General features: G+C 34.9%; 1 long non-coding RNA gene across 1 annotated transcript; it reads left to right on the top strand.

Annotated features, from left to right (window-relative positions):
• The first annotated feature begins 24,830 nt into the window (after nt 1-24,830).
• LOC120596994 (uncharacterized) lies at nt 24,831-59,316 on the top strand. The gene is made up of 4 exons (XR_005651299.1): nt 24,831-25,165; nt 26,373-26,512; nt 57,826-57,890; nt 58,840-59,316. It is a non-coding gene; the product is annotated as an uncharacterized LOC120596994 (long non-coding RNA).
• Nucleotides 59,317-68,522: the final 9,206 nt, after the last annotated feature.

Here is a 68,522-nt window from a genome sequence, read left to right on the forward strand (position 1 = left end):
TCTGGATGCATTATGGCCTATACTCAAAGTCTACTGACTTAAATATTAATCACATCTAAGAATTAATTTGCAGCAATATCTAGACTAATGTTTGATCAAAAACTGTACTATAATTTGTCAAGCTGACACATACAATTAACCATAATGCTATGTATGTTCCTCTGGGATTTATATTTTTCATTCAATATATATTTTTTGAAATTCTTTCCGACTATAGTTGTAGTTTATTCAATATTTTTGCCAAATAGTATTCCATTGCTTGAATGCATCACAATTTGTTTATCCATTTATTTCTGTTGATAAACATTTGAATTATTCCTTTTTTTGCATGTGTTACAATATTGCTATGAACATACAGATTATTACTTGTAGTATTCAAGTATGAGATTATATACCTAGAAGTAAACTTGCTGGTCCTAGGATATACACACATTCAATTTGAATGATAATGCCAAATTTTTGTTCAAAGGGATGTGCCAGTTCATACTCTCATCAATAGTTAGTGAGAGCTGTGCCCTGCTGTGCTGTATCTTGTTTTTGTTTTGTTTTTCAGGCTTTTTAATGTTTGCCAATGTTTTAGTCAAAAATAGGATTCCTGGATTAAGTGTCAAATACTAGCTGTATGATCATTATTAAATCACAAAACTATAAGACTCTTGCCAGCCCTAAATACTCCTGGTCTCAAACTTTTATCTCAAACTATTCAGATACATAATGTTAAAAAACAAATAAAATTCTCACCAACTTGTTGTGCTCCAATACTGAAGACATTTAATTGAACTTGGTTCAGGATGTTCGTTGGGTTAATGAGTCAGAGTATAAATCAGACAGTTGAGTGTCAGTTTCTGAGTAAGGAACCCAAGCAATGTGGCTGTTTTTATACAGGACAGTTGAGTGAAAATGGAATTATAGTTTACCTAAGGGCAATAGGATGATTGCAACTGAGTTTTTTGCATTAAACAGATGTTGCAAAGTCACTTGAAATATCATAGTCCATTCTGGGCTTCTTACTATTTAACATATTTGCTATTAGAGGGTTGTGAATTTGTAGGAACTAAGGGCAGTTGGATGGAGCTTGAAAACTTGAGAGTTTTGTTTTCTCAAGTGTTGGTTTAAAAAAGCCTTTTCTGAGTTTTTAAAAAACAATTTTCTCAGATCGTTATTATTTCAAAGAGGCTAATTTAACAATCTAAAGTTTTAAATTAAAGTTTGTGCTATTCAGGTACACAAAAATATCTACTCTGGGAGCAATGTTTAGCCTAATTTTGGACTGCAAGAAGAATCAACAATTCCATTTCCATCTGTGACTAGTGCCAAATGAAATTTATATTCATAGGTTTCCATATGAATAGTAGATGGACATCAAGAACTTGGCATAAAGTTGTTTGAAAGAAGCCTGCTACTCTCTTTAACAAATTCTACTTAGAGATATAGTAGGGTTGTTACATTTATCTCTAAAGGGCCAGATAGTAAATATTTTAGGCTTTGTGGGCCATAAAGTCTGTTGCACTGACTTAGCTCTGCTGTTGCTGCATGAAAGCACTCATAGACAACACATAAATAAATGGGGGTAGCTATGTTCCAATAAAGCTTTACTAAAAAAATAGGTGGTGTGCTGGGCTTAGCTTGCCAATCCAATTTAGACCAATAAGTAAATGATATTAATTATTGAGCATAACATACGCAAGGTTTGTTCTCATATTTTCTCCTCTTGCCCCTGTAGCATCCCTCTTATGAAATAATCCCTGCCATCTCTCCTTATTATCATTTATGCAAAAGGTAATTACGTTGAGCTTTGTGTTGAGCTATTGGTACTGTATATAGAAAGGTTACTGCATTATTTCTAAAGACATTGTGCATTTCATGGGACTGTTTATAGGAAAGTTGTGATTGATCAAATCTGTTTATCAATTGATTGAACAGTCTTTCCATCAGGTAGGAGAAAGGGCTGCTCAGCTAGGCTAGTTAAGGCTACAAACTTGACAGGTATTTAAGCTTTTAAACGAAGAGCCCATGGGGAGTGAGTGAGCCTTGCCCCTTGCACCTGTGGCCTGCTGGCAGTCAACATTCTCCCTAGTGCCTACCATGTGCCAGCTTGAGGAAGCAAAGTGCATATGTTGTGACATATCACAAGCTGTTCTCCTCCTGCCTCATACAAAATCAACTGAGCACAGCATGGAACATAAGATATAAACGTGAATCATCAAGTTCTACTTGTAGCTAATAATCATGAACTTCCATGGGTATCGTACAGCAGCCATTGACTATACTTAGACCATGGTATGTGTGCCTAGGATGTGGTCTGGAAGGAGGGTGATGTTCTCTTTTATTTCTCATGAGCCCATCATTTTCTTTTCATCTCCATATCACTACTCTAGTATAAGTTACTATCTTCTCTCTTAGACTTCCAAAATCTTTTCCTGATGGTTTCTCTGTGTCTTCTTACCTCATAATGATCTGTATGCATGCAGGGCGACTTTTTAAAAATGCAGTTCTCATCATGCTAATGCATGACTTAATTTTTTTTTTTTTTTTGGCTTAGGAGAAAGCCAAAATCATTATCATGACTGTCTCTCAAGACTATGAATGCACTGGCCCCAGTTCACCTCTTCACTCTCATCTGACTCTGCTCTCTCCCATGCTTTGTGTTTCAGTTACACTTGCATTGCTTAGTTCCTTGAACTAACTCTTCAATACTGACTCTCACCTAGGAACTTTTATGTCTTTACATATGCTATTATATTCTTGATCTTCTGTGTATAGCTTTGATTTCTTAAATTGAAAAGAGCTATAATTTGTTATAATCTATTCTATGACAAGTCATATTTTATAGGGTCTCAACTTGTTCTAACATTTCCTGCAAGTCTGCTAAGTTACTCATTAAATTTAGCAATTGTTGTTTTTGGCAGTTGTCTAGAAATGTGAAGAAGAAATTCAATTATTTTAATCAACAAGATACATATACCTAATCTTATGAAATACTAGTTAAAGAGTCCTTGAAACAAGTATTGCCAATGGCAATGACTTCCAAAATTTGGCAAATCTGGAAATTTCCATGATAAATTGGGTTGGGAAAAAAGAACTACTTTCATCTAAAATATATAAAAACTGAGTCAAATGTAGGTTCATGTTCATTATTCACCTTGTACTTGGCTTAATTTCCTTATCCAAGAAGCAAATACGTCACCCAAGCTCTCCAGTCCTCAAGTCCCTAAATGTGGTGTGCAGGTTGTCCTGTAGCTGCTTTTTAATTTATCCACAGGGTTTTATGAAAGCATAGAGATTTCAGCCAATATAATTTCCTGGACTTCTTTTTTGTAGTTGCAGTCATCTAATGCGATTTAGAAATAATGATACTCCCTCCGCACAGATGCACATACACATGGGTATTGTAAGATGCCTGGGATAACAGTGAAGAATGAATTGGGCCCTCAGTCACTTATACTGAAGGGAATGGCTAACTCTTATCAGGAGGGATTCCTGTGTATCACTTGATAATATTCATTTAGTGTCATGCTGGGTGGCAGTTTATTCAATTGGAAAAAAACAAGATAAAAATGAATAAATAAATAAAACATCTTAAACATAATAGAACTTCTTTGTTAGGTATTTTGACGCTAAAATGTATGTGGTAATAAAATAATGGATTTATAAAATTCAAAAATTAACATTCCTTTTTAAAAAATATAATGATACCAACTCCCAAAAATGTTTAGAGAGTGCCAGATATATTCCCAGAAGTGTATTAGACACTTAGGGTAGAGTAGAAAAAAAGAGACAAAAATCATAGTCTTTAGGGAGATTTTATTCTAGTGAAAAGAGATAGCAATCAAATAAATAAGATATCGAGTATATTAATAAGTGAAAAATACTATGAAAAAAATTAAACAAAGTAATACTATATGGAGTGCTTGTGTGCAAGGACAGTTTACATCATAAAGAGGTCAAGGTAAGTCTTTCTGAGAAAATATTAAGAGAAAATGAGAAAACGTTCCCAGCAGAGAAATGGCAAGTACAAATGACTGAGACAGGAGGATTTCTTGCTTGCCCAAGACACAGTAGAGAAGTCCATCAGCATGGGTAGTGAGCACAGGAGAGACTAGTAGGAGAAGTAGGAGAAGCAGTGAGAACCCAGACCAAATTAGACTTTGTGGGTCACTCTAACAACTTTGGCTTTTACCGTGAGTGTGATGGAGAGTATGGCAAGTTTTGAGCAGTGAGTGACATGACCTCATTTATGTTTTTACAAGATCACTCTGGTGCACCTTGGCTGAAAGGCAGTCACACATGGAAGCAAGAGACCAGTTGGAGGCTTTTGCAATAATCTCTGTGAGAAATGATGGTAACTCAATAGAAGTTATTAAAAGGGGGAATGTTTTAGAGTTATTTTCAAGGTAGAACCAGCAGGATTTTAAAAAATAAATTAAATGTGGGCTATAAGGAATGGAAGAGTCATGGATGACTCCAGGGTTTTGGGCCAGAACAACTCTAGTTTCCACTAAGTGAAGTAGGAGAGATGACTTTATAGATAGTTTGATTTTACATGCAGAAAGTCCAAAAGAATCTATAGATAAATTATGAGAATTAATACTTAAGTTTAACATATTGTCGGGTGCAAGTCAATACACAAAAATCAATTGAATTTTTACACACTAAAAACAAAATAAAAATTCAAGACTACCATAATAATTACATAAATAGTTGGGATTAAATTTAGAGTGAATTCAGTGAGATGGTTGAATAAGACATCTTCCTCAATAACAATAATTTGAAGATCTCCAGACAAAAGTACCCTCCAACACTGCACCATTTTAAGAATGCAAGCTTACATCCAGGCAGCTGACTCACCAAGAGTAGATCCAGCTACAGACTTGGAAACAGCTCTGCACCCTGAGGATTTGGCTATAGCCCCCTTTGACTTTGGTTCTGTCACTGACACTATACTTAGGGACCTAGGAGAAGTCATCCCCACCGTGCATCATGAAATAGGCATATAGACCTAAATCCCAGCTGTGGACTCTAAAGTGACCCATGAACTTGCTCCCGTCCTTGTCAACTGCAGTCCAGTTGTCCCTGGAAGTAAGCCCACCAAACTCGGTCAGGCCGTAGATTTGGAAAGGGCCTGTAACTTGGCTCCAGTCTCTCTTAGCCATAGTTTGCCAGCAATTCTATTGGCTCAGGAACCTGACAGATGACACTCCTGTTTGTGCACCCCAGCAACCCTGAAAGAGCCCTATCCTAGCTTCGATCTCCTCACAACCACAATCTGCCAGCAGTCTGAGGATCCAGGGTCCCAGTGGGAGACATGCCTATCTGCATTCCTGGAGATCTTGAAAGGGTCCTCTTCTCAGCTCCAGCCTCTCCAGTGGTAGTTAGTAGCAGTCTAGCCTGTTGAGGGATCTGAAGGGAGACATACTTATCTGTGCCTCCAGAGCCAAGTATGCAGACCTCAATCTTGGCTGTGGAAACTGAAACAGTTCTGAAGCTTAGTTTCAGCCACTCTCAGCCATCATCCAAAGACAGTCTTGCCCATCCAAGGTCCCATTCAGAGACCAGGTAAGAGCCTTACCATGGATCTGGCCAGAAACACACCTATCTGCATGCACGCTTGGTAATAGGCCCACTGTCTGAGGACCCAAAGCAGACCCTTGTCTCAGCACTACTCTACCGAATAAGGTACTAGAGGTAGTCCCAGCCACTCAGGGATCAGACAGGTTCCATTCCCACCCAAACCCCTGGTAACAAACCCACCATTGGAAGACTCCTCATGTAGACCCAGAGGCCGCCCTATAACTGGCTCTAACCCAGTATGGCTACAATTCTGGAGGTAATTCCATCACCCTGGGGCACTGACAGGAGAAATGCTTTACCTGCTGAAACCTGTCTAAAAAGATTGGAAGAAATGTTTGCTTCTTCAAATGCACAGACACCAATGCAAGGCTACATGGATCACAAAGAAAACTGATAAAGTTCTAGTAGCCGACCCCATAAGAAATGGAGATCTACAATTTGCCTGACAAAAACTTTGAAGTAATCATCTTAAAGAAATTTGAAGAAATGCAAGGGAATATGGATAGACAACAAAATGAAATCAGGAAAACAATGCATGAACAAAATCAGAAGTTTAAGAAATAGAAATCATAGAAAAAGAACCAAATAGAAATCCTAGAGCTGAATAATACAATAACAGAACTGAAAAAATTCAACAGAGAGCTTCAACAATAAACTTGATCATGCAGAAGAAAAAAGACAAACTCAAAAGACAGATCATTTGAAATTAGCCAATTAGAGGAACAAAAAGGAAAAAATTTATAAAAATAAGTAAAGAAAGTCTGTATGAACTTTGGGATGCCATCAAGTAAATGAACATTGACCTCATTAAGATCTAAGAAGAAGAGTAGAGAGAGAAAGGGGCAGAAAGTTTATTTAAAGAAATAATAGCTGAAAACTTTCTAAATCTGAGGAGAAATATAGACATCCAGGTACAGAAACCTCAAAGGACCCCAAGCAAGATCAACTTGAAGATTATACGGAGACACATTGTAATTAAAATGTTAAAAATCAAAAACAAAGACAATTTTCAAAGCAGCAAAGAAAAAACTACCTTATCACCAATAAAGGAAGCCCCATAAGCCTATCAGTAGATTTCTCTATAGAAAACTTGCAGGCCAGGAAGGAATAGCATGATATACTTAAAGTTAAAGAAGCTGGATGACTTAGAAGTGAGTAAATTGCTAAAAACATACAACCTACCAAGACTTCTGCATTATGAAGATACAGAAAATCTAAACAGACCATTTAATGATTAAGGAGGTTGAAGCAGTAATCCAAAAACTCCCAACAAAGAAAAGCCCAGGACCAAATAGTTTCACCGATGGATTCTACCAAACACTTAAAAATTAATGCTAACTTTCCTCAAACTCTTCCAAAAAAATTGAACAAGGGGAAGAAATTGCCACTAAATTTATTTTATGGGGTCAACATTACTCTAATACCAAAGCCATGTTAAGACACTATAAGAAAGCAAAAATACAGACTAATATTCCTAATGAACATAGATACAGAAATTCTTAACAAAATACTAGCGGTTGAATTCAACAGCACATTAAAAGAATCATACACCATGATCAAGTAGGATTTATTCCTGGAATGTAAGACAGTAGATCTTAAATGTTCTCGTTACACACACACACACAAATGGTAATTCTGTGAGGTGATAGAAATGTTAACTAACCTTATTGTGGTAATCATTTCACGATATATGTTAATCAATTATCACATTGTACACTTTAAACTTATATAATGTTATATGTCAATTATATCTCAATAAAGCTGGAAATAATAAAAATTTAAAAATCTAAATTAAATCATCTAAAAAATTAGGTTTAAATCTATATAAAATAAATTGGATATAATTGTGTCAAACCTAACTCTTCCTAGGTCTCAAAAGAGATGAATTTAAACATCACTGAAAGAAATTAAAGATGATCTAACAAAATAAAGGGCTATAATCATGTTTTATATATGAGTATTCTCTCCCAAGGTATCTACAAATTCAATGAAAGCCACATGAAAATCCAAGCAGGAACACAAATTAAAATCCAAGTGAATTATTTAATGAAAATTTATAAACTAACTCTAAAACTGATATAGAAAACAGAAAACTGAGAGCAGCAAAGACAACCTTGAAGAAGATAAAAATGGGGACTTACAAATATAATATCCAGACTTATTATACAGTTATAATGATTAAGCAAATGTACTATTAATGCAAGGATAAAGATCTAAAGAAACAGAGTAGAGAGAATTAAAACTCACCCATGCATGCATGAATACTTGGTTCATAACTAAAGCAGCTTTGCAGAGCAATGAAAAAAGGATTTTCAATAAATATAATTTGGATATTCATATGGAAAAAAGTAAAATTTTATCATTACTTCATACACAAGCAAAATTAGTTCTACTTGCATTATAGATCTCTCTGGCAAAGGTCAAAACAATAAAAATTTATAAAATATAACTTAGGATGATATCTTTACATTATTTCCTTAATAATTACCAAGGAAAAGATTGCTATTTTGTCAACTTATTAAAATTAAAAACCTTCATTTATCAAAAGACACTATTAAATGAGTGAAAAGGTAAGTCAAAGAAAGGGAGAGAGTATTTGCAACATGAATAATCTTTATAAAAGGCTTCTTTTTCATAATACATAAATAATTTTTTCAAATCAATAAGGCAAACAACCAATTTTATAATGGGCAAGAAATTCAACTGTCTTAAAGAGAATATTCAAATGGTCAATAAGTGTATGTAAAATACCCAACATTGTCAGTCAGCAGCAACGCACAAATTTAAGTCCCCATAGTTTTGTAACTACAACCCACCAGAATGTCTAAAAATTAAACAGACTGCTCTTACTGCATGTTGGTGAGGGAGTGGAGCAACGAGAACTCTCATTTATTGCTGGTGTTTGGAGTGTGAGTTGGTCACCTACTTGGGAAAATTATTTGTCATTATTTATTAATGTTAAATATGCTTATATCCCATGTCCAACACCTCTCCTTTGGAATGTCTTCTACACAGAAATGCAAGCATCTATGCTTCAATAATATGTACAAGAATATCTATAGCAAAATTATTTGTGTAATATCCCCAAACTGTAAACAATCTAAATGCTCATCGATAGTAAAGTGATTCCTATTTTGGATATTTTTTAAGTTGATTACTTTTCGGCAATGAAAACGAACCACAAATGTACATAAAATGAATGCTTTTCATAAGCTGTAATGTTGAACAGTAGAAGCCAAGCACAGTAGCATATATACTGTATGATTCAGTTTATATAAAGTTCACAAAGTGACAAGACTAATCTGTTAGAAACAAGTCAGTTACCTTTGAAGAAGGAGGAGGTATTACTGAATCAGAGGAGACATACAGGAGGCTTCTGGGGGCTGACAATGTTCTATTTCTCATGTATCCATTTTGTATGCTCGCTTTGTGATAATTCCTCAAGATGCACACTTATAACATGTCCTTTTTAATATTCAGATAAATTTAAGTAAAAAGAGAAATCAGTATCTGAAACCTGGTTTTTCATATTTTCTATATGGGTATCTAATTGTGTACTAAGTAGATAAAAGTAATTGACTGACTGGATGCTCAGCAAAATGATGGCACACTTCCTGACATTTATGTTTGAAGGTTAAATTTGAATCGAGATCTGCATCATAAGCTCAAAAGACTGAGTATGTGCAGGTTTGCAATGTTTTTCTATTATTTATGCCATTCCACTCCTTTTCTATTTCTTTTAATCAATAATTTTATGAAATGATTGACGCAAGAACCTAGAAAATCTTCATGTAAACAGAATTGATGATTCTTTTCTCGCAGTAATAGAGGACATCATTCTTCTTTTATAATGCTAAATGCCAGTCAAAGACAGGAATATTTATACGTTTGAGCACAGCAGTCATTGCTGTTACAGGTTCAGATTATTCCTCTCATCTCTTAAAGGTTATGGTCCAGACATGGGGCTCTTTTTCGAGGCATACATCATAGTTGACTGTCTGAAGCAATTGCTAAATCAAATAATCATTTTCAAATAATTATGATAGTAGCTGACATTTGAAACTTTAAAGAAAAGCATTTCCCTTACTGTTAAGATAGTTATAATTTTAATTACAAATCTGGACCTGAATTAAAAAAACACCCCTACACATCTGAATTTTTCAGGGAAAAATTATCCTTTATAGTAATTTAATTCTAGTGAAGTATGTAGTCTGGATTGGACTACGTTTCTTCTGTTAGAATGCATCTTTGTCAAATTATAATAGCTATTAAGTATCATGTACCCCATGAACAGCTAATAAAATGTTCACTGACCGACTGACTACTGACATATTAGAACTTATTTCCTGCATTATCTCAATATCTCTGGCAATTTTCAAATCTTTCAAAAATACGTATACTTGATAATTTCTTCATATATGGTAATTGGAAGTATTTGGGGCTTGTCAACATGGGTAAGGCGTAGAGACAAGAGGCCACAGCCATGTAGTGTGATTTTAAAAGTGTTAGGATAAGTTCTCTTACTCAAATAAACTCAAAGCATTAACAAGTTCTTATTACCTTAAGTTAAAACAGTGTCCACAAAAAAGGTAACCATTAAAATATTTGATCTCTTAGGAAGTAAAATATTGATTTGTTTTCTTTTACAGATTATAATAAGGTAGAAACCAGGCCAAAGTGAGGACACTTGTTCTGTTCTTGCATTGGACCCCGCTTTGTCACTCTGTCATGCTCTCCTGAACTATCACCTTCCACCTCAGGTACACGGGAGATGCTCCTGTTCATGGTGGCTGAGGGACCCATGGGCACCTCACTTACTCTCTGCTTCTTTGTACTTGTTGGAATCTCGACCAGTGACGGGAGTGATAACATTTAAGTAGGGAACATCACAATATGGAGAATGAGTCTGAATAATACAGTATCTTATGGCTTTAACCTAGATGACTTTGGTGTTGGACATTTTAACACATTTGATTGAAATGTCTTTGCCACTGTCTCAGTCAGTACTTATCTACCCCCATCCTGAATAATTATGATAGTAGCTGACATTTATTGCATATTTTTTGACATGTCAAGCACAATGCTAAGCTCTTTATTTGGTCCCATTTAATTCTTAAAAAAAAAAAATGTTGAGAGCATTGTCCCCATTTAACAGATTAGAGAATTGAGGATCCAAACAGTTAAGGAACTTCCAAAGGTTCTATAACAAGTAAATGGTGGAGCAGGAATTGAAACCCAAGTTGGCCTCATCCAGAACCCCAGTCCCTAAACATCATATACTGCTGTCTTTCCTATTCTTTTCCTAGTACATCTTTGTCTTAACCAGACTGAACTCCTTGAATGCAGGCTTCGTGCTTCCTTTTTATATATATATGTATACCTTGCACCTGGCTCAGTGGCTGAAGCAGCTCATGTTCAACAAGTAATTGATGAAATGGAATCCTGCAGAGAGCTCATAGCTCTCTGTGAGAAACTGCTTGGTTATGATTTATTAGTCATACTCTGTGTTGCTGAGGCTTCACTAATCTAGGAAACACTTGGCTTATGAAATCTCCCATTGGCCAAGGCTTGGCAATTGGCTTACAAACATCAACCCAATACTGTCCCATTTCTCACTGCAGTAGCAAGGGGTGGCATGGAGGTCTCCAGGTGGGCAGGTATCCAGAGGCCTTTCTTCTTCATGTACTTAGAGTGAGGGCAGAAGGGAGAGGTGAAGTAGTGGAGTGGATGGTCATATTAGGAATTCTGGTGACCTTGCTCTTCAGGCTGGGGATAAAGGGGCATTTCATCGGGACAGACAACACAGCTGTCTCTGGGAAAGAGTTGGATTGGCAGGGCTGAATAGCAGTTATTTAAACGGCCAATAGATACTTAAGTTCACAGCGATCTGGTTGCAACCCACTGATGGCTTTTCTACTTGCTTGCCTTCTCAAGCAGTGGTTCTCAGAAAAGAGAATTCGAGAGTAATTATATGTTAGAAATACCTGGCTTCGCAGTTGGTTGTGATCAGACCTGTGAACTGCACCTTAATCCATTTAACCTCCTTTTTCTCTTGGTTGCATGAAACCATGCTCACTGGAAGAGTCTTTTAAGTCATTCCCTTTGATCCCCTTACCTTACTATCCTCAAACTCTAGTAATCCCCCTTTCAGTCTCCTTCCTCTTTGAACTGTGACTCTCACTACCTCAAAAGTGAATATTTACTCCACACTCAACCTTTCAGAATGACTCTTGGACAAATACAAGTTTAGACTCTCCATAGGCACACTATTATGGGATATTAGTGAGAAAGGTTTAATGGAATCCAGTAGAGAAAACCACTGAAATACCCACTGGAGATATTCTAACCTGTGTGATTTAACTCTATCTTTGAATCTCTCCTTTACGTACAAAATACAGCTAACATCCAACTTTAGTAAACTGAGTGGTAATTTGTTACTGAGTTCAGCTAGTGGGCTTATTGTTTTAAGTGTAACTAAAAAAAGAAAAATCTTGTTGGCTGTTTCTTAGAAGAGGAAATAAGCAAGCACATTCATGCCTGTAGAAGCCTGAGTGTAAACTTTAACTCCTGGGGTAATTCTAGCCCCAGGACACAAAAAGCCTTACAGAAAAATGTGATGGTAGGGAAAAGGCATCATAATCTGGATGATAATGGCCATGATTGAAAGAAGGGTGGGAGGTTCCCTCCCTTTCCCTGTTAAACTCAATCTGTTCCATAGATATTTTCTCGGTTTCCCAGTTTGGTACTGTCATCCCCCAAAGTGAGTACATGCCTGCCTTTCTCAGGTTCCTGAGAAGACTTGAGTATGGAGGTAGGCTTGCAGAAACTGTACTGGAGAATACTCACTGCAGTAGCAGCTTGGGAGAGGGAGGGTGGTAGGAATAGGCAGGGGAGTAGTCACGTTATGCGGTTCTTAAAGGCTTCAGGCTCATCCCGCAGAGGGCACCAGGATGAGATGGTCCTTCAGAGCTATCCTGGAATGTTGGAAGACATCCCTAGGGAGGGGCACGAGCCTGGGCAAGGATGCTCTCTTTCATTTTTGGAGGAGATTCAGCTGTCAGCCCACATGTGGCAGCACCGCCAAAAGCCAGAGGACTGAGTTCCTTCAGCCTGGGTAGTGCACCTTGGCCTCCTCCACAGTCCATCCCTGTGCTGCTGAGGTCCACTTGCCTTTTATAATCATTTCTCCCCATCTGGTACCAGCTCTTCCATGATTCTATATTAGAAGTTTAGTGGGACAAAATACAGTGCCTGTCACAATAGTTTGTCTTGGGACCACCACTGATACTAAACATTCCCGACCATTTTAGATTTCTTAGTTGCTTCCTAGGCAGCACCTCTGCTGTCCAGGTGGCTTATCAGGTAAAATGTTCCAGATTGTCTTCTGTGAGGGACTTGAGCCCCTGATCAACATGCCCTTTTCAGGCTGCAGTTGCCACATTTGTTTATTTACTTTCAAAGTTGGGCAGAGAAGAAGCAAGACATGTTCATACATTTCTTAGGCCAGTTCTCTTTCCAAATGAATTAGATGGTCAGGTGCATCATCCAATGCTATGTCAATGAAATGACTTTCCCTCCCTGCTGTCATTCAGGACTACCCCTGAGCAGTCCTTTCTCAACTTTTATCCATACACTGAGGCAACACATTTATTAACCAAGCTTAGCTTTATTTTTTTCTTTTTCTTTCAGTCATAAAGGATCTTTCATGTAGTCACAGGTGTGAGCTGAGAAAGGGACCAGCAGTAAATGACATGGGAGTCTGAGTACCTATTCCTACAGCTCACTTGTATCCACTGGCCATGTTTATGTCAATCATTTGCATCTTATGATGACTTATTACTGGGCTTATCTGACTTTGTGATTTAGTGGGTTTGATGGAGCCAAGCTCATGATGGGCAGTTCTGGCCAAATGGTCACTTAACCATTAGGTCTGATATAGTGTATAATTCTTGCTGCAGATGGCATGGGCTTTACTCTAGAACCCTAGGGAAGTATCTATGACCCTCTGCCTGGGGCTCATCATAAATACTTCATTGTGTTTTTTTCCACCACAGATAATCCTAATATCTTTGGCTATGCTGGATTGTATGGTCGGGAATTGCCTGCACTCTAGCCTGGACTTTGCAGAGGCCTTTCCTGTTCTGTGTCCCATTAAAAGCTTGCAGTATTCCATGCCACTTAGTAAACGAGTAGAGGATTTCCAAGTGTGGAATATACTACCTTCAGAACTCAAAGTGGCCTAGCAGGTATTGTGCTTTCTTCTTAGCAATGGAAGAAATGAGATAAAATACTTTATTTTTGATATTAGATTGGATATACTACCATGACCCAGATCACTAGACTCTAAAACACTTCTCTAATGTGTTAAGTCCCTAAATCCTCATAGAGTTTATTTTCCTTTTGTAGTACATATGTCTAACCAAAGTATTCAATATACTTGCCACTTCTTGTTTATCCAGTACAATTAACATGATTGCATTGATATAGTGAACCAATGTGACAGTCCATGGAATGTCCAGATGATCTAAGTCACTTCAGATGATATTATGATGGAGATTGGGAGAACTTACATAGCCCTGGGATAAGATTGCAAATCTTGTGAATGCAAATTGCTTTGATCTTTGCTCTTGATAGATATGGGAAAGAGTGCATTCTCCAGATCAATGTCCATATACCATGCATCTGAGATTATGATGATCTGCTTTCAAAAAGATATCACATGTAACACAACAGCTGTAATTGAGAATTATACTTAAATGAATTTATGGTAGGCCTCTAATGCCACTCAATTTTTCTTTAGGGGCTGTACTGGTGAGTTAAATTCAGATATGCTAAGGACCACTCTCCTTGCTTGCTTTAGGTCCTTAAGGATGTCACTAAATTCTACCTACTATTATGTGATTTTTTTCTTTTTTTGATTGGGGTGGGAGGAAAGTAGTTTCCAAGGTTTCCACTTGACACTTTATAACAATAGATTTTAATCTTGCAGATCAAAAGGAACGATGTGAGTATAAAGCCACTTGCCGAGTAAATCTCAATTATGCATTCGAGGACCTGAGAAATGACCACTAAGGATGGGAGGTGGGGTCGATGTACTCAGTATACTGTTGTGAGTTGGACTTAATTCAGGACTTCACTTATTATTTACTTCCCGTATGCCCCCACTTTAATAGGGAGGCTACCACAGTACTTTTAGTCTCTAGGTTTCAAAATCAGCTAAGAATACAGTCCTTAAAGTGCCTGAATAGTCTCTTGCTCCCAGTGAATGTTTACTCAAACAAATAACCATAGGTACCTTGAAGAAAGGTTGAGGATGCCATGGTGATTCAAGACCCTCTACTTAAGAACATAGCTTCTCTTTCAGTCAGTGTGTTCTGGGCCTGAAAACCGGCTCAGATTCAGAAACTAAGTAAGGAATCATGACTTATTGGGCTGCCCTCTGTTTCTTGCTCATCAATACTTAATTTCTTTTTAGTGTTACCCTTGTTGACTGCCCATGCATCTTGCCCCTAGCAATGCCTTATTCTACTAACCATATCCATAGCCCTCTCTGGTTCAGGCCTCCTTAGATACTACTCTAAACTTGCTTCTCATTATAATTGCACTCACCTTGATTCTAATGATGGTCATGCACTGGCACTTGACCTTTGTTATTTAATATTTTATAATCCAATGGTTCCCAAACTCTGCTACATATTAGAATCACCTAGGAAGCTTTTGAAAATGCTTATGTCCAATGGCAACCCATCCTAAATCATACTACTTAGGGTAAAAGCCAGATATTGATAGTTTTGAAAGATCTCCAGGGACAGCAATGGAAAACTCTGTTATAATCCACATTGCTATTATAAAGCTCAGGGTTCTATAATAGTATCTCCTGCAACTAATCAGCAGCGAACTTCTCTATGATGCTTCTTACAAACACCTTTCTTATCCTTTTGGTAGGTGGGGTGCCTCCAAGACTTCGGATGGAATATAGACAGCTGATTGGTTTTCAGGCCTTACACAAAATATCCACTGACTATTCCCATTTCTCTGAGCTATTTGCTCCATTTGTTCTACCATCCACAACAGCAGCTTTGTGGTTACCACTTTACTTAGTGTGGACTATCACTTTCTCCAAGCTTCTAAGAACTATTCTAGTAGTATGTTATCCTGATTTTCTGTGATCCTTGCTAAGATGTTAAAACCCACAGTACAGGAAAGTGTTCCCTTAATGATAAAGTCTCCTTTACACAGCTACATTCTGCACTCCTCCCCTCACATTAACCCAAAATCTTCAGGATCCAGTCCCATACAGACTCTTTTAGTTCCTACTAGCACATATTTACTAGGTCCAGCAGTTCCTTCAACAAATTGTTCATTTTCTCCCTTAATGGGCCAAGCACATCCCCAGCTTGGCTATATTTTCACATGACCCAAGTTATCAGACAAGAAGAGGAGGAGTGGGTAAATCCTAATTTGGGGGAAAGGTAGGATGTGTTATCTTGCTGGGCAGAGGCCTTTGTATTGTCTTCAGCCCAGGGAGACAGTACTAGCTTTGAAAAGGGGGAAGTGAGCCACTTCTATAGACCCAGTGGGTTCAAGAGACTCCAGAATTTCAAGTTTCTTAACTGCGTGGATCAGATATTTTATTTGATAAAAATATTACCTGAGCTCCAAAGCACCAATTTATAGACATTTGTCAGAGGCATCAACAGAGGAATGACTTGCAGAATCTTATTCTTTCATTGAATTACTTGCCAGAGTCTTCATCTTCCTCCCAGATTGATATCCTAGTACAAGGTGACAGAGTCTCTTTTCTTTTAGCTTCATTTGCATAATGGTTTATAAACAACTGAGGACAGTAAAAATATTAATTTGTTAAATAAATTTTGATGAAAAAATTTATTCCTATAATTTAAATACTATCTTTTCAAAGCTGATTATTTTTAGAAATGGCTATATTTTAAGGCAGTTACTTCAGAAAGATGGAATTTTTAGGAAGGGAACTAACTTTTGATTGGGAAAACTTCTTGGTGGTTGTAAGATAAGCACTCTTCCCATTACTGTGCCTAACGTGTTCTGCTAGAGATAGCATGGAACAAGAAAAGAGTGCCAACTTTCTTCTGAGTATAGGGTAACGGGAACTTGGGCATTAAATGCTGGCCACTCAGGTGTGGGGTGCCAGGAAAAGGAGAAGAGATAGGAGAAGGGACTCTGTAGAGATGAGAAGACCTATACTTTGGCCCAAGAGAAATTCTAAGCTGCCGTAGCTGTGGAATATTAATTAGGACCATGATGTCTAAAATAAATTTTAAGCTTCCTTTCTTTCCCCTTACTTATACTTGGCCTTCAGTAAAGAGTGATTATGTATAGTAAGTCGGCTTGTCTACGGGTTCTTTGAGAAAGGTTAATGGAAGGACAAGGGACACAGTGGAACAAGGAGAGCAGTTGTAGCACTCGAGTCAGGAGAAGAAATTTGGAACAAGTGGTAATTAGAAGAATACAGAGCTTCAGAAATTGTTAAGAAATGTTGAGGCCCTGGCTTTCTCATAGCATGTGAGATAAGGGCCTGAACCATTTTCTTTGGGAGCATTAAAGAAAACCATACCCCCAGAAGGCTAGAAGACTCGGAAAGACAAGTTACACTTGTAAATTTATTTTCATATGTTGAATTTTCAGCATTAAAAAGTTGCATTTTGAATATAAATCTCACACTTCTCCATTAATTTTCTTTGTCACCTCCTCTCTTGAAGAAGCTTTCTAAATTCTATGGTTTCCAAATTCCAGGCTGATGAACTATTTCTCTGCAATCAGTATAGAGGCCTGTGTGGCATTCGTATGTCTCCCCCAACCATATAGTGAGGCCCTACATGTCTATATATTTAATTCTACACCCAGAACTGCATGCTGTGCAGGTACAGTGTGCTGGGAGGCAGCCAAGACTGGTGGTAAATAACATAGGCTCTGAAACCAGATAACCTGGTCTCCATTTAAAACTGTGCAATCTTGGTCAAGTTACTTAACCTCTCTGTGACTCAAAATATCCCCATCTTTAAAAGAAGGATCATAATAGCACCTACAGCTTAGAGTTGTTGTGAGGATTAGATGAGTAATAAACATAAAGCACTTAATAGAATGACATACAGGAAATATTAACAGTATCACCACAATATAGAAGCTTTATGGAAATAGTTGTTGAATGGATAAGAACGGGAGCAACTGCTGAGTTCCAAGAGGTATTTTTTGTCTCTATGAAAACTAAGGCAGATATACAAATGTGTGAATTGGATTGAGAAATCTCTGAAATTGAGAATTACATCTTACTACCATGCAGAAAGGAGATTGCACTGCACGATGATCAAAGTACCTTGGTTTCAGTCAGTTTGGTTTTGATCTCATGGAATATGCAGAGAAATTACATTATTTATTTTGATCTAGAACTCCAGAGAAGTATGGAGGACATAATTTCAAATATTGTTTCTGTATTCATGAGAAACATGTACTAAACAATCAAATTCAAGACAATCAAACCTTGGGGAAAATATAGTGTAAAGGCATGGACAATGAAAAAAAATATATCTGAATTCAAATTACTATTCTGCTATTTACCAATTTTTGTGCATATCTATTTATTTATCACTTCATACAGAAATAATTTAGAAACAGCTTACAAAATAGTATTTAAAAGAAGAAACCCAGGTCAAAGACAAAAAACAAACTGAAAAATAGTTGTGATGTATATGAAACATGAGAAGCTAATATCATTGACAAATAGCACCCTTACAAATTAATAGGAATAAACAAATCTAAAGGCAAAAAATAGGCAAAGGAAATGAACAATAAATAAAAGAAGAAACAACGTATGAAATGATAGTCAATCTCAACAATAACCGAAAAATGCAAATTAAAGCAAAATCAAAATTTGAATTTCCCTATTAAATTGACACTGATTAAAAGTAATAAGAAAAACTCATGATAGCTAATGAAAGGAGACAGAAAAATAAGCATTCTTCTAAACTGCTGGTGGGAATAAAAATTGTTGCAACTTTTCTGAAAAACAATTTGGCAACATTTATCGATAGTCTTAAAAATGCGCATACCATTTGACCCAGGAATTCCACTCCTAAAAATTTCTTCTAAAGAAATAACGGAAATGGTACGCAAAGCATGCTCATTGTGACATTGTTTAGTTAAAAATTAGAAATAATAAATGCATATCACTGGGAGATTGAGTTACATAAATTATGATGCATTGTATATAAATTAAATATATTTAATATAGAAATAAAGCCATATTATATTACTAATTTAATGAAAAATTATGTATAATCCTGTCCTATTTTTTCTAAACATATGTGCTGTTCTATTTCTAAACATGTGTGTGCATGCACAAAAAAATGAAAAAAAAATATAGTGCTTCTGTTTTCAATGCTTATTTTTTGGTAATGAGATTATAGGAAATTTTATTTATTTATTTGTTTACTTATTTTGGTTTCTTGTTTAAACTGAATTTTTTATAGGAAGTATGGATTACTTTAATAATCAGAAAAAAATAAAACTATTTCTATTTTGATTTAAAAGAAAAAGCTGCTTCCCCAAAACTCAAACAACTAATAACCCAACATTAGTTAATAAAACTACACACTACTAATTTATTAAAACCCACAGCAACATCACAACAGCCACAGTAGATTCACTCTTTTGAATATCTCACCCTGGTCAGGATGTTCCAACCTAAAAGGAAGTCAACCACCTTTCCTTTGAGGTCAGTTCTGAACTCCCTGATGAAGAAACTGCTACTCAATGAAGCCGAAATAGTTTCTCTGTTTCTCTGTCTTAACAGCCTTATTACCCTTCCCTTCTGTCATATTTTTTCTCTGCACTTCCTAAGGTAGAGAATAATCTGCCAAAAGACAATTTTATGCGTGTGATGGGCTCCTGTGTCAACGAGCTCATTCAAATGAAACAGAGTCTAGGAGGGAGAACCTTTAAAACTGAAATGAAACAACCTTCTCCCCGCTGGAATTTCAATCCTCTCAGCAGGACCATTAGTACACAGATTTGCTAGAGTTTAACGACATTTGACCTAATTTGTTAGGCATCCAAAGCTCAGCGACTCTGGATACTGAAAAATCCTGCACAGCCCTTAGTGTCTTATTTATAGAGTCTACAAATGGGAAGGCAGGGTGCTCAGATTCAGAACTGTATATTGAAAAATTTTAAAGACTTAGACAAAGTGATTATCATTTTATTTATTTGAAAAAGTAAGAAAGACTCATCATTTTACAACTCAAAAGTCCTCAACACACTGGTTTTATAGCTGAGTAGTTTACAGAGAAGAACAAGCGGACACTAAAGGAAAAAAAATGAGTAGCTTTCAGGAAAACTAATGCAGACAGTATTATTGATGATTTAGTTTTTTGAGGTGATGACTTAACTGTGCTATAAAATAATTTAATAAAATAGCTTGGCTTTCAAAAATGTAGTTTCAATTTTACTCATGTTTCCAGGGTATTGATTATTAGCTATGCACTAAAAGGAATTTCCTTCTGCTTCATGAAAAAATAAATTTTGAATGCAACACATCTTTACTGACCTTATGTAAAGATGTTCTGTAGCTTAGACTCGATATATCTATGAGAACTTATATTAATATTTAGGTACAAACAGTTAAAAACTTAGCTTAATTCCAATTATTTTTAATGCAGCCATACTTATCTAATGTACAGATTATTTTTTAAAAATTTAAGCATTTTTATGAAATCCTACAAGATAGGAAACATTTGCCAACTTAAAAGTAAATAAGAACATCTGTAGTAATTCGGAATGCATAGAAGATGCCGAGAAATCTTTCCAGGAAAATCCAGTCTAGAACTACTACTCAGACACAAAACTATTTTTTAAATAAACTCTATGCCAGTTGGTGCAGCAGATTTGGAACGCAAAATTCTCTTGCATTTAACTTAAAAATTGCTTTTGAGCCAAATTTGTGATTTCTATCTTAAAATCAATATTTATTCTTAACAAGTGTCTTTTTTTTTCATATTTGTTGAGTTATGATAGGTCATTAGATGAAAATTTCTCCAGTAAATTCTGTAAACTTTTAAAACTTTATCTTTTGTTATGCATCATGGATTGACTGTGTCTACCAGGAAAGCTCATTGGAGACTTGGTACTCAAGATTTTCACTAGGGAATGGTCAAGTAGGCACTGTCAGCCTAGCACATACCAAAATTTTAGACTTCCAGAGGGAAATCAGGTGTTCGGCATAATGATACTGTTCACATAGTTTAGGCATGGTGAATCACTCTTATGAATTAGAAATTGTGGGAACATTCTTGATCTAAATTCCCAGATGCCTGCCAAGTGCCAACCTTGCAAGCAGGTTTTTCTAAAGGCTAGCACTGTCAGACCTGCTGTATTATCCCCTTTCTGCACAGAAATGTGATAAAATAACAACAATAAAACAACAAAAAGCAAACAAACAAGAAACAAAACAGTCCAAGCATTAAATAAAAGATAAATGTGAGACAATATTAGCATAAAGAGACATATAGATCAATGTAACAGAATGAAAAGTCCAGAAATAGAGAAAAAAATATGTAGTCGGTTAACGTGGGACAGAAATTCCAGGGTAATTCAATTGGTAAAAGAATAATAGTCTTTCCAAAAAATGGTCTTGAAATAATAAAGTATTTATATACAAAATAATAAATCCCTCTTCTTCCTAATACCATACATAAAAATAAACTAAAAATGTATCATAGACCTTAATATAAGAACTAAAACTAGAAAACTTTCTGAAGAAAACACAGGAGAAAATCTTTGTGACCTTGGGTTAGGCAAACATCTCTTAGCAACAAAAGTATGAACTACTAAAGAAAAAATATAAATTGGACTTTATTAAAATTAAAATTTCTGATCTTTGAAAGTCATTGTAAAAAAGTTGAAAAGACAAGTCACCAGATCAGGAGAAAATATTTGCAAAGACATATTTAATAATATTAGTACAAGACAAATTTTTTAAAATTCACAACTCAATAATATGAAGATGATGTAATTAAAATGTGTGAAAGATTTGGCTTCATAGAAGAAGATATAAGAATATCAATAACCTCATGAAAAGTTCTAAAATTATTGTTCATTAAGGAAATACAAAATAAAACTAAAGTGAGTTGCTATTTCACATACTCTTGATTGGCTAAAATTAAGCAGATTGGAACTGCCAAGTGCTGTCAAGGATGCAGAGTAACTGAAACACTCTTACATGGCTGGTGAGATTATAAAATGTACAACCACTTGGAAAACAGTTTGGCAGTTTTTGATAAAGTTAAATATACTCATACTGTGTAGTCCAGGAATCCCACTTATAGATATTTACCTAAAGGAAAGGAAAACATATTATACAAAGACCAGTATGTAAATGTTCATAGTAGCTTTATTAGTAGTTTGAAAAACCTCAGAAGAACTCAGATAGTTATCAATTGGTGAATGGATTAAAAAATTATGGTTCATTTACACTATGAAAGATTATTCAGTAATGCGAAGGGATTATAGATAGATAAAATAACATGGATAAATCACAAAAGTATTAGGATGAATCAAAGAAGCCAGACACAAAAGACTTCATGATATATGATTCCATTTGTGTGAAAGAGACAGAGTTTTAAAGTTAGACATAAAACTAATTGTTGCTTGTGGCTAGGGGTGAAGAGAGATTGATTTCAAGGAGGCATGACAGAACTTTTTGAAAATATTCTATATTTATTGTGGTGGTGGTTACATGAATATATTAAACTTATCAAACTACTTTATATTATATAAATTTATGTTATACAAATATTGTGTATATATTTAAATTGTCATCTATGAGATAGGTAGTAAAAAAAAGGCATGGGTCATCACACCACAGCATATTGTTAATTTACAAATGAGTCACATGAGTCCTTGGTGTTTGAGGGGTTCAGAGCAGGGAGAGACCACTGTGGACCCTGTAGCAGAGGAGACTTCTGTTCAGAAAATGAACTTGAATTCTACTCTGAAGAATGTGAGAGACTCAGAAAGACAAAGCAAGAGAGAGAGGTCATTTAGCCTCATCTTCCTCCAACTTTTCTCTATACTCCTAGAGAGAACTTTCTGTCTCTGATAAACAGACTCAGGCCTATCACTGCCCTGGTGACAAATCTTCAGCAGTTCCCCATCATCTGGGAGTCCGAGCTATTCAGATTGACACGCACAGTACTGATGGGCCGGCTCCTGTCCATCTGGGTTCCCATTTTCTGCAGTGCTTCCTTTGCTTCCTGAATCATCGATAAGTGAATGCTCCCAGCCAGCAGCTCTGCCCGGACCCTGGTCAGGGCAGCATTGTACCAGTCTTCAGGCTGTAGAGTTCGGGAAGGCAGACAGGCAAAATATGCCAAGTCCGAATTCTTGCTGAGAAGTGAGACATATTTATTGGGCAAAAATTCAGAAGGGCAGTCAAAAGAAACAATGAATCTTACTTCTTGGGCCTCTAGAGGGGATTTTGGGTCAGAGGCTTTTGGCAGGAACCTCTCTAATAAAATGAGGATACTGGAGGAAGGCGGAGCTGTGAGCTCAGAGGCAAGTGCTGACGCTTCTAGTCCAGGTTAGCAGAGCAGAGATGATCAGATCCACAGGCAACACAGCACAGTGGCTAAAAGCACAGTCCCCAAGTCTCTGAACTCCTTAATGGCCAGGCTACTTTGGGCAAGTAACCAACTCTCAAAGCCTCAGTTTTCCTATCTATATGTAGATTAAATGTGGTAATGCATATACAAAGAATAACACGGTGGCTGGCATGTCGCAAGGCCTGAGTAAATGGACTCTGTAAGTGTTAAGAAAAGGAAGTGCAGCAACTCAAGTCCTTCACTGCAGCAGGAGCATTTCAAAGGTGGGGAGTCCTTAAATCTGCCTGTGAAGAGTAGGAGAATGTGGCATTCAGATGAATTAAAGGTTACGTCTAGACCTCGTAAAGCTAGAAACAACGGACAAAGAACAATGGCAACAAAAATTTGATGGATCGCTTTACCTCTTTGGACCTCAGTTTTCTTACCCTTCAATCTGGATTTGATGATATTTTACAAACATTCCAGCTCTAACATGTTATGACTCTATAAAATGGGATGGATTGTTGAATTATGACAAAAGTCCTCTTTGATTTTATGTGACCTTACGAAAGAATGATACTCTCAGATGATCTGACATTTTCTAGTTCTGACTTGCCTCATTAATTCAGGATTGAAGCAATAACAGATGGGATTGACAGTGAAATTGAAATTTAAATTAGCACATAAATTATATAGAAAACTGTTAATTTGATATAGCTAACCCATTGTTGTTCACAAAGTTTGAGATAATAGTTTTGTTGGGGAAAGTTTCTTCATTGGTTAAAAGTACTTGAATCAGTTTGGTTTAAACAATTTTCTCTTAATGAAATTCAAATTAATTGAGGCGATTTCTGTAATCATTAAAGACTTCTTTCAAGTTTAACACATAGAGAAGAAACTCAGTAAATGTGAGTCTCTGCGCTTTCCTTTTTTTTTTTTTTTCCTATCTTTTCTCATTCCATAGCTCCCAGCCTAGTGGCTTTGGAGTCTACAGAACACATTATTTTACACAATTTGCTACTTTGCTGAGTTCTTCTGTAAAATAAGGAGAAGTCTCAGAAATTTACTGAAGTGACCAAAAGTCTGTTCCCAAGATTCAGCTGATATCTGCAACCCATCATAACTCCCCAGTAGGGGTTGTGAACTAAAGTATGGTCAAATTCAGCTTCCCTAAATTTTGCAAGGGATGGCCTGTTGAGACCTCAAATTCAGAGTTACATTTTTCTGCTTAACAAGTCAGTCACTTGCCTTTAGATGCTTTTCATAAAAATGAGATACCAATGTAGTTCTCTAACAGCCAAGGGAATTCACTGAGAGCATGATATATAGAAAAGGAAACTTGATATGAAGAAATTTCAAAACCTATGATTTCTGTTTCAGGAGTGTCTGTTGCAATTATACTCAAAATCAGAAAAAAAAAAAAATCTTGACCTTCCTCTAGGCTGAAGCTTTTTGTCACTGTGTTCACAGAAAGTTGCCTTAGGAAAGCCTTTTATAGGTATGTGGTTATGCGTACCAAGACAGTATTGGATATAACATAATTACATAGTAGCATCATTGTACTATTAATTAGCTAGTGGGGCATAATGATGCTTACTAAAAATGTATAGTGGCACAGAATAAATCTGACCTCAAGAAATAAAAAAAAGAGGAATGATTCCAAACAGCTCTTCTATCAACAGCACAGAGGAGAAAGAACACGGCTAGTGGAGAGAAGTAAGAAAAATATCTGCTAAATCAAGTAGAATGACCAAAACTTTCTCAAAGATCAACAAAAATACCCAGAAAGTCCATATTTTGTATAAGTATAATGGAAAGAAATGACGTCTTCCAGAAGAGAGCACTTAACGTGAGTTTTGAGCACTTGCAGATGCGAAGATTAAGTATTATATAAATATTATCACCTGGGGACCCGGAATGTGAAAACACAAAATGAAAAACTGCAGATCTCACAGAAGAGAATTAGCAACCAGAGAAACAAGGTAACATGGGACTTGAATGTTCTCACACGATCCCCTCCCCTTATCCACGGAGGAGTGCGTGCTGATTAGTGCCAGTGCACTGAATGGTATTTTTAGTCGTGATGATTGTGATTGCCTTAGTGAGTAATAAAGTGGAGAGCTGGTCAGAGATCTCACAAGAGAAGATCAGGTACTTGTATGTGAGCAAAATTTCTAGAAATGTAACTCACTCTAGAGAAACTTCTGTAATTATTGGCAGTAATTCTTGAATAACGCTCTCAGAGCTTTTCTGTGTAGGTGAGACACACCTACGAGCATGCCTGAGCAATAATAAATGCTCGAAGAGTGTTCTCTAGTTTTGCAAATGAGATATATAAATTTAGAGCCAGAGATAAATGCACGGATAACAAAGAAGTTACCACCAGTGGTTTTCCTTCCCTACTCTGCCTTTAGGCTTTGACTTTAAATAAATATTGAACAAATATTTTTAAAATATATGTTTGAAATAGAACCAAAGTATCACTGTCTGAGGTGCCAATGTGTCTCTATCTAGCTCACATAAAACACAAACAGCTCTTAGTTCATAACTTGACTCGAGCTCCTTTCAACAAACACTTCATCGTGTTCTCGAAGATCCCTGTGTTAAAAATTCACTAGAGGTGCTGCTTTATAGAACCCTTCCAGTCTGGCCAGGTGCAGTCTCCTCAATTAGTAGAGTCAAAGCTCTAGCACCACCAAAAACCCATGTCAGACAAAAAGCACTTTTACAGAGTATTTCCCTTTGGGTAAAGTACAGTTTCCATTTGTCTTTCATTGACTCTTTTCTATTTATCTTACCCTCAAAACATCAAACATACTACGACTAGTCTCATCTACCAGACTCTCTTTAAAAAAAATGGTTTATAACTATCTTAATAATATCTTACCTAGAAGAGACGAATATCTTGTGGTCAACCTATCCAATCTGTTTTCAATATCTAGTTGAATTAAGAAGTCAGTAATCATTCGTTCCTACAAATATGAGGTTTTAGTAAATATATTGTTATAAACTTATATGGTGATATGGTGTGTGTGTGTGTTTGTACTAGATGTGTAGCATTACACATCATAAGAGAACATGAACTTGTATATAGAATTACATGTTACAGAACCATGTCCTAAATAACTGAAAACAATTACTAATTTTATTATATTTAACTTGATATTTTTCTTCCAAATTACTTCATAGGCCATGCCTTTGTGTAAGACCAACAGCATACTTGTTCACTCTCAGATGTGCTTAACACCCCACCTTGAGAAGATGTCCTGCTCTCTAGGTGACATCCAAGATGACCCCAAAATGGCCATCTCTACGATAGTCTTGTTCAGGTAAGTTAGGAGGTTTCTGCTAGGCATATGTATGAGACTGTCCCAAAACTCCAAAGGAAGAGGAAGAGTAAATCTGGGCAGAAATGTGACCAGCATGAATACTGAGATGCTCCAAGGAGTTAAGATTAGGGAAAATAGAAATCAAGTGACTAGTGGGAGGCTTGATCCTTTCTCTGGTCCCATGTTTATGACCAGCAAATGCAATCTTAGTAAAACACTAGCTTTCCCCACCCCTAGCCCACCTTGACTGCATGTCCAGTCATCTCCAAATTACTCCCATATGATGAAACACATGTGGTTCAATTTCACCCACTTGATAGATTTCTGAAACTGAGGAAAATAATTCCAGTCTCTGTTTATATAATAAAAGAAGTTCATTAAGTTAGATACCTGCCAAAAAAAAAAGAAAAAGAAGTTCACACCCATGTGACATGAGGAAGCAAGAAAGTAGTTGAGTTCTGTTCTTTTATGCTTTGCTCAGCTCTGCTGCACTAGGCCTCAGATGAGTAATTCTTTTAAGAGAGTTTCAACTTTTAGGTTTGATTCAGAAATTTGTATCCCCTGGGAGGAAGCAGACTAGAGTGGTTTAAGAGAATACTCTGATATTAAACTGACCAGTATCAAATCCAAGCCCTGTCACTTCCTAGTTATCTGACCTCGAACATTCACTTAACCTCAATTTTCTCCCATCTAAAATTTGAATAATCTCAGTACCTGCCTCTTAGAGTTAATATGAGAAATAAATAAAATAGTCCATATAAAATAGTCCATTAACGCAGTAGTGGGCACAAAGGAAAAACTCAGTATGTGTTAGTTGTTATCATTATTTTCATTATTTTCATGTTGGCAATGGGTTTTTGTTTTCGTGTTCTGATTCCAACTGATGATTCAAAAATCTCACTACCTCCCCTTCCAAGTCATTCTCTTTGATTTCGAATATGGAAAGTCAGAGTCATGGAATGGTCTTACAGAGAATAGTGCAATGAGGACTAGAAGTTTGAGCTCCAGTGAGGTGTAGAAGAAAAAGAAGCCAAGGATTAGAAATAAGAGCACCTTTCCACTGCTCAGAATCAGACCACAGAGCCCAAGACTGTCCTGGGAGTAGTGACTGTCCTGTTATCTGTGAAGCCCCTTGTTCCTTTGATTCTTCTTTCTTGTCTCACCTCGTTAAAGGTGCCTATCTCACCTTCAAAAATGAAAGCCAGATGTCAGGATGTCTGAATTTTCAGAATATAAGGTGCTGGTTTTGTAGAAAGTAATGGAAAGAAGCACGCACTATCCTTGGAAAATGATGTTTTGTTATAAATAAGGAAATAGGACATCAGATAAGTTTAGCTTCTCTTGCAGATTGCCAATGAAATGATAATGTATATAGGGATGAGGAAATACAGTAAATTCTTGTTATTTGTGTTAGTTATGTTCTATAAATCCCTGTGAACACTGATTTAGCAAATATTAAACCATTTTTCCTGGAGGAAATACAGGGTTAGGTTTCCATGAGACAGTGGTCATAACATTTTCATCAACCAGTCAATACGTAATCTTATTTTACATGTGTTTCTGTTTAAAGACACTTTATTTAATATATATTGTTGATTCATTAATATTGAACTCAACAGCACCATAACTCATGTCTGAAGCAAGCTTAGCTGACATGTTTTTTCAGTGAGGCTCATCACAGCCTTTTTGCACTTAGGAACACTAGGCAGCACTTCAGCACTATCTTGGGGGGCCATGTTAAACAGCAAAATCACCCAAGGGGGGCCATGAAATTGTGAAAAACACGATATTAAGTATACTGCAAAAAGGACACTTGCTTGTGATGAGAGAGCTGAAAAAAGAAGACAGAACATCACCTTATTCTCTCTCAGCTGAGAATGCATGTACATTGGGTGATTCAAATATTTTACTGTTCTGTGTATGTCCACAAATGACTGTGAAATTACCACTAATATTGATTTGGGGTTACAAATACATTTTAGTGAATAGGCAAATTCTCTAATACAGAATCGGTGAGTAAGGATAATTGACTAAATTAAACTGTTTGACGATATACCTTTCTTCCAGCAGAGTATGTAAGTTCCTTTTTTCCACATACTCACAGACCTAGGCTGCTGAATAACAATAAGCCTTTAAAATGGCAATGGGGAAATTCCACTTAACAAGCAATGTCCCTTAAATACATAGGAAAAACTTAGCAAGAAAAAATAAGACCTATATGTAAAAAACTGTTACACCCTACTGAAATGTATAAAACAAGATCAGAAAAAATGAGAATGTATGTCTTATTTTTAGAAAAGAAACTGAAATAATATAACAAAGTAAATATAAAATCAATATATCTATTTAATGTCAGTTAGAATTTTAATACTGTTTTAGTTGAATATAATGTTCTTAAAGTTCAAATGGAAAGATAATTGCCTGAAATAACTAAGAAAGTGCAGAAAAAGTAGTTGTATTTGATTAATGTTGAATCAAAATATAAAATTATGATGCTATTTGTGCATGTTATAGATTATTTATTAGGAATAACATGACATCCCAGTATATATTAGAAGTAACATGTAACAAAAAAGCTTTCAATTGCATAAGAGAAAATAAGGGAAGGGTGTGTATGTTTATTTTTAAATAAACAATTGTCTTTTTTTTTTTTTGAAAGAGATATAAAAAAATCTATTAAAAAATTCAAGAAAATGTAGGTGACTACATGACAAATTAGAATTTGGGGAAAACTTCTCAACCAAGTTAGGGCATTGGGAAGCTATAACAATATCTATAGATATTTTAACTATGTAGGAATCTAAAAATTTTGTGAGAAATAGATTGCCATAAATGAAGACAATAGAAAAATAGTAAGTTTAGCCAAAAAATTGTAACATAGATAGCAAATTAAAAATTTATATAAATAAATAATATGTAAAAACTTTTAATAATTAACTGGAAAATGTTGTGCAAGCTAATAAAAAATGGGCAAATAATGTGACTAGGCATTTAGCATAAGTGCTTACGTATGCTACTGAGATAGCTAGAATGTAAGCAGTAGAATGTAAACTTGACAAGAGCAAGGATGAATTTTTTGCCTGTTTTGTTTGCTCATGTATTCCTGTTGTAGAACAGTACATAAAGATATAGTAGGTTCTCAATATATATTTCTTAAATAAATGCAAAAACATATACAAAATTCTCCAACTTGGAGTATCTTGGACAATGCAAATTAAAATAACTAGCTATAGTTTTGCGTCTATTATACTGGTAGCAATTTTTAAGAGTTAAGATACCTATTGTTACTGAAGATGTTAAGAGAAGGTGTTTTCAACAGTTGATTATGAAAATATGGATTGTTAAACAGAGTTGGAAGGTCCCTGGCTCCATCTATCAAAATAAAATACACATACATTTTAATCTAGCAGCCCGGTCCTGAGAATCCATTAGTCAGGAAGACAGGAACCATCTATAAGAACATATCCTCTTATAGATAGATATATGTGTATGTTTTTTTTCTATGAACGTGAAGAATGTGCCTTCACGTATCATATGCAAAAAAGAACTATTTGTGCCAGAAAACTATAACTTAAATCATCTTTATAAAACAAACCATAAAGTGAACTAGGGAGAAAATTAGAAAAAAAAGCCAATTAAAATTTTAATGAAGTAAAAATAATTAACTAAAAAATGGTATTAATGTTTCAGTGTGTCACAAGGTTTATTTCTGGAATGTTTTGGATGATAAAATTACCCCCAAATTAAAAGGTTTTCACAATGGCATGCTTATTAAAAAAATTTCCATTGAACGCAGTAAGAATTATGTTTCTCAAAGAGGAGCAAGTGTTCACATTTGTAAATAGAAGTAAAACACTATTGTTTAGAATGTTTAAGCTATGGTTTAGGAATTATAGAAAAAAGTTAAAGAAGAAAATGTGAATTATTTTGAGCATTTTCTGGTGAAAACACAGATTAAAAAATACCACTAAATTAACTACCTCAAGAGTCTTGATGAAAATTTTGATTTGACCAAAAAATTGTGGACATTAGACTAGGATAGACAAAATTTCAGAAAAGTATTCATTTTTTTGTGTTGAAAAATTTAATGTTGTTTTAACAAAATCAATAAGCTTATCTACAAAGAATATTCCTGAGATGGCTGAAGTTGACATCAAACTTCTTAGAAAACTTATACCCAAAGTGGCATACTTGGTAGGAATGAGAAACTTCAATTTAAAAATTTCACTATTTATTGCTATATTTAGCATTATTCATGCTAAAAAGTTGACAATAGGATACATAATGAATATAACAAATAACACTGTAAACTGAAATCATTCCCGTATCTGGACTCATCCTTGAACTGGATGCACAATGTAGTAGATTGCTGCACTACATTGAAGCTAGGTTATAATGAATAAAATAATTTGTTTATGTCTTCTGAATAAAATTCTTGGCTCTATTCCTCAATAGAAGAATAGATTTAAACTTTCTTTGCAGGTTTAAATAATGACCTAATAAAAATCTATGACTATTTTCATGTAAGGGAATGTTTATAATTTGATTTTCTCATTCATGTCTAGTGAAAGTATGTTGTATTAGTTTCCCATGGCTGCTGTAACAAATTACCACAAAGTTGGTGACTTAAAAAAGAAATATATTCTCTGGCAGTTCTGGAGATCAGAATTCTAAAATCAGTTTTATTGAGCTGAAACCAAGGTGTCAGCAAAGCTATGTTTTCTCAGGAAGCTCAAGTTAAGAATCTGTTCTTTACCTCTTCCAACTGCTGGTGGCAATTGGCCATCTTCAGTTTGTAGCTGCATCGCTCCAATCTCTGTCTCCATGGTCACAGTGCCTCCTCCTCTTCTGTGCATTTAGTCTCTTTCTGTATCTCTCATAGGGACATTGGTGATGGCATTTACGGTCCACCCAGATAATCTAAAATAATTTCCCCATCAAGACTCTTAACTTAATCATAACTGCAAAGATATTTTTTTCCCCAAGTAGGGTAAATATTTACAGTTTCCAGAGATTCAGGCATGATATCTTTGGAGCCACCATTTTTCCCACCACACTTGTCTTTGGGAAATTCATTTGGCAAAGAAAAATGTGGCCCATTTTTCTATGCTGAAATCAGTTGCAAGAAATGAAAATAATTTGCTGGATTACATTTCCAACATTGTGAAGATGAAAATTGAATTTCAAAGAAAGTTATATAGTTGTAGACCTTATGAAAATGAAGTAAAATTGATTAGTTTCTTTCTCAGTCAGCGCTGATAGTATAAATGAAGAAATACACCAGGAAATTGCTGAACTGAAGGGCAAAATGGTACTAAAAACTGAATCTGAATCTGTTAGAATACCAGGTTTCTGAAATACCCTAAACATAAAAAGGACCATTGATGGCTTCTTTCCATGTTCAAAGTATATATCTTTGTGAACAGCTGTTTTACATTATGAAACAGAATAAAAATAAATATTATTCTCAGTTAACATTTTTAAGGATGAATTATTTACTACATATCATAACTTGAATATCAGATCTGAATGAATATTTTGGTGCAGAAGAAAAAGTGTGGTTTCCAGGTAAAAAAATCAATGTAATGACAATGAAGAAAGAAAAATTCAGTAATAAGTCTACTTTCAATTTCAATTTTAAAAAATTTTAATTTGAAACATAATTTTAAAATCCATGGTTGAATTATCTTGTATGTTTATGTAGGATAGATTAATTAAAACATAAAAATCTTTATTATGTGTGTGGTAATCAATATTTTCACTTATTCTGCCTTTTGTTACTCTGTTACATTATCTGCCTAGAATCTGCATGCTTTTGAGATTGCAATCTTTGGCTTGTATCTTTTTGTTTCTCAAAAATTAGATTTTCTTAAAAAATCTTGTCTAGTTCTTAATAATTCTAAAGGTTTTTTTCTTTCTCACTTTTATTCTAGTCCTGTGTTATTAAGATAATGCTAGCTGCTAGATAAGCTACAATTCCTCAGTGATTTAACAGAATAGAAATGTGCTTCAGAGTCACATAAACAAAATGGATGTTTCTGATTGGTGGGTGGCTTTCCTGCCAGGAGTGATACAGGGACCCAGTTTCCTTCCATCATTTGGCTTCACTGTCTTTAAAACACAGCTTCTCACATTGCCGCAGAATTAGAAATAGCACGGAGGATGATATGTAGGAGATTTTCTAGGCTAGTCCTGGAAGTGGTGACCCTCACTTTCACTTACATCTTACTGTCTAAGACTCAGTTGCATGACCGCATTTAAATGCAAGGGAATATGATAAATGTCATCTAGCTGTCCTCCTGGCAAGAAAACTTGGATTGATGAATAACCAGTTCCTCCACAACTCTTCTCTCTCACTTAAAAACGAGAAAAAGAACAAAAACTAAATAAAAAGCATTCAGTTTCAATGAAAAAAAAATAGCCAATGTAAATCATAGATTTTATACTATATCTGTCTGATCAGTGACACTACAGAGACTAAAACTGGAATGCTAGGAAATGACATATACTTTAAAGCTCTTGGATTGGGCTGCATGCTTTCCTGAAAGGAGTCACAGTAACTAAAAGCATAGAATAGAATGACAGAATTTTGGGTCAAGATTGGAGAACAAGGAGACGTCTCAGTAGGAATTCTTCATGAGCACTAGAGAAGCCTTACTGATAAATCATTTTTACTGCTAACCCTGCCTAGCTTAAGGAAACCACAGAAAACATGGCATTATTTGTTAAAACTAAGGAAAGAATATAAATAAAAGGTAATGCAAACGTACATTATAGGAAGAATAGAGGAGTTTCTTGAAAGGTAAAAAAAGGGTTCAAAGAAATAGTTCTCACTATTCTCAAATTATAGGCAACAAGATGCTTTTTTTTTATTTGTTGGTTGGTTTTTAGGGATAACAGGTTATATTTTGAAGAACATAATAACAATCTCTGTGGAACATTTGCCTTAAAATGTGTTTATTAAGTACTAACCTGCACAGGGTTATATATTTTTATACAAGTCTTCACATTAAAAAGTCAAGTAAATCGACACTTTTGTTAATATTCTTAATTCATCGCTTTATCAAAACTAATTCCTTTCAGTTTTATCGAGATATAATTGACATGTAGCACTTACAAGTTTAAGATGTACGGCATAATGACCTGACTTACATATATTGTGAAATGATTACCACAATATGGTTAGTTAACATCATCATCTCATGTAGGTTTTAAATAACATTTTTTATTTGCTTTTTTGTTTGTTTTTAAATGAGAACTCTTAGAATCTACTCTCTCAACAACTTTAAATATACCACACAACATTAACTGTAGACATCATGTTGTGCATGACATCCCTGGTACTTATTTATCTTACAATTGGAAATTTGTACTTTTTCATTCAATTTCCCCACCCCTCATCTCCGGTAACCACAAATCTGATCTCTTTTTCTATAAGATTTTTATTGTTTTTTATTTTATTTTATTAATTTTTAGATGTCACATACAAGTGAGATCAGAAAGTATTTGTCTTTATCTGACTTATTCCACTTAATATAATGTCTGCCAAATCCATCCATGTTGTTTCAAATGTCAGGGTATACATAGTAAATATATAGATTGTTTACTGATAAAAAAAGATTTTCGGAGCATATAAGCAAAGTATAGAACAGTAGCTACAATATTATCTATTTGGGGATTTTCATATATACATATATGAGTGTGTGTTGTGTTTGTAAGTTTTATGTGGATGTAAAAGCATTACAGCTATTTGGAAGATTATCAGAATGTCAAGTGGTTCTCTCTTGGTGTTAAGTATATAAGCAAATAGTATTTTTTCTCATGCTTTTTTTTTCCTATTTTTCAAATTAACATGAATTACTTGTTCAATTAAAATATTTTTTGAAAGGACAAATGTATTAACTTATATTCCTGGACAGGTTCAGAAAAATATCTATGGTTTATAAGAAGGGCTTGGTTTCATACCTACTTTGTACATAAAATTTACAAAGGTAAATTAGGTAAACTTACCTGGTTCTCTGGTGTACAAAAGCAGGGTGAAGCAAAAATTGTACAACAAATAAACCTAGTAGAATAGTAGAATTCCCTATGGAAAGTTTCTGTTTTTTTTTTGTTGTTTTGTTTTTTTTGCTTTTCTTAACAGGACATTTTTTAGCTGGTTAAATAGGCAAGGTAATTTTCCCAGCTGTTTGATGCCAAAAAGTTTATGAAATCTCATCAGGCCAACCTATTTGTTCTCTTTTTCACTTGCACTGAGCTGTGGTTTGCATTATTATTTACTAACTAGATTATAGTCCGCTGCTCTCTTTAACTATTTCCCAGCTTTCTTTCATGTGAAGATTTTTTTTAAATTTTTTTTTTATCAAATGCTAGTAATTCATTCATTCAATTTCTGTAGAGAGGATGAATAGCTACATAGCAATCTCAAAGCCACAGGAGAATGTCAGAGGTGTTTCTTAATCTGTTTTACAAATGATTATAACAGCTGAGAAATAAGTCAAGGACAGGAAATCACCTTCTCCAACTAGGAATTTATTGTTCATTTAGGCTTAAGAAAAACCTTAACCCAGTTGGAATGATTACATTTTCTTTTATTTTAAATTTAGAAGACTTAGAAGAAACACACAAAAGGAAAGTGCTTAGGGTATTGCATTAACATTTCCAATTTAGATAATTGGAGTTTTCAATGGAATATTGCTGTCAGGAGATCAATAAAAATATAGACATGGAGATAGCTAGCTAAATTCTATTTATAATTTTTTTCTTCAAAGTCTTTATTTGTGTATTTATCTTTTAATGATTTATTTAAGATGATATTATGTGAAGACAGATAGAGTCTAACTTTCCTCACGTGACAAAAAGCAATAGTACAGAAATGCATCAAAGAAATATGGGCAAAACATTTTATAAGATTGCTTTTTGTGAATGAAAAGTATTCTTGGAATCGATATATATTTAAATATAAACATATACGCACATTGTCTGCCTTTTCATAACCCCCAAATTAGAAATTTTATAAACTTTAAGCTAAGTAACTTTTCTCTCAAAATACATGAGGTTGTGTGATTCCTTTGAATGCTCTCAACTCTACTTTGTCTCTAGCTATTGTTGCCCCAACCAGTTCTGCACCTGCTTTGATCGGCTTTGCACAGGTATAATCTAACAAAATATCTTGGACCTACACAGTGTACTAACCTATCACTTCCTGCCTCGGGGCTTCTCCAACACAGTGATATGAGATACCTGTGGGAATTCACCTGGCACTCAGGCATGTTCTAACACCTTATGCAATGTGATGGTAATGTCCAAGGATCACTCTTGACCAGTGGAAGATGGCATCCAAAATGTAAATGTGCTCCCCTTTCTTCTCTCAAAGGACAATTCAGAGACTCATCTAATAATGCTCCCTAAAGGGTCTGAATGGTCCCTTGCAGCGCTGTCCAATACAATTGCTCTACTGTTCTTTCCCTTTTACTTTTCCTTTCTCTTACTTTTACCCTCAGATATTATTTGCTAATTGAAATACCTACAGACAAGACTTTAACTCAGGCTCTGTGTTCAAAGAAACCCAGGTTAAAACAACAGAAAGCTATCAGAATGGGATTTGGGAATTGACAGTAAGGATCAATTTTTGATTGTAAATGACGTAGGCATAACCTTAAGAATTTTCTACATATTTGACAACAATACTAAAAGTTAACATAATATTACTAATAAATCACATAGCAAAGATACATTTCAAATCTATAAATTATAAAGAAGTATCAGCCATGTTAGAGAAAACGTTGAATTAGCTTTCTATTTTCTCTGTAGAAAATATTACAGAATTGTCATTTGAAGAAGCAAAGTATGCAGTTATACAAAAAAAGGTAAGATTAATAGCATTTTAGAGATGTGGCTAAGCATTAATATTATATACTTTTTTATTTTTCGATATTTCATGATACTATTTCAGGATTGGCTAAGTGACCTGAGCTAGTCAGATTTGAATCTCAGATCTAATGATGGTGGTAGGTCATTTTTGCTGAATTAAGACCTAGAAGAATAGTGCTCTAGGGGCTATAAGCTACTGTCTTGCAACTATGTGGGGTTAGATAATGGAGCCAATACCAAATAGGCAATGCCTTAAAATTAAGAAAGAGAGAAATTATTTGATCCTTAGAATAAGTCACATCTGAAACCATGTTCTATTATATGAGGCAATAAATTCCTCTCTTTCTTAAATAAGTTTGAGCTGAGTTTCCATTATTAACAACAGAAAACAAAGATACACAGGCATCACTGTCCTCTTGAATACGATGGAAGACAGAGCCTTTGGTTTCTGATATAAGAACCTTATCTAATTATTTCTAATGTTATTTCATCATGCCCGTGAGATCCTGAATAAATCTTACTTATTCTTTGTTTCTTAGCTTTCTTGTCATTGCCTCAGGAAAAACTTTTCTGGTGTTGAATAGGTTATTTTCCCTGATTTGCATTTTCATAGCACCCTGTAATTTTTTTCATATTATAGATAGATAGATAGATAAACAGATACATTTGTTTTCAATGTCTTTCGATGTCTATAAGCTCCATGAGGGAGGCCTGATGTCTACTCTTATTTTAAAAATTATATTTACAGTACTGAGCCCGAAATCTAGTATGAAAAGAATATTACAGTAGTTCCCTGTATCTGCAGTTTTTATTTTCAAAGTTTCAATTACATGCAGTCAACTGCAGTCTGAATATATTACATGCAAAATTCCAGAAATAAACAATGGATAAGTTTTAAGTAATTGCTCTTCTGAGTAGTATGATGAAATCTCTCACTATCTCTCTCCATCCTACCCAGGATGTGAATCATTCCTTTGTTCAGTGTATTCACATTGTATACACTACCCTCCTGTTACTCACCTAGTAGGTTTCTTCATTATTGGATTGACCGTTGTGGAATCACAGTGCTTGTCCCAAAAAAGGGTTAATAAGTAACCTTATTTTACTTAGTAATGGCCACAAAGTACAAGAGTAGTGATGCTGGCAATTAGGATATGCCAAAGAGAAGACTTGAAGTGCTTCCTTTAAGTAAAAAAGTGAAAGTTCTCAAGTTAATTAAGAAAGAAAAATATTGTATGCTGAGGTTCTGAGAACAAATCTTCTATTCATGAAATTGTTTGGAAGGAAAAAGAAATTCATGCTAGTTTTGCATTAGCACTTTGACTGCAAAAGTTATGGCCACAGTGAATGATAAATGCTTAGTTAAGATGGGTGGGCATTAAATTTGTGGGTAGAAGACATGAACAGAAAACATGGTCTAACTAGCAATGGGTTGCACGAGAAAGCATCAAGCTTATACAAAGACTTCAGCAAGGAATCTCTTGAAACGAGTGACACTAAGGCATTTACTGCAAATGAAGGATAGTTACACAGATTCAGGAATAGGTTTGGACAGGAAAATATAAAAATTACTAAAGAGAAAGAGACCACATTCACAACTTTTATTGTAGAATATTGTTACAATAATTCTATTTCATTATTATTTTTATGAATCTCTTACTGTGCCTGATTTATAAATTAAACTTTACCATAGTTATGTATTTATAGGGAAAAACATAGTATACCTAGGGTTCTGTACTATTCATGTTTTCGGGCATCCACTGGAGGTCTTCAAATGTTTTCCCTGTACATAAGGTGGAACAAATGAATGATTGAACTCACAAACTTGAAAAGCCAGAATCTTAGAATTAGTGTCTAAATAAGTATATGACACTATATACTTATATATATGTGTGTATCATATATGTGTATGTGTGTGTATGTGTGTGTGTGTGCATACACACACACACATTTGAGAATGTGGAGAGAAGATATTTAATAGCCCTGAATTTTATGTAACAACCACAGAGCTTAAGACTCCTTCAAATCCATTTGATCAAAGAGGAATGTATGATCAGAATGAGTCAGCAAATATCTATTTTATTTTATGTTGAAATATTTTTATACAAATTATATAAAGAAAATATTTATACTACCTTGGTAGAATATGTGTAATGAGGCTAGCTAAACATTTGAGATAAGAATAAGTCGTTGAAAAAGCTAGAGTAAAAGGATTCAGAATGAAATACAAGTGAATTCCTTGTGATGTGACTATCAGGGGATGAGCACCACCATAGGAAAAGAGATTAACTGCCTATAAAAGCAAATTGACTACAACCCAGAAGAGTAGAAACCCACGTCATCTCTATTGTAGCTAAATGAAATTACTGTGATTCTATCCTGATATGGCCATAAGAGGTAAGAAAAATTATCCTAAACTTGGAAATAAGACAAAAGAGAGTACAAGATATTTTTTTTCAATGACATACTTAGAACTGGAACATTTTGTTAACAGGTCCATCCTTTGATTATTTGATCCTCCCGGAGAATATAGCTTTGAACTTAAATGTTACTTAGAGATTCTTTTTTTCTATAGAAAAGATCACCCCAAAGATTGTGGTCTTAATGTCCTATTGGACCTGAACAAGCTTTGTATCTTACCTAGATACAACTAATTTTCATGTTTTTAAACGTCTGTGTAACTAGTTCCTCAAATATTTTTTGAACCAGCTTTACCATCATACCGGTCACATAATTAATGAGTTAATAATCATCAGTGATACATCTTTCGTATAAAAAACTTGTCTTTAATTTTTTGAAAATTATCCTTTGATATGCCCATTCTTGTTTATTTACTGCAATAGTTTTAAGAAATATTTAAGCCATTAATAAATGCATTTTGGAATTCTGTTTTCTTCCATTGACAACGTGAGAAAGAAGCTTATTTTTATTTTTGTTTTTTTAAATCACTAGAGCTAATTTTTCTTTATGTTGAGTGGATTTTATAAACTGGTTCTTCCATGTAACAGAGCTACTCTCTTCTCATTGAAACTGGTTAAATTTCACAAGCAGCATCTACACATTCCACCCTTACATAATAGAATTTGACACATCATATGATCCTAACGGCCCTCGGCACAAGCTAGGTGTTGGCCACTTCAAGTGTTTGGGTACTCTCAGCCTTTCCTTCTACCGCTTTGGTATTTTTTCCCCAGCTTTCGTAAGGTCAGAAACCACTAGGCAACTCAAGGAAGTGACTTAGTAAGTACTTGGAAACACTTATTTCTAGGAATTTTGAAAGCAGTGTGAGATATGACAGGGCCGCCAACATGGATGCGTTGTTACCGAGGTGGGAGGCCTAAGGGAGTGTTATTAACGATGTCTACTAAAGCCATCTTTTAGGCGCCTCTGTCCCTGTGTAGTCAGTACACCATCTGGCGGTTAGGCATGGTGCCATTTTGACAGATGGGACAGAGTAGAGGAGGCTCTGAGACCATGTATTGCTATCAACCATGATGTTGGATAGCGTTTTCAGTCAAAATACTCAACCAAATCTTTTTTGCCTCATCTTTTAGTTCCTCTGTAGGAGATGATATTTATTTTTTTGAGTGAGGAAAAGACAAGAAATGGTTTCCTCTTGGGAGTCTGGTGCTATCAGAGTATGAGTTGGTGCCAAATCTCGTACATGTTATATTACACAGCTTTAGCAAACTGACTCTTTTATGGGGGGGTGGGAGGAAGGTAGAGGTAGATGGGGTAAAAGAGGTCAAATATGTGGTGACATTAAAGAATTAAAAATGGAAAAAAACTGACTCTTTTTTAATATTTCCCTTTCAAAACAGTTTATAACAGCTTCATTTTTAGCCTCATATTTTGGTACGTTTATGAACTCTTTTGGATGAGATTTAGAAACGAAGCAGATTCAGTCACATTTTTTTTCCCCCTTTTGATGTCCTAGAAAGTACTTGAATTGAGAAGGAAAAAGCTATCAGTCATTGGCCACTTGGAAAATTTTTAGTGGGCACTTAATTTAGACATAACAGCATGTTGTGATTCAAAGGAGTAAATTACACAGTTCTTGCCCTCAAGAAACTTGTCAATTTGGGGGGAAGATAAAACACATTTTATCTTTCATTATTTCTTCTTTCATTATAATGACAACATTTCTTCTTTCATTATAAAACTAATTAATAACTGAAACAGAGCATTTGGAAAATACAGACATGTGGAAGAAAAATAAAAATGATTCATAGCCTCATCACACAAAAGCAATTTCTGCTATACTTTGGAGTGTTCATCCCTAGTTTTTTTTTTTTTTTTCAGAACATAATCTTTACTTGGTTCATATATTTATGGTTATATTATATATACAGCTTTTGATACCACTCTTTTTTAATATGCTATAAATTAATATTATAATATTAATAAGTATCTTGTAAACATCATTTTTAAAGACTGTGTAATAGTACAGCAAGTGAATGCACTAGAGTTTACAATATAATTTCTCTATTTTGGGGCCTTGTGGTTGTTTCTAAAATTTTGTTAATAGATATAAGGCTTCAGTAAACATCTTTGTATATAAAATTGTTTCAGCTTTTAGGATTATATTCTTAGAAAATATCCCCAGAAGTAAACTTTTTGGGCCAAAGGAAATAAATATTTATTAAAGATTCTTCAAACATGATCATTATATATTATTTGTTATTGAGTATACATTTTATTTCAGGCATTATATAAAGCATTTGTACTCACAAATCTTTCCTTAACATTTATAACTATCATACTAGGTAGGTATTTTAATTCCAATTTAGTTGACAAAGCAAGAAAGATACATTTGTCATAGAGCCAGTCATGAGTACAAATGCAAGGAATAAAATGTTTGCTTTTTGCCTCCTATCCAGTTCTTATTCCACAACACTACCATGATTACTTTAGATGGGAGTTGTTTAAAAATTAGTAAGCTTATTATTTACCTACTTTAAAAAGTCAGTGGCATAGTTTAACTATAGATAAATACTGACTTCCAGCAAGTTTTGGTGGCCTTCCTTTTATATGGGAACCCCGAGATCTTCTACCTCTCTAAAGGTATCTTTCGCTAGGATTTCCAAATCTCATCCTCTGACTAGGAAAAAAATTAATGAAGGGAAGGAAAAATTATATGCAGCAACAAGTAATTTGCATGCTGTTTGAGAAGCTTACTCTGGTAAATCTTTCTATCTTTCTACCTGGTGGTTTTGAAATGTAAACATTTCATATTTCAAGTTTTTAAAAAAATCTCCTCAGAGGGATGTATTTCATCTATTAGTTTTATTATCTGTTATATTTTAATGTGTTCTATGTGTACCTGACACATTTTCCCACCTCACTGGAAGTTCCTTGGAGTTAAGAAATAGATCTCATATGCAATTCTCTATACATAAGAATTACTAAAAATTCCCATAATATGGCATGAATTATTTATATGTTATAAATTACCTTTCTTTGGAAAGACAGATAAAACGTTGTTCCACTAGAACCTTCACTAAAGTGTTCAGACAACAAAGACAAATGTTCTTGTCATGTTTGTACTCTTTTAAAAAATCAGAATACATAAATATTTAAATATCTTTTTGAAAAAGAAATATTACAGATATTATATATTTGTAGCAATTCATAATTTTTCTACTTCATGGGATTACAGTGCCCTTGGACATCTCATAACATAAGTCTTGTATTTTGATAACACTCAGAGGGCTAGCTGTCATGAGTTTGCTTCATTATTTTGTTAGGGGCCATTTTGTGCATATTTATAATTTATTTCATAGACCAATCTGTTGAAAAGTGCTATGGGTGTTAGAAATTATAATACCAAAACCCACCATAGTAATAATAATTCTTTAAATAAAATATATTTGGATCTTTTGTTCCAATTATAGAAATTATGTGGACCAAGAAATATGTATGTATTGGTGGATCAGAGATTCCATTGGAAAAAATGAAATAAAAAATTATTTATTTCTCAAGTGGGATGAGTTTATATTGATCATTACTCTTCCATGACAGAAATAGCTACAAGCCTCAATTTTTATGGCATTGACAGATTAGCTCCTTATCATTCCATTTTTTTAAAAATTAACCAAAAATGTACTTTGCTTTTGGGAAAAAAGACTTTTGTTCATATTTTGTTATTGAAAATAAAATCTGGAATGCAGGTTTTATTTCAAACAATTCAGCATACTAAAAAATTACAAGAAAACACTATAGGGTCTTCATCAAGAAGAAGAGATGAAGAAGCATAAATACTAGTAAAGAAGGACATGCACACATGCATTAATATATACACACTATCTATCAGTGCGTCACATTCATTTTTCATTATACGCCAAGTATCACTGACGAGTGCAAAAAAGTCAGATGAGATACTTGTTCGAACATTAATGCATCTCTTTGTTACAATCCTCTTGTCTAGTATCTGTTTATATATATATAATCTAAGAATTTATTTTATCACATTTATAAATGTTGTTACTTTCTATGGTCTTTAGTGAGAACTCTGAGCATATTCTTCAAATGACACTCTAAAAATCCTAGTAGAAATTCTTGTACCTGTGTACACCACCACATGGATAAGAATTTTCATAGTTCATGATAGAAAAGCAAACAAGCAAACAAATATTTTTTAATCCCAAACTGAAAACAACTGCAATACATATTAACGATAAAAAGAGATAAATGCGAATGATGGTATTTCAGAGAAAACTATACTGCAGTGAAACATTAACATGGATGAATCTCAGAGGCTTATACTTGCGTAAAAAAACAAGTCATAGAAGAATACACACAGTATAAATCTTTTCATATAAATTTAGAAAATAGTAACACTAAACAAATGGTAAAATATAATTAAAAATAAGAATAAACTCAAAGTCAAGATATTTGTTAGGGAAATTAAAGGAATGTAATTAGAGTATCACACAGGGAGTTTCAAAAGTATATATGATCTTATTATTCTAAAGTTTAGCTATGGGGACATATGAGTTCATTTTATTATTTATTGTACATAAGCTTTACAGAATTTCTGTATGTATAATACTTCTACAATAGCAAAATATTTTAATTCTTGATTAAAATGAATTATAACGAATGGTTTCGTATAATGTTATTTATAATAATAAATAATATAAAGGTTTATGAATCATGAGAAATTCTCCAGAAAGCTGGACTTATGCTATCACTGATAAGAGCCTTGGGAAAATCATTTAAACTCACTAATGTCAATTTTCTCATTTTTAACCTAAAAATAATTTGCAGCTCTTCCTTTATGATAGAATTGTTGTCAGATTTAAATGAGCTATTGAATGTAAAGGACCCACATATCATTAAATTTAGAATTTAAAAAATTTTACATATAATAATTTAAAATTTTAGAATATGGGTTATACAGCTAAGTTCTACAATATTGCAAACAATGTTTATACACTTTCGGTTAAAGCTTCAAGTATAAGTCACAATATGCCATGAACTTTCAGCAGTTGCAATTATTTCTAAAATTCTCAAGTATCAAATGAAAGTAAGTCTTTGACTGTTGATTAATAAGAAATGATTTTTCACCATAAGACTCTCACAATAGCAATTATGAAACTCAGGGCAAAGCAAATGTCCCAGAATTATAGCTAATCAATATACCTAATGACTGTTTTGCTGAAAATGAAATTTCTTGTGAATCACTTCACTAAGGGATCAATTTTCAAAATACAAATTCACTTAATTGACCAAATATTCCAATTTTCTAATGATCTGTTTTGGTAATTATGAATATTTTCCTTGTATAGTTAGGTACATGAATATTATACCATTATTTTAAAAAATGTTTAATTTATTAAAAGTTAACTAACATTAAGTGCTTTAATTCTCTCTTGAATTCCGGCATATTCTTTTTCATAATAAATATATTTTAAATTATATAGAACATTCTTGAATATTCAAGAGGGGAACAATATTTATTCAGTACAGTCAATAACATAATATTTTTAAATGTTCCTAAAAGTAAGGTGAATTAGGTCAATTAGGTCAGTTTAGCAAATTGGTTATTTACTGAATTCATACTATAGAGCCTCATTTTTTGGTGAATTAGTCTGTTTCTTTATGGCAAGATTGAAATGAATTCATTATGTTTTATAGCAGGACAGAAGACCTGGAAAGGAAATCAGGATGTGAGAGAGGGGATTTATAGACAAAGAACATTTGGAAGGTTTAATACGATGGATATTGAGCTAAACTACAGGATTAGATTGTCAATCAGACTCACACAAATCAGAGATTTTATCCAGTATCAGGCTTTACTAATAATTTCAAGGATACAGGTAATCATACAAACTCTAGATGAAGTAGAGAGAACAATGAAACATCCCATATGGTTCTCTGGGGCCTTCCTTCTGACACTGGACATGAACATGTAGCCCAAAATAATAAAAGATTCACTAAGTGAGGTTTGTTGGCTTAATTCACATAGCAGAGAATGTTTAAGCTATGAAACATCTCCATTTTATAGTCCAGAAAGCTGATTTGTTTGTATGGCATTTTTTCAGGGACATGCTTCAAAATCTGTAGATCCAGTGTTTATTTACTACAAGTAATCCTTTGGCTAGGGATATCATACAAAGGGCATTCTATAGATTAGGTATTATCCTCCTGACAAATCTCATCAATGGCTATTTTACTGTCATTTACTACTTAACAATGGGGATATGTTCTGAGAAATGTGTAGTTAGTGAATTTCGTCATTGTATGACATCACAGGATGCACTTACACAAACCTAGATGGTATAGCCTATTTCACATCTAGACTATGTGGTATAACCTATTGCTCCTAGGCTACAAACTTGTACAGTATGTTACTGTACGAAACAACATGAGATTAAATCAAGCACAAGAGAAAATTATGCGATCAAGAAATAAACATGAGGCATATGAAGCTGCTGCCTCATGTAACATACCATACTGGTTTATAGCAATCTGTTCTTTTTTAATAAGTAAAAAGAGTACATTCTAAAATGATGGTAAAAAGTATGGTGCAGTAAATATATAACCAGTAACATAGTCCTTTGTTATCATTGTCAAGTATTATGATAATAATACATAATTGTATTGCTATACTTTTATAGGACAGGTAGTTCAGTAGGTTTATTTATACCCGCGTCATTGCAGACACATGAATAATGTATTGTGCCATGACAGCACTAGGAGACTTTTCAGCTCCATTATTATCTTATGGGACCATCATCATATATGCAATCCATCCTTGACCAAAACATCATTATGTTTTTAAAGGCTTTAAGAGTTTTGAAGAGTATTTGGTAGAACGTTCTTCAAATGGAATTTGTCTGATGTTTCTCTCATGATCAGACCAGCCATAGAAGGAAGATTGTAGAGGCAAAGTGCCTTTTTCAACATATCATACATATCAAGGTTACATACTAGGAACATAAGCTGTCACTATTGATGTTGATCTGTGATGTTACTTCACTATAAAATCACTCTCTTTCTCACCATTCTCATCCTGTTCTCTTTGGGAAGAAGTCACTATGGTCAGCTCACACTTAAAGAGTTGGGAGTTATGTTTCACTTCCTTGACAGAAAACCTACATAAATTGTTTGTAATTATTTTGAATTTTTATATTCTTTTGAAGTTTTGCTTTTTTGAGAATGTCATGTATTTGGAATTATACAGTAGGTAGCCTTTTTAGATTGGCTTCTTTTACTTAGTAATATACATTTAAGAGTCACCTATATCTTTTTGTGATTTGATAGCTCATTTATTTTTATCCTTTGTACCACAGTTTGTTTATCTATCCACCAATTAAAAGACATCTTGGTTGCTTCTAGTTTGGGCTAATTAAAAATTAAATAAAGATGCTGTAAACATTCACATGTTTTTTCATTTGCAGGTTTTTGCGTGCACATAAATTTATGTTTTCAAATTTGTTGAGTAAATGCCCAACACAATCATATCTCATAGTAAGACTTTGTTTAGCTTTGTAAGAAACTGCCAAATTGTCTTCCAAAGTGGCTGTATTATTTTACATTCCGACCAGGATTGCATTAGAGTTCCTAGAGTGGCTTTGCATCCTCATCAGCAATTCATATTGACAGTTTTTTTTTTCCTGGATATTAATCATTCTAATAAGTATGTAGTGGAATAGAGAGGACAGTTTTGGTTTCCAAAATTCAAAATGTGAGTACCATTTGATGCATCTAGAGATGTACACAGTAGATAAACTTTGCAAGCATATAGAATATATTTAGAATTATGCTTATAAAGGAACTCATAGCACTCTATGCAAAGTGTACTTTCATTTGCCTAAAAAGATATATATGTATATTCATAGGACATATCTGTAGTGGCATAGAAGAAATCATTACCAGTGATTTCATCTGGAGCAAGAAATTGAGAGGATTTAAGTTGAAATGATGAGGAGGGCAGCAAGAAAAATAAACCAGTTACTTATGACTTTATGCCTTCCTGCAGTGTTTTGATTTAAAAATAATGTATTTTTTTAATTAAAAAATTCAAATGTTTTGCATTGGCCATAACTTCTAAAAATAAAAACTTCTTATGACCTGAAAAATATGAATTGAGATTATTTCAAACAAAATAATTCACTATTTACATTTTTAAAAGTTAAGTGGAATTATACTTAGAATTCAAATCATGACTTTAATAAAATTTATGTTAAAATGATATATGAACAATATTCTTAAAACTTATAACATCTTTCTAGCTTCTGAGACTCCCACCTTTCCCAGGAGCTCTTTCCAATATCTTTGGCAATCTCCAAATCAGACCCACCACTTTTAGAGCTGGGAAAGCATTTGAAGATTGTTGAATAAATAACTTAACATGCAGATGAGTTTAGATAAACCTAACCCAATATACTGAGTGCAAAGAATTCAGTATAAAGTACTTTATAAGAAAATAGATTTGGGACATCTCTTTAAAGAACATTAAAAAAATGTGATTAAGGATGTCTTTAGACTTTATCAATTGGTCATCTATTTGGCAAACTAAAATGTTCATATATTTTTAATGAAGGTTAAATGTACAAGGATTCACTGATTTCTGCTTTTCAGATGAGCTCAACATATTTAATTCTTGGTTTCCTGTGCTGATTCTTCCATCCAGACCAATCATAAGAAAAACCAGCCAAAGATGAGAGGTTAGGTCTCAAAGGGATTAATAAGAGTCTTAAAAAATTCACAATTTCACTTAGTAGTAAATACTAAAATAGAGTGAGCATCTCAAAATCCTGTCAGTTGCAACCAGCAGCCCTTACTGAATTCTGGAAGTCACTGACACAGATAGGGGAATTCAAATTATTCCAGCTAGAACCTGCACGCTGATTCTCTTTATGTGCTGCCCTTTATGTGCTGCAGTACTCATAAAAGATGGGATTTTGTAAATGAAAGCAATGTTAAAAAATTCAAAATAATAAATAAATTCCTGCACTCATATAAATAAGCAACAATTACTGATTTTTCTTTCTTCTTTTTTTTTTTTTGCCATGAATTTTCTGAGAAATGTAGCTTTTCACATTGTAGCAGCAACTGATAAAGCTGATAAAATGAAAAATGAAAATTTTACTGTCATAGGTTGAATTGTGTCCCCTCAGAATTCATATTTTGTAGCCCTTACCCTTAGTACTTCAGAATGTAACTGTATTTGGCAATAGGTTCTTTAAAAAGGTAATTAAGGTAAAATGAGGATCTTAGGGTAGGCTCTCACCTTTTCTGACCAGTGACCTTATTTTTTTTAATTTATTTTTTCAGTTATAATTGACATAAAATATATTAGTTTCAGGTGTACAAGATAGTGATTAGACATTTATATACCTTACAAAGTGATCATCCTCATAAATGGAATCCTCTTTGACTAGTACTCTTATAAGAAGAGAAGATTAGGACACACAAAGAAATGCACAAAAAAAATTAAGACCATGTGCAGAGACAATGAGAAGGCTGCCATCTACAAGCCAAGGATGGAGGCCTCAGAATGACACCAACCTTGATGGCACCTTGATCTTGGATTTCCAGCCTCCAGATCTGTGAGAAAATAAATTTTCTTGTTTAAGTCCCTCACCCAACCACCAGTTTATAGTATTTTGTTATGGTAACTGTAACAAACTAATACATTCACACAGAGTTCAGGGTCTTTGGAAAGAATTCTAGTTGAGGGTAAAAGGGGAATATTTACTTGTAAATACTTAAGAGTAAAAAGTATTTTAGAAGAGGGTTTTTAAGGCAGTACAGATAATAAGAAAGCGAGTCTGACTTGTTATCCAGGGCCATCCTGAGAGAGGAAGGAAGCAATTCATTGTGTGAGCTGGGGGTTGAGGGGGTGAAAGCAGGGGCACCTCAGCTTGGAGACCATTGTGTACTGGGCTTGCACTCTCATGCTTATGAGAGCCATATGCAGAGAAGCTAAGCCCAGTCACCTCCACAGAGAAAGCCAAAGCCAATAATGGTAAGTTCCAAAAACCACAAATGTATAAATAAATCAGCAAAGGCCCCTTATCATGATACTTTATAATTTCCAACATGAAGGCTCCACATAATTTCAATGTATGAGGTTTAATACTCACAGAAAGCATCCGAGAAATAATCAGCATGTTTTGTCATCCAGTGTGTTCCTAAGAAGCTTATAGTTTTGGTATCTGATATTCTCAAGTTTAAAGCTAAAACCAGATCAAAATTTTCATTGTATTAAATGACCTTAACCATTACATAATCCTGATAGAATTAAAATAAATCAATCTCTTTTAAATGTTTTTCTTCCAATTACTAGAACCTTAATTGTCTATAGAATAAAACTAAGATGGGAACTAATTACTTAGAGATGAGGCTGTGCTAGAAAGAGCGAAGGAGAAGCCATGCATGGCTTAACCCATGAAGCAGGACTCCATATCGGGATTCAGTCAACTGCTGGGAATGCAGACACTGAAAACTACTTGCCAATTTATCTCTAAATCCATCTCTGATGGAGGCCATATCCTCTAGTCCCATCACAAAATGCCTACAAATTTTGGTCAGCTTCAAAGGTTTTGATTGAGTTTAGAGTAGAGAACAAGAGAAACATAGCTGTAAATTACTTTGGGAATAATAAAATGCTTTACCTTAACTAGGGTACTTCTCTACTACCATTAAGTAATGTGAATTGTCTGTATGTAGAAACACATTCACAGTCTGAGTAACCACAGATTAGAATAAGTATCATTAGCGATTTATGTGACATCAAGAAAGTTGTGGTTGTGGAATGGTTTGGGAAATGATTCAGGAATTTTCGCGTGCCTGGATAAAACCCACCTGACCTTTTTAGGAATGCTACATTTATTGAGAACTTGCTAGATAACCAAGGCCTCCAATAAGCACTTAATGTACATTGTCTGATTTAATCACTGCATGAGGAAATGTATCTTTCCTAAGTTACTCAGAAATCTTAGAAAATTTTCCCAGAATGACCCATTTGGAATGTTTAGGATCCAGGCAAAGCATCAAGGTCTATCTGCTCCAAATTGTTCTTTCTTCAGTATTTTGCTCTTTATAGCTTTGTCTTCGACCGTAATCATTCAGTTTGTAAAACAAACAAACAAAACCTCTATTTTCCAGTATTGTTAAGAGCACTCATCTAACTTACATATATTCTGACCAGCATTTCCTAAATAGATACAGCATATCCAGATTCAAGCATCTTTGGTTTATTCTAATTTATTCATATTTATTTTTATGGTTAGATTTCAGTTATTTATTTGGGAGATGAATAGTTTAGGTAATGAAAAGTAGTAGTTAACTCTCCCAACAAATGAAAATGTCTTTAAATGTCTTTATTCAAGTAATATATGTTTTTATATAATCTAAATATTAGTGGGACTTTGCCTTAGTTTGGATTTGTCCAGAGCTAAGAAGAGAATTCAAAAACAAGTAACTAACTTGGAGGGTGTAGGATATAACAGTAAGGGAGCAAAGAATTGATAGCAGGAAAGAAAGAGGCCAATAAAGGATAAAGTATTAAATCATTTACCACATTGAGTGAATGAGTTTAATCTTGCAGGTACATGCTCCAATTGATCTCAATTTATCTCTACCAAGAGGCAATGAACCTGGTGTATTAATACAGCAACTCCTGAGTGTGATATGTGGGGGCCACTCCTTAGGGAATGAATTGTATGGTGACTCCAGCCTGCCCTGTGTCTGCATATGCTGGAAGTGCCTTCTGCATATCTGGGAGTCCATGCCCTTAGGCACAGAGATGCAGATATTGGCAGTTGGAAGTTAGCCTATGGTTCTGAAGGATATAGGAAGGGCAAGAATAGCTTCTGCTACCAAGGGAAATTATTATTTTTTCATGTGCTAATTATAGAGACTTATGTTTGACTACCAGATCATAACTGTGAAATAATAATCAGCTGACATTTATAAGGTTAAGTTAAAAATAAACTGTGTTTCTGAGGTGAGCAAAGATGGGGTGGGGATGGCAAGTACCATTCCTTTCCAGAGATATGGAAGCAGAGGGACTTTATCGAACCGGAACCACGGAAAACTAATCTCTTTTTGACAAAGCCTAGAACTTCCTTCCGAATTTAAATACCCAACCCCTTCGCAAATACAAATGGTTGAGTCCTAAGAGAAAAGATAGGAAAAGAGAGAAGGGGAGAGAGAGATCAATGATAAAAATCTTAGAATTATTTGTGTGCAGGCTGTTGCAAGATATCCGTGCAACCAAGACAGAAAAAAATAAAAGAAAAAATATATGTGAGACATATTAACTGTAGTGCCAGCAGATAGGCAAGGATAGCTTAGAAGAGTGAAAGGTTACTCACCTGTAGTGGAGAGGTGGCCAAAGAGAATGGAGCCAAGGGCCTATGCATTTCAGTGTGAAAGGAAACTAATTGCCTGGCTCATTTCTGCACTGCCCAGCTGTTTTCTCTGCTTGTCATCTCCAGCCACTCTGCCTTCCTTGTTCTGGATCAAATATGGTAATCATGCTCGCACCTCAGGACCTTTGTCTTTGCTGTTCCCACTGCCGAGATCACTCTTCCCCTAGATATTCCCAGTGCTCATTTTCTCATCTCCTGCAAGTCTTTGCTCAGATGGTAGCTTCTCCAGGGGCGTTCCCTTCTGGCATTCTGTGTCCTTCATTCCTGGCTTATTTCTTTTGAAGCACTTAGTACCCTATAATATAATTAAGATAATATGATATGATATGATATGATATGATATGATATGATATAATATATATTATAAGAATTTATTTTTAAGCATCGATCCCTCCTCACATGACTGAAGTCTATTGTGTTCAATATTATAACCGCCAGCACGAAGCACATGGCCTGACATACAGCAGGCCCTCGGTAAATATTTACTAAATGAATGTTCTATTCAGCAAAGATTTGATTGTGAGCTTCTGAACAGTAGGCAGTTCTTAGTGAGAGGGAACTAAATAAGATTCAGTTCATAAAAAAAAGGCAACAGGATTTAGGTCTTCGAGCAGACAGACTTCAATTTGAATCATACATAGCCTAAGGCAAAACAACCAACTTCTGAGACTCTGTTTCCTCCTGTGTGAATAGATTTATTCATTTCATCCTTACTTTATAGGTTACTATTATGGTTAATAATGTAATGAAAGTACTGTCAATAATAGTCTGCTGGGGGTTCAAGAATTAGTGGTCGTTATTACAATTAATATTTATAACTGTTCTGGCTAAGGTTCATTTGTCGATGTCATTATTTTGGTTCTTCCCAAACAATCTCTCTTGTTAGTTTTTGAAGTCCTAAGTTACAGTGTTTATCAATTCTGGAAGGCTGTGGGGTGCCAATCATTGAGAGGGAAGGCTCCTTATAGCATTCAACCAAGGACTATTATATAATGAACACTAGACATAGGATCCCTGAGTAAGGCCTTTCCCCCTGTGCATGTTTTCGAATGTTTACAAAGTATCATAGTGAGAAATCTCACAATTTCAAATCAATTGTGATCAGCCTTGCCTTTCAACCACTCTACTCCCTGCCCAGTGCTAAGCTAGGGTGGCTTTCCTTCTTAGACCTAGATGACTGCAGAAGCATCAGCCTGATGAAGGCTCAGTCTCCTGCAAGCAACCAGGCAGATCTCTCCCTGACCTGAAAGTTACTTACTAGAGTTGCCAAATCTACTTTGGACTGTGGAGTAATTTCTTTAGTTATTTAGTTTACTGTAGTCCTTGACTACAGTAAACAAATTACCTAGCTTATTATCAATAAGTTTCTTAGACAAGTAGGTGGCAATGTCAGCGGGAATTTTAAAAATATGTTTAGTGGTAAAAACCCTTTGGAAAAACAATCTTAACTTCAGCAGACTAAGTTAGTTAGGCAGTTAGGACACTGTGTGCCACAGTACTGAAATTGCCCTTTGACAAAACTGGCACTGGCAGCTAGCAGTCGAATTTGAAACGTTTCGAGCAATAGAGTATTTTGGAATCTCGCCCACATACCAATACATATCTTGATCTTGAGAAAACATTTCCTGATATTCAGGAACTTTTCCATTGTTCCTTGTAATGTTCCCCAAAGGACACATAATGCTTTCTAGACCTCTTGACGCCCACATAACCTTCCCATACTAAGCACTGGAGGTCAGAAGTAAGCTGCGTTCACTGGGGACTGTGATTTGAACACTTGTCTCATAGACTTTTTGCTTTTCTAATATTTTGGGGGTGAAGAAAGGGCCTGAGAATTTTGCTGCATTAAATGGAAGTTTTGTACATGGAGTTCTACCCTGTTCTGTCATTATAATGATGTCATCAGCATAACATTGTTGCTAAAGTATTCTGGATGAGGAGCTAACCTACTCAAAGAGTTAAATTTTATGTAAACCCAAGGGAATTGTATAACCTGTAGTAATTACCTTTCTCCTGTCAACTAACTTATTCTTCTTAAAGTTAAACATTCTTGAAGACACATAGATGGTGTGATCCGATATACTATTATTAAATTTGCCAGCTCTAAACAAGTCATTTTCCCCACAATATGTTCTTGAACATTAACTCTATGAGATGCCCCATAAAAAAAGGTTTGCTAAGGCCAAGTATATAATCTAACTCCCTTTCGTAGGCTTGTCATATGTATTAGCACATTAAATGACCTGAAAAGGGCTACCTAAAATAAATCTGTGTCGCTTGGCTTATTCTGGCATTTGCCACATTTATTTGATCTCAATTCCCTTTTTCTTTTGTTAAATCTAGTAACATTCTGCAGAACTAAGAGGGTATTCCAGGAGCCTCAGCTTAGGTGACACTATTCTAAATACAATAAACATAACTAAATGTGGTTCAGAGGTTAGAGTTTTCAAAACTACAGAATTGTTTTCTAGTAATCTTCAGATGAAATTGTTTTAAACAGGGGTTTGCAAAACTTTTCTGTAAAGGGACATATTGTATATAATTTAGACTTTGTGAGATACACGGTCTTTGTTGAAACTACTCAACTCTGGTTGATTGTGAAATTAACTGCAGACAATACCTAAACAAATGGATGTGGTGTGTTCCAAATAAAACTTTATTGACAAAAACAGGTAGCAGCTTCAACCTGGGCCAGGAGCTGCAGTTTGTAAACCTCTATTTTAGAGTGAGTCGACTCTGTCTCATTCACAATTTAGTTATCTGATATCCTGAGAGTACATGTAAGATTAAAAAAAAAAGGGCATGGGATTTTGTTCTGCAGCCAAGCCTTTTAACTTTTGGGAAACTGGAGTTTAGTTCGCTTAGATTGGTATCTAAAATTCTTCTCATGGTATCACAACTAAGAGGAACTAGTATCCTCAGAGAAGGTCCAGAACTTTCCTGTTCTTTGCAACAAAGAGAATGCTGCCTTGATATTGTACTTTAATTCTCCTCAAATGGACCACCAGCCATTTCCTATTTAAAAGAGAAATTTACCGTCAGGACTCCAAACTTCCTTTTGGAGATTAAGTAAAACAGAGAGGTGTTTAGGAATGGAAATTTGCAACAAGTACTGAAAATACCAAACCTGTGGCCATTTTAAGTCAAGTCCTACAGCAGAATCAACAGTCTCCACTATGCACAAGGGACCACCCACCCAAAGAAGATCCAAAGATAATAATCTCTGAGAAAGGGGACCACAAAAAATGCAGATGCTGAATTTCTGGCAGGACCTTGTTGTTCATGTTTAAAGAAGCGATTGTCCCTTAGATACCAAGGGCATTTCACTAGCTTTATGCTGGCAAGGTTTCTGTTTTCTGATGCTTTATCTTTGTGTGACTCTGTTTTTAACACTTTTCAGTACAAGCATTTTGATTCTTCTGCACTATCAAAGTAAAAATGCTAAAAGTGGGGAAAATGCTTTATAAAAAGCCTCTAGACCAAGAAAATTGATACTGGGAGCAACCTAAAAGTACCTAATCTAACTACATTAAAAAGATCAACTAGGCATCTTGCCCAAGATACTAAATGATCAGTGAGTCGGTATGAGTGCCAAGTTTCCTGAGTCAGCTGAGATGTTTGGAGGACAGAGTTCTCAGGCCTGCCATTCTAGACCTTGTGAAGGTTCTCATATCAGGTCCATGGATGGGCTTCTGTTCTCAGCATGGATAATGTACATGTATCCCTAGGTGGGGAATATCATAGACTGCAAGCACATTTGTTTCTGCTCTGTTGTAAACTGTGCATACTTCGAAAATAGTTAAGGCTTAGGTACTGTGATGAACACATTCTCATGTAGCAGGGGCATTTTGGCTAAAACTAAACTGGGAAAGAAAGTTTTGTACTGGGAAAGAAAGTTTGGTCTTGTCTACAATACTCTAAGCCTTCAGCATGAGTCGATGTAAACAATTGGGAGATGGTGCTGTTGGGAATTGGTAAAGAGTAAGTTTTGAGTGCAAGTCTCTGGGGCAGAAACAGGAAATGCAGAGGTTTGTATTTGTCTTCTACTTCGACCACAAAGACTGACGTTTGGGCTTTCTGAAGGAAGAAAGCAAGAGGAACTTTTTCACAAAAGACATTATGAAAGTTGGACTCAAAACAGTGCTAACTTGAAGTCTAGAATTGGGGAGCTTTCTTTCTTCAGCCTCATGAAAGTTTAAGGGAACAAGTTAATTTGGCACTTCAATGGTTTTATAGGCCTCTGCAGCCCAAGGAGATGGCATGCAAACGGGAAAGCTGTTTTCATGGAGATGTTAGCACATTTAAGGTGGCCACCGAAGTAAGCTTGAGGCAGCAAGCATCTATGGTATAGATTTGTCCCTGTGACCTTCTGAGAGAGACCTTGGGGACAGAGCATAAGGAGATTTGAGAGGACGAAGACGCTAAGGCCAGCTGGGGCTGATGAGCCAACAGCACTGGGATGTCAATATCAGCGTGTCCTTGTTTTTAGCCGTAGGCTACAGAAGTCTGGGAAAGTGTTGGTTATACTTGGCAATATTAAGATTTAAATTCCCCTTAGGAATGTTAAAGTACTTTTTCCAAATAAAATAGCAACATTAACTTTCTGCAAGTCATGATTCATATACTGTTGTTAAGCAATCACCAAGAACCCCGCTAAACTGAAACTTAAATATCTTCACGTGACCAGTCTCAAGGAGGTATATTTTGTCAGCTCTCATGTGTTTGCTCAGCATAGCACATATTCCATGGTTAATGTTTCTCTCCTTATTTACACTCTAAGTCATATTCTTCCCAAAATCTTTGTTCTAAGAGCAACACTGATTATATATGGGGCTTATAGCATGAGGAGTCTATTAAAATATAGAGAAATATTGTTTTATCCCTCCAGTGCGAGAACATTAAGTTACCCAACTCTGGCCATTAAGAATAATGTTTATTCTAAGTAGTATGTGTAAATAAATAGTATTATATATTTTCCTTTTAATTTCAAATGTAAGATGGAGTCTTTTTGAAAGGTTAAACTTTGAAATGGCTCTTCTGTTAAATGCTCAGGAAACTTTTCTTGCAAAATGAATAATCACGCTTTGCCCAGGTGGTGGATCTTTAAGTCCACTAAATGTTTTGTACTCTGCCCCCTTCTATTTCTCATCTAGCTCAGTTTTCCTCCTACTTGAAATGGCTCTTCCTCCGAAACTTATGACACCCTTTTATGCACTTAAAGGATATTATGACTGCCCTTGGCCTACCTTCTCAGATGGATAATCTTCCCAGCTAAATCTCTCTTGCCATATTTACACCTACATCTCATGCTTGTTATTCCATGCACATCCTGCCCTGAAGGACACAACAAGTTCCCAGAGCTGCATGCCATCAGTGGCTGATTACGTGTCTGTCATGTCATAGATCTGGGTGACCCAGCCCCAGTGACAGCCTTCCAGCTTCTGGGATGAACTTTCACATTTAAAGACAGTTTTCAAAGGTAGGTGTGCCAGCAATGCTGCCACAGTTCTCATAGAAACTTGGGCTTACCTCAGCCCTAAACCCTGATAGTAATAAAAATGCCGCACATTCCAAGGTTTGTCATCTTCCCTTGGCTTTGGATTAAGTAACTGCTGCATAAAACTGGCCTCAACCCTTTGCTCAAGCCAAACGAGTCCTATTCATGTTCCTTTGAAGAGCCACGTGCACCTTTACCTCCCCACTTTTGGTCATATTGTCACTCTAGCTGAAATGTGCTCTTCAACTTCTACATACTTACTCACATTCCATCTGCTCTTCAAGCTCTAAAACCAGTTTTACTTCCCTTGTAAGTCCTTTTTCATATATGCCGCCCACAGGGGTCTCACCTTCCGAACTTGAAACCTCTCCGAACTTGCTGTCTCATGTGAAATACTCGAAGTTCTCTTTTTTTGTTTTATTAATTGTTTATTTTCCACTCTTGTGCTTTCATTTGGAACTTTAGTGGTTTTGGTTTATTTTCATAGCCAAATTGTAAAAACGTTGGTTTGTGTGTTAGCACTTCTGGGTTTGGAAAATGCCGTAAGATCTCTTTTCTGTTGATCAGAACATTCAGTATGATTTGGGGCACAGAGTAGATGGTCAGTGAATATAATTTGAATAACATCCACCATATTTCATATCCCTTGGCTGGCAGAGAAAAATTCCAAATGTTCCTTGTAAAATTTTCCTGATTTCTTAAAATTCACTGCTATTTTAATGTTATATGATGCAAATGAAACAGTCATTTGATTATAATTCATTAATTATTCTTCTACGAAACAGTGTGCCAAGTATCATTACTGACTCGCAGAATTTTGATGGCAGGTACTAATAGATTTGAATTCCCAGTTTTCATTTCCTTTCATCATAGATAAGTTGCTTTTCTTTGTTAAACCTCGGCTTTCTCTCTCTCACTTTCTCTCTCTCTTTCAAAATCTGTGTTTGTGTGTGTGTAGTCATTAAAAAATTTAAATGACATAATAAAAATCATGGGTTTTTTAAAAAAGCATTTTACAAACAGCAAACATTTCATGAGTTCATTTTCTCTATCAGGATTTATGGAGATACAAAAATGAGGATTTCAAAGTCTGCAAATTCAAGGAAATCCCTCTTATGAGGTAAGAATTTTTCATCTTTGTTTTCTTATATCATATTCTTATGTTTGCTTCCCAATGTTTTCATTATAATCTATGTGAAGTCATTATAATCTATGTGAAGTAATGCTACTTCCTAATGCCATTCTTTTTTTACTTCCAAGAATGTAGCTAAATTTATTGATAAATGTTATCATTAACCTTTGTGTTTTAAGTATGTGTGGGCAGGTCAGAATAGAGATTTGTATTCCCTGTTTGTCAGTGTCTACTAAAGCATAGCTATGGTCTAATAATTCTATTTTTCAATAGACACTAAGCAGAAATGTACACATATTCACCAAAAGACACATACTAGAATGTTCATGACAGCTTTATTTATAATACTCTAAACTAAAAATTACCTAAATATCCATCAACAGTAGAATGAATGGATAAATTGTGGCATATTCACACAGTAAGCTATTACACAGCATTGAAGATAAAGCAACTACATTGACACAAACAGCATGGATAAATCTCACAAACATTATGTTGAACAAGAAAAGGCAAACACAAAAGAGTATGTACTCTATGACTCCATTTCTATAAAATGTAAATAAGGGCAAATTCACTCAGGCTGTAAGACGTTCCTCTTAGTGAGAAAAGAGGTAGCAATTGGAAGGGGGCACAAGAAGGGCTTTCAGGGTGCTGATTATGTTCTGTTTCTTGGTTTGGGTGCTGGATACAAAGTTGTGCTCAGTTGTGCAAACTCACTGAGCAATGAATTTATAATGTGGGCATTTTCCTGTATGTATATCATATTCAAATAATGTTTAAAAGTCTCCAAGTATGTCCTGATTAGTGCATGTTTTGGAACCACCCAGCACTCACTGGCAGGACATCTAGCTCTCCCTCTCCTGCTCTCCTGTCCATGGTGGCATCTCAGTCAGAAATAACTCTTGCCTCACCTATGTTTCCTTAAAACTCTTGACAGGGAGAAATGGCCTGTCTGTCTCTCAGTGATTGCTCCAGTGGATTATTTTGAATTCAATCCTTGGCTTTTATTAGCATCTATTTTAGAATGTCCTAGTTATCTGCTTCCTGAATGGCACCAATAGGTGCCCAAAATGGTCCATCCAGCAACTGAAAACTCTTGGCTGAAGGTAGGTGTTACTTCTTCATCTAACTGTGCACATGAAGTGTTATTTTTGCATTTCTCTGCTTAGGCTACTCTTTACCACACCTGGAGCCACTAGGTATGTTCTGACACACATTGAAATCCTGCTTACAGCTGTATTCATGGCTGGCATATGGTGGCTCAACATGCAGAGCCTTCTTCTCCCTGGGAAAGGGATCCAGGCAGATGGGTACTTCCAGCACCCCCTTCTTCAGTCTTATTCATTATTTATTGTCTCTTGATCATACCCCATATTTGTCTTGTTTTAGTCTGTTAATTTAAAACACGGCAATGTCTCCATAATTAATCTAGTTGTTATACCTCAACAAACAATTATATTTTAATATAATATAATATGTAAAAAAAAGTCTCTGCTCAAAATGACGGTAAGGAATTTTAACCCATTAAATGAAATAGGATTATATGAACCCACAAAGATTATATATTATATATACATATATAATATATATATTCTATTTTGTTCCACACTTGGCCTTTCTTAACTTCTATTCATGCCTTTTCTACATTAGGAGGTCCCTAACCTCTATGGACAGGTAGTACCATATTGACTACTTTATTGCCAGTAAAGTAGAAAAGATAAAACCTTAATGTCATCCAAATAACAAACTACAGATTTATATTATGTAATATATATTTTATGTATAAATAAATTATGTAATTGTGATTTATATCATTTATATGTGTGTGTGTATGTGTGTGTATATAATCATTCCCTTCAACTGATTTGCTAAGTATAATTGTTCTTGACAACATAGATGCTACTTAATAAATACTTTTTCTTTACTTCATATTAAAGCAAATTGTGCTATGAAATTCTGATGTTTTCTAATTTTTATTCTTGAAGCAATCTTATAAAAAGATGCAGTGTGTTTATGTTTCAGAAATCCTCCTTGTGTGGTTCTCGTTGGAATGCTGGTCTAGGCCTCCCTCTGAAGTGGCTAAGAAGACCAGACCTTTCTTCTCCAGAAGCTGGTCTGAGATATTTGATCTAAGTGTAACCAAACAGATGCTTCTGGCAGGAATTTGGCTTCTAGACCAAACATCCACAGCGAATCAAGGACCTGTGGAAATTAATTGTGGTGGCAGCATTTAATGTCCAGTGCTTGGGGGCAGTGGTGATTCTGATGGGGCTCTTACTAGGCAGTCCCCTTGTCTCATTGTGTGTTCTCACATGCCCGGACCCCCTTATTTCTTCTTGTTTCCCAACATGGGTCTCCAGACCCTCAGCTGATTCTGTGAACTACCTTCTTTGCAGTAAATTGATTTTTGGCCTCAGTTCTTAAACTCGGTTTATGTCATTTGACATGTCCAATAGATATTAATACTTCAATGAGGGATCTGATATTCACAGATGTAAATTTCCCAGCATTCTATATCAGGTACATGTCTAAGCCAGAATTTAATACAAAGTCTTTTTTAAAACATGTTTTTATTTTATTAATTTATTCAATTAATTTTTATTTTATTATAAATTTGTGAGCCAGCCACTCATCGATATATTGAATGGAGGAAGATCAATATCAGTGTTCTACAGCCAAAACCAAACCACCAAGTTCTTTATCAATGCTCGGTAAACTGAACTGACTACTTTTTGGACATATGTCATTGTGATTTCTTTTATGCTGGTAGAAAAAAATTATTCTCTTTGCTTTTCCTCCAGGTGATCGCATGTTGCACGTTATTCTGTAGCCACGAATCCTTCTGCACGAGGACAAAGATGTTTCATAGTGGAGATTCTCTATTTCACAGGCCTACCTTGATATTTTGACACTAACCTTCATGAGGATTTTTTTTTTCCCAATGCAGAAAATGAGTCAGTATCAGAAAAAAGAAAAGTGCCTTAAAATATGTTTGATCAAGGAACTGCGCTGCATGTGTTTTTCTTTTTCTGTAGGTGTTTGTGGCCCAAATATTTCTGACATTCTGATAACCTGCAGGATTGAAAATGCTGCTTCTGAAAGAAATGCATTGTGGAACTGTGAAGAATGCCCTATTCAGGTCTTAAGTGGCACCATCTGTGTGTCTCTTAAAATGTGGGCGCTTTGAACAGCTTTGTTTCTGAGAGAAAACTTGGCTTCCCACACTCTGCCTAACAGCGGTTATGTTGTGTGAGGTGTTTTCCCTGCTGCCCTCCCATGTGGACCTCTGAGGGGCTGACCTACGAGGGCGGCAAGTTCCATCTTGGGAATGAGAACATGCTGTCTGCTAAAGCAGGCAAAATCCCAGTTATTAAAGCAAGACTTCCAAATTAAAGTCGACAGAAACCTTCTTCATTAGCATATAAATAGGTCAAAATAATCACCAACAGGCACAGAGGGGCCTACATGGCCACAGATGAGAATTTTTTAAAAATCTATCTTGTCTTCCTTAGTCCTTTCAAATACAATGAGGGTAAGAGGAGGCTAGATGAAAAAATTGAATGTTTTTCTAGGAAGTGTCCCAAATCTTCCGAGGATGCTTCTTCTATTGCATTACTCAAAATAGTTTTCATTTGTAATTTAAAACTTTTCAATAATAAATACAAATTTAAACCCATGTATCACAGCCAAATCTCCCAAAGGAATATATTTAAATTTTAATAATAACATATGCATAGCTATTAATAAAATTTAATTATAATTAATCCTCCTTTTCTACTCCATCATAAAAATACAATTTTTAATTAAAATAGTTTAGAAGCCCTTAAAACCTAAGGATAACAGATAATATGTGATATTTATTGTACTAATTCCAGTTTGTTAATTTGAAAACTTGTAGATAGTCCCAGAACATATTTAATACCACTAACTTTCCCGAATGTAGATTCAGTAAACAGCATTGAACCACCCTGAACAAAGAAAGTCACTCCCAATTCTGACAATAACATACTTGGTAGAATTTACAAAATTATAAATCTTGCTGTTGTGAATGATGTAACCAATTTTCCCCTTTTGTTTTGGATTAGAAACCTAGAATGATTCTTCCTTGTCTAATCCCAAGAGTTTCAGGTCTCTCTGTTGGAACCCCTCACTGAGGCCCATTCTCTCAGGGTTGGCCTGCCCTCCCAATTAGAACTCTGAGCTTCCCAGGGCACATAGTCTGTTATTATGCGCATCTTTTGAGCCATTGCACAGTGTTTAGCGTGGTGTTAGCCCACAGCTGGCACACCATGTTGCCAATAACCAGCATTTATACACTTCCCACATTGACTGACAAGAAGGAGAGTCGTCATATAGCCTCTTTTTGCTCTTCTTGCTCAGTCTGGATATTTGCTTGACCAGTCAACCTTGAATTTTTACTCCTTAGATCTCTATCAACAGATTTCCTAGATTATAAGTTTTATCATTTTGGGCAAGGTACTGAGAAGTACTCAGACCTCAGTTTTTCTTATCTATATAATGAAGGGTTTGTACAGATGATTTCTAGGCATGCTCCCAGGTTAAAATCCTAGGATTTCATGATATCCATTTCTTACCAGATAACTGACTCAACCTGGATTGGCATATTTAATTCAACAAGTCCAAATACCTTTTCCATCCAGCATCTCATTCGTGTCCTCATTTCTTCTGATGGAATTGAAATCTTTTTTTCTCTTTGAATCCTCCTTCTCCTATATGTTCATTTCTAATCAGACGTATGACCCTCTAGGACTCTCTTTCCAGTTATTCACATTCTCTACCCACAACACTGAGACTATCTAATTCAAGACTTTCTGACTTCTTTCAACAGACTATTAATTTTCCTGTCTATAGTTTCTTTCCCATCCAAACCTACTATATGCATTGCTGCTAGATCATATCTTCAAATGATTATAGTGTTTCCTTCTGTGGGTTTCTATTATCTACATATTTAAGTCGATAAATACTTGTATCCACTATCCTTTGGAATAATATCCCAAACTACTTTTCGAGTTTTTGCCTCCTCTTCCCAATATGTTTCCCATGTTTCAGCTAAATAATAACTCCATGCATTTCCATAACTCACACCAAATTTCCTTAGATCAGGCCTTTATCTATGCTACTCTAACTGAAGCTTTCTGTTGTCTCTACCTCTTAAATTTCATCCGTCCTTTAACTATATCTCAAAGGACATCTATTCCATAAAAATTTCCTGATCTTTAAAATCACATGTGATCATGATTTCCTTTGAGTTGCCACAGTATTTTATATATGTACATATGTATATATGTATATCTCACTATTTTCATTATGGGTATTTGTGAACTTACTTCTCTTAAAAGCTTTTATTTTTTATTTTATTTATTTATTTGTTTGTTTATTTATTTATTTACTTATTAATATTTTATTTTCCCCCTCGCCCTCCCCCCACCCCTCTGGTCCACTAGTCCATTGTCCATGTCCATAAGTCTCTGTTTGTTTGTCCTGCTCATTTGTTGTTTTTAGGTTTATATCCCACATATAAATGATATCATGTGATTTTCAACTCTTTCTGTCTGGCTTATTTTGCTTAGCATGATTATCTTGAGGTCTATTCATATTGTTGCAAATGGCAGTATTTCATCTCTTCTTATGGCTGAGTAATATTCCATTGTATATATGTGCCACAGCTTCTTTAGCTAATCATCTATCGTAGGACACTTGGGTTGTTTCCATGTCCTGGCCACTGTGAATAATGCTGCTATGAACATCGGTGTGCAAATATCTTTTTGGATATGAGTTTTCAAGTCTTTGGTGTAAATACCCAGTAGAGGGATTGCTGGATCATATGGTAGATCAATTCTTAGTTTTTTGAGGAACCTCCATACTGTTTTCTATAGTGGCAATCTGCAGTCCTACCAGCAGTGTATGAGGGTTCCTATTTCTCCACATCCTCCCCAACATTTGTTATTACTTGCCCTGTTGATTATAGCCATTCTAACAGGTTTAAGATGGTATCTCATTGTAGTTTTGATTTGCATTTCCGTAACAGCTAGCAATGTTGAGCATCTTTTCAAATATTTGCTGGCCATTTGTATGTCTTCTAGGGAGAAGTGTCTGTTCAGATCCTCTGCCTACTTTTTGATTGGATCATTACTTTTTTGTTGTTATTGAGATGTATGAGTTCTTTATATATTTTGGATATTAGGGCCTTATCAGAGGCATTGCTTGCAAGTATATTTTCCCATCGGAGGCGTTGCTTGCAAGTATATTTTTCCATCGTATACCTTGTTGACGATTTCTTTTGCTGAGCAGAAGCTTTTTAGTTTGATGTAGTCCTATTCATTTATTTTACCTTTTACTTCTCTTGCTTTTGAGGTCAAATTAATAAAATCCTCTTGAAGTCCAAGGTCCTTTTGTTAATTCCTATGTTTTCTTCTATGCATTTTATTGTTTCAGGTCTTATATTTAGGTCCTTAATCCATTTTGAGTTAATTTTGGTGTGTGGTGAGAGACAACAGTCTAGTTTTATTCTTTGGCAGGTGGTTTTCCAGTTTTTCCAGCACCATTTATTGAAGAAGCTGTATGTTTTTGGCTTTTTTGTTGAAAATTATTTGCCCATATAAATATGGGTTTACTTCTGGACTCTCGATTCTGTTCCACTGGTCCGTGTGTCTGTTTTGCCACCATTACCATACCATTTTGATTACTGTCACTTTGTAGTATAATTTGAAGTCGGGCAGAGTGATACCTCCAGCCTCGTTCTTTTTTTCTCAGAATGGCTTTGGCAATTCAAGGTCTTTTGTGCTTTCATACAAATCTGATAATTTTTTGTTCCATTTCTTTAAAAAATGTCGATGGGATTTTGATGGGGATTGCATTAAATCTGTATAATGCTTTAGGTAATAAGGTCATTTTAACTATGTTGATTCTTCTAATCCAAGAACACAGAATATCTTTCCATTTCTTTCTATCTTTCTCAATTTCTTTTAATAGGGTCTTATAGTTTTCATTATATAGGTTCTTCACATGTTTTGTTAAACTTTTTCCAAAGTATTTTATTCTTTCTGTTGCAATTGCAAAAGGAATTATTTTTTTCCAATTCTTTTTCTGACACTTCATTATTAGCATATAGGAACACTACTGTATTTACTTATTGTTTCTAGTAGTGTTCTTGTGGAGTCTTTAGGGTTTTCTTTATAGAGAATCAGGTCATCCTCAAATAGTGACAGTTGGACTTCTTCGTTTCCTATTTGGATGCCTTTTATATCTTTCTCTTGCCTGATTGCACTCACTAGGACGTCCAATACTATATTGAATAACAGTGGCAATAGTGGACAGCCTTGCCTTGTTCCTCATCTTAGAGGAAAGGTTTTTAGTTTTTCACCATTAAGTATAATGTTGGTTGAGGGTTTGTCATATATGGCCTTTACTATGTTTAGGTACTTTCCTTCTATACCAATTTTATTAAGTGTTTTGATCATATGGGTGCTGTATCTTGTCGATAGATGCTTTTTCTGCATCTATTGATATGATCATACGATTCTTATTTTTTTAATTTGTTTATGTGGTGTATCACATTAATCGATTTGTGTATGTCGAACCATCCCTGCGCCTTTGAGATGAAGTCCACTTGATCACGGCGTATAATCTTTTTAATATGTTTCTGTATTCGATTCGCCAGTTCTCACTTAGTATTTTTACATCTGTGTTCATGAGAGATATTGGTCTGTAGTTTTCTTTTTTGTGTGTGTGTTATCTTTACCAGGTTTTGGTATCAGAGTAATATTAGCCTCATAAAATGAGTTGGGAATTATTGCCTCCTCTTCAATTTTTTGGAAGAGATTAAGGAGAATAGGTATTAAATCTTCTTTGAATGTTTGGTAGAATTTACTGGTGAAGCCATCTGGTCCTGGACTTTTACTTTTTGATAGGTTTTTGATGATTGTTTCAATTTCCATGTTGCTGATAGTTCTATTTAGATTTTCCAGTCCTTCTCGATTCAGTTTAAGAAGATTATATTTTTCTAAGTACTGGTCTATTTCTTCTAGGTTATTAAATTTGGTGTTATATACTTTTTCGTAGTATTCTTGTATGATCTTTTGTATTTCTGCAATGTCTGTCATAATTTCCCCTCTTTCCTTCCTGATTTTGTTTATTTGTGTCCTTTCTCTTTTTTTCCTTAGTGAGTCTAGGCAGGGGATTGTCATTTTTATTAACCTTCTCAAAGAACCAGCTCTTTGTTGCATTTATTTTTTTCTGTTGTTTTTTTTTCAATTTCATTTATTTCTGCTCTAATTTTGATTATTGCTTTCATTCTGCTGACATTAGACTTCATTTGTTCTTCCTTTTCTAGTTTTTTAAGATGAAGTATTAGGTTGTTTATTTGGGCTCTTTCTTATTTTTGGAGATAGGCCTGTATTGATATGAACTTTCCCCTTATGATTGTTTTTGCAGTGTCCCAAAAGTTTTGATATGTTGTACTATCATTATCATTCATTTCTATGTATTTCTTGATCTCTCTTTTTATTTCTTCCGTGACCCAGTTTTTCTTCAGTAGCATGTTGTTTAATCTCCATGTATTTGTGGTTCTTCCTGATTTCTTTTTGCAGTTGATCTCTAGTTTTAAAGCATTATGATCAGAGAATATGGTTGGTATGATTTCAACCCTGATATTTGTTGAGGCTATTTCTGTGTCCCAGTATGTGGTTGATTCTTGAGAATGTTCCATGTGCACTAGAGAAGAATGTATAAGCAGCCGTTTTGGGATGGAAAGCTCTGTAAATGTCAATTATGTTCAGTTGGTCTAATGTGTCATTTAAGGATGTTATTTTCTTATTGATTTTCTGTTTGGATAATCTGTCCATATCTGACTATGGGGTATTTAGTTCCCCTACTACAATAGCATTTTGGTTTGTTTCTCTCTTTAGTTCTGTTAGTAATTGCTTCATATATTTCAGGGCTCCTTGATTGGGAGCACAGATATTGATAAGTGTTATGTCTTCTTGGTGCATGATTCCCTTTAACATTATGAAGTGTCCCTCAGTATCTTTCTTTACCTTTTTTATTTTCAAGTCTATTTCGTCCAATATTAGTACCACGACTCCTGCTTTTCTCTGAATGCAATTTGCTTGAAATATCATTTTCCACCCTATCACTTTGAGTCTATATTTGTCTTTGGAGCTGAGCTGTGTTTTCTGGAGGCAGCATATGGTAGGGTTTTATATTTTTGATCCATTCTGCAATTCACCTTTTTATTGGTGAATTCAGTCCATTTACATTTAGGGTGATTGTTGAAATATGAGGTCTTCTTATAGTCATTTTATCTTTTACTTTCTGGTAGCTCAGGGTTTCCATTGCTTCCTTGTCCTTATATTTCTGTTTTCTTTATTTTGGTTGGCTTTTGTGGGTTTTGCCTCTGGTTCTTCTTGTTTTATGTTATATACTTCAGTTCTGAATCTTTGGTGTATGGTTACCATTATGAATATGAAAAAGATAGTTATATATATATACAGTGTCTATTGTCTTCTGCATGTGCCTTATCTCCATTCTGCTTTGCGAATTTGTATCTCTGAATCTTCCCTTTTTCAGTCATCGTTATCTCAATTTATCTCTATGTATGCTGAACGTTCATTACTATCTTGCTATATCAATTCTTTTCTTATTATTTAAGCTTATAATGCCCTGTTCATAGTAAGGGTTGCACTTCTCTGTTTCTATTTACCTGACAGTCACTCTACTCCTAATTGTTTTTTTTGTTTTTTTTTGTCATTTTGTTTTAGGTGAGCTGACCCTTTTTAGTATTTCCTATAGTGTAGGCCTCGTGGTGGAGAATTCCTTCAATTTTTGTATGTCTGGAAAGGTCTTAATTTCTCCTTCATATCTAAAGGAGAGCTTAGCTGGATACATTATTCTAGGCTGGTAGTTCCTTTTACTTAATAGTTTAAATATTTTATTTCATTTCTTTCTGGCTTTAAAGTCTGTGCTGATAAGTTCGAGGATAATCTAATGGGTTTTCCTTTATAAGTTACCGTTTCCTTCTCCCTGGCTGCCCTGAGAATTCTTTGTCATTGTTTTTTTGGTAATTTTAATACAATATGTCTTGTGAAGGCCTTTTGAGGTTGAGATAATTGGATGTTCTGTTGACTTCTTAAATTCCAAGCTCCAGCTCATTCCTTAGATTCAGGTAATTCTTGTCCACTATTTGTCTGAAAATACTTTCTAGTCCCTGCTCCTTTTCCTCACCTTTGATAATGCCCATTTTTCATCTTTCCTCTCTTGCTGATATCAGCTAAGTTTTGAATTTCTCTTTTATTGTTTTTTATTCTTCGGTTTCTCTCTTCTTCCCTCTGATTTATTTCTAGATTTCTGTCTTCAATATCACCTATCCTTTCCTCCAGTTTGTCGACTCTATTTCCCAAGCTTGCTATTTCATTTTTCAACTCTTGCCACGTGTTTTTGTTTTGCTTTGTTTTGTTTTGTTTTTACCTCCAGAAGACGTATTCTGTTCTTTTTGATGGTTTCAATCTCCTTGCTCTGCTCATCTAGGTATTTTTTCAGTTCCTGAAATTGTTGATATGATTGGTTTCAGAATTTACTGAGTTTTTTCAGAAGTATCATTCC

Source organism: Pteropus medius, unplaced genomic scaffold (genome assembly GCF_902729225.1).
Source record: "Pteropus medius unplaced genomic scaffold, Ma_sr-lr_union100, whole genome shotgun sequence".
Taxonomy (NCBI): domain Eukaryota; kingdom Metazoa; phylum Chordata; class Mammalia; order Chiroptera; family Pteropodidae; genus Pteropus; species Pteropus medius.